General features: G+C 42.8%; 2 protein-coding genes across 2 annotated transcripts in view; one reads left to right on the top strand and one right to left on the bottom strand.

The window, feature by feature from the left end:
• PIP4P1 (phosphatidylinositol-4,5-bisphosphate 4-phosphatase 1) overlaps nt 1-11993 on the bottom strand; it is a 15995-nt gene extending 4002 nt beyond the window's left edge. The window contains exons 1-6 of the mRNA XM_087714125.1: nt 11789-11993; nt 9733-9932; nt 5907-6013; nt 3029-3134; nt 2082-2134; nt 1159-1249 (exon numbers count right to left, since the gene is read on the bottom strand). Coding sequence (XP_087570251.1) covers nt 1159-1249; nt 2082-2134; nt 3029-3134; nt 5907-6013; nt 9733-9932; nt 11789-11933 — 702 coding nt within the window. The 5' untranslated portion in view covers nt 11934-11993. The remainder of the gene's footprint in view (nt 1-1158; nt 1250-2081; nt 2135-3028; nt 3135-5906; nt 6014-9732; nt 9933-11788) is intronic.
• A 28627-nt stretch (nt 11994-40620) lies between these two features.
• On the top strand, nt 40621-71869 carry PNP (purine nucleoside phosphorylase). Its single transcript, XM_014067696.2, has 6 exons — nt 40621-40740; nt 63248-63417; nt 63597-63700; nt 65822-65997; nt 67279-67469; nt 69018-71869. The coding sequence occupies exons 1-6, from the start codon at nt 40718-40720 to the stop codon at nt 69233-69235; spliced, it is 882 nt and encodes a 293-aa protein (XP_013923171.2). The 5' UTR covers nt 40621-40717; the 3' UTR covers nt 69236-71869.
• Nucleotides 71870-72089: the final 220 nt, after the last annotated feature.

Below are 72089 nucleotides of genomic sequence, written 5' to 3'. Positions count from 1 at the left end.
GATTAAATCGCGTCACTAAAGTCGCGACGTCATCACCGCGCGTCATCACCGCGGGGACAACAGCACGGCGACAGAAGGGCGTTCTACATACTTTGTTCTTTGCCTCCAAAGGTAGCCCTCCTCCTCCAGCTGACAGTGGCAGCGGGCACGGGGCAAAGTGGGCTGCCCAGCAGCAGCAGCCTGCGGGAAGGGTCCAGCACAGCCACGGGGGGCAGCAGGAAGCCCGCGGGGGGCCTGAGCAGGGCCGCCGATGCTGGCGGCGGAGGAGGACGCAGCAGCGGCGGTGGCTGAGGCTCTCCCGGGGCCGGCGAAGCGGGCTTGCCCAGCAGAGGCAGGCCGCCCTCTTCTTCCTCAACAACATCTCCTTGGATGGGTGGCCGCCGCCACCGGGCAACCCGCTTCGCCGGCCCCGGGAGAGCCTCAGCCGCCGCCGCCGCCCACCCTGCCTCTTCCTCCGGGGGAGGCGCCGGCGGCGGAGGCCGCCCGTCCAAGGAGATGTTGTTGAGGAAGAAGAGGGCAGCCTGCCTCCGCCGGCCAAGCCCGCTTCGCCGGCCCGGGAGAGCCTCAGCCGCCGCCGCTGCCGCGTCCTCCTCGTTTTGCCCCGTGCCCGCTGCCGCTGTCAGCTGGAGGAGGAGGGCTACCTTTGGAGGCAAAGAACGAAGCATGTAGAACGCCCTTCTGTCACCGCGCTGTTGTCGCGGCGGTAGGGTCGTTTTTTTCTTAGCGCTTCGGACGCCGCAGATTTGCCTCCACACTTATGTCGGCGCGGATAAGGACATCGCGGTTTTGGGGTGAAACCCTCCTCCACTCTTTCCACTTTGCTTACATGGTGTATTTCAGCTTCTGAGCAAACTCCATTTAATATATTGATTTCGGATGTTGAGTGGCATGTTCAGTCGCCTCCCTGCTAAGGGAAAAAGTGGCCTGAAGTCAAGAATGTGACTTTGGACACATTCCGTTATGTTCCTTGGCTGAAAACCAATGGAGTTTGTCTCTTATGTTCTTCCAATTTTTTTAACCTTCTCATCCCAAAGACCTGGGATTTCCAGGTATCAACAGACATGGCCGTCTTTAATGGTCCCATCCTAATCTCATCCTTTTGAGACCCCAACAGGTGCCACCCCCAACCCTAACTAGATGCCCCTCGTTCACACTTACCGCCAGCCCCGTTGCTGTCACAGCCATCAGCATGCCCAAGAGAAGGCAGCATAAGCACCTTTTCCTCGGATAGCGGCGCCCAATGGAAGAACTGGGGGTACAAAGAGAGCAGTAAGTCAAGCATCCAGAGTCACTCCTACAAAGTTCCTCTCCCCTCCCGTAATTTGGAGTTCTGACCACCGAGTTCTGACTGAGGCTTCTCTTGTGTTCTGACCAAGGCTTTCCGAGAGCATGAAGCAAACTCCTTGTCCTGAGAAAAGCCCCCTTTATTAATTTACTGTGAATTCTGCTCATTCACATCCAGCAGAGACAGGAACCAATTAAGCGAACTAATTGTCTCCTGCAAACTCCACTCCCCTTTTGCTCCTCTTTTATTTCTTCTGGGTGGGGCCATTCATCCTCCACCTGTGGCCTTACTCACAAGTCAACCACTGTTCTTTAGCTGTTCCCTTCGTCTGGCAACTCTGGGCATGCGCACACTGGGAACAGGCTCCAGCTGTTCTTCTGCCCTACTGATGTCCGATTCCGAAGGCAGCTGATAACTGTCAAATGACCCTGGCCCCATCTCTACCTCCGACGTAGAGCCCTCATCAGAGCCTTCCCCAGACTCCAGGACTGGCCCATGTCCCTCCCCAACCTCCTCACTGTCTGAATCTGCTGTCTATTCTGCTGGCAGCTCTGCTGGCGGCCACAACCCCTTGCCTAAGGACAAGTAATAGACCTCTTCTCCAGCTAAGGGGAGGGAGGGAGATGGGGACTCAGGTTCCTCACTCTCTTTGAAGCTGAACCCCACAAACAGCAAGTTCCCTCCCACATTCCAATTACTAATATTGAGGTACATTCAATGCAAAGCTTGGAGAACATTCTGCTAATACTTCTCCTCCTCCTCCTCCTCGCCCAATTCCTTCCCCAGAATAACTCACACTTTACGGCAGTGCGGGCATCGGGCTAAAGTGCGATCTGTGAATTCTGTCCACTGGAGAGACAAAAAAGAGAGAAGGCCTTGGGAAGGACAGCCTGACATGACGAGTCACGTTTTGCCACCGCAAATAGGCTCATTCTTTAAGGAGGCGCACTAAGCTGCTCCTCCAAATAGCAATAACATTTAGACTTATATACCGCTTCACCGGGCTTTACAGTTCCCTCTAAGCAGTTTACAGAGTCAGCATATTGTCCCCAACAATTTGGGTCCTTATTTTACTGACCTCGGAAGGATGGAAGACTGAGTCAACCTTGAGCCTGATGAGATTTGAACAGCCAAACTGCAGTCAGCCAGCAGTTAGCAGAAATAGCCTGCAGTACTGCACTCTAACCACCGTGTCACTGTGGCTCATAGCAATAGCACCTAGACTTATATATCACTTCACAGCTCTCTCTAAGCGGCTTACAGAGTCAGCCTATTGCTCCCAACAATCTGGCTCCTCATACTCTAACCACTGAACAATTGCAGCCATCCTCAACTTACAACAGTTCATTTAGTGACCGTTGGCAGTTACACCAACAGTGGGGGGAAAAATGGCATGATCATTTTTCACACTTATGGCCATTGCGGCATCCCCATGGTCATGTGATCAGAATTCGGATGGTTGACGACTAGTTCCTATTTATGACGGCTGCAGGGTCCCAGTGTCATGTGATCCCCTTTTGCGACCTTTTGATAAGCAAAGTCCATGGGGAGGTCGGATTCACTTAATAATCGTGTTACCAATTTAACAACTAAAGGGATTCACTTAACAAACGGGACTCAAATCAGTTCGCAAGTTTGTAATTTTCTTCCGATAACAGGTTCCCAAACGCAACCAAAGCTGAGCCTGGAACAAATACGCCTCGTTTTTTCCTTCCCTGATCCCTTCCTTGATAGCACCCTTACCAGGAAATTATTTTCGCAGTGGCCGCAATTGACACGCACACCTACAGGCTGAGGCTCGGGACTCGGAGGGCCAGGGTGAACGGGCCCTAAGTTTATGACCCTTTTACTAGGGAGAAAACAGAGGGGAGAAAAGAGGTTTAGATTATTCTTCTTGTCAGTCCACCTGGCCCCACCGAACACCTATTTCCAAGCCAGTGAAACTCATCATGGAGAATAAAGTTGACGTCAACTAGTCTCTCTGGTTTCATCAGGGCAATCGCTGCTTTTATTCTCTAAACGTAAACACCCTCTTCCAGGAACAATAACAACAACAACAAAAAAACACAGGGTCAAACTGTGAAGACAGAGGGAGAATCCCCCCTTTTCTTCTCTCTCACCTCAAAAAAAAGTTTTTTCCTCTCTAAAAATGCCACAGTTTTAGCTTGATTACTCCAATCTGTATCTTTGCTTTCTAGTTCTTTCTTTGGAAAATGGAATCTTACCCACATTATTGGATCACATCACCTCCCCAGTATGCTATTCCTTCCCACCTTGCTAAAAAGATTTCAGGATTGAAAAGACCTAAACGCCAAGCCCAAATTTGACATACGTCTAGCCATTTTTTAAAGCTCTCTATTATACTCGTTGTTGGATTCAAGAATTTACAGAGGGCAACTTCAATGTTTAATTCATTGGAAGGGGTATCCCATTTCGGAAGCCACCTGGGTAAAAAGTGGGAACATCAATGCTGGTTCGGAAATTCCATGAAAAATATGCATACAAACCCAAAGGGGATCTTGCAGATGGCAGGGGCAGTTAGTTTTATATGTGTATGTTTTTTTTAAATTTTTAACCTAATTGCAATCTTTATGTGTTCTCTGTCATTGCAGGACTTTCTTTTCAGTTGAAGGATCTGTCGAGCCTGAATTTGACCTACATGTAGCCATTTTATTTAGCTCTCTATTATACTCATTTATTCCTTTTTCTTTCTCTTTACCAAGTAAGGGTTTTTTTTCGGGCTTGCCACATACTTAAGATGGGAGGGAAGGAGCAAATAGATAGTGAGGATTGTTTTGGCTAGGTGAGCTTCTTTCCCGTGGGAACAGAGGCTGCTCCTGCTGAGAACGGAAGGAGGAGTTTGAAGACACCGGGCAATGTGGATGGAGTGTTTATTGGAGGAGGTGACTTTTGAGGGATGTTTCTAACTTACAATATTATGTGGTGTAATTCTGGTTTGTGTCAGGTCCGGAATTAGAACAGACTTTGCCAAGTTGATGTCTACCTAAATAAAAGAAATTTGTTTTCGAAGATGGACTTTGCGTATTTCTTTTTTGAATGGGTTTCATCACTTGGAAACCTGACACTAAATCTCTCACACAGCCCACTTTTCTCCAAACACATCAATGTTTTGCACTCATGAAGAAATTAGCCTTTTGTTAACAAGTGCAAAACTTTGATGTGTTCTTCCATGTTTGGCATAGATTGTTAAGCCGAATAGTTTTGGTAAAGTGCTGTATTTATATTGGTGTGAAGAAACCCACTTTTTGAATTGGGGTGCCTTTCAAATACAGAATAACGGAGTTGGAAGGGACCTTGGAGGTCTTTTAGTTCAACTCCCTGCTCAAGCAGACCACCATTGAGATGAGCATCCTACAGAAATTGAATAAATACAAATAAATGAAAAATGATTGCCGTACAAAACTGTAAGCCAGGTTGTTTTTTTCTAAATGCAAGGTATCTGTACATTCTGCTACTTCTCTTCCCAACCTGCCTACCTTCTATTGAATATTGTTAAACCTTATATTTTTACAATATTTAGTAAAATATCTTTATATATGTGTGCGGCTGCTAGGATGGCCTGCATTTGAAATTGGAAAGTAATGTACAATTCCTTCAGTGGAAGAATGCAAATAATTACCTTGCATTTGGAAAATAAATCTGGCTTATAATTTTTTTATGGCAACCATTATTTATTTACTTTTTATTTGTTCAATTTTTACAGGATGCTCATCTCTGTGGTCTCTTGCTTGAGCAGGGAGTTGGACTGGAAGACCTCCAAGGTCCCTTCCAACTCTGTTATTCTGTATTCTAAAGGTACTCAACTTCAGCCCTTGGAGCAATGTTGTTCAACCTTGGCAACTTGAAGATGTGTGGCCTTCAACTCCCAGATACCCTGGTTAGGGAATTCTAGGAGTTGAAGTCCTTACATCCTCAAGTTGCCAAGGAAGGTTGAAAAATACTGCCCAGAACAGTATAGTGTCTCCTACTTGAGCACCGGGGTTAGACTAGAAGACCTTCAAGGGTCCTTCCAATTCAATGACTCTGGACAGCTGACAATTTTTGGACTATAATTCTAGCCATGGTTTTGCTCTACATCTGAAATTAGGGACATATAACTTTTTAACATTTATGTCATGATTTGTTAAATAAGGATATACATTTCTTAGTGATTAGGTAAGACTAATTTTTTTCATTTTGTGTTATATTCTATGTCATGACTGTTGTTGATACTAATATATTTACTTGATTTTAATAATGATCTGTAGTTTTAAAATGTCGTAAGTTATTTAAATATGTAGAAGTCAATTCATTATTCAGAGAACCTCTACTTAATTTATCTAGCTCTATGTATAGGCATGTGAGCCACAAAGAGTAATTTGTGATTATGAAAGCATACAAATATGTTGAATTAACAAATACACATAAATATCTCTTATTTCCTTTGTGATTGTTTTCCTCTTCTTGCTTCTGTTTCCCCCATAAAATGTATATATAAAAGACTGAAGTGTTCTACATTGTCCTGATAACAGCCTTTAAGGCAGGGTAGTAAAATGTTATGTGTATAACATTGTAACTACCCTGTACATGACATATACAATGTAACTACCCCACCCCTTACCAATATATCCTTGGACAGGCAATGCGTTGTGAGGTCACTTTGCAGATCAAAAGACAGTTGCAAGGGCATCTGACATACTTCTTACCAGGTGGGGCATTTTTAATCGGCTGCAGAAGGAAAAAAAGGACATTTTTGAAAGTTAAACAAGTTGAGCATGTTTCCTGGTTTAAGAAGAAAGAGGTTCACAAAAGGGCAAAGAATCCAATCCATCTGTCAGGCATTGAACCAAGATTACTAGTGACCACTCTCATTCATCACAATGTATCTGTAAATATTTAAACTGAATTAAAAAATACATAGGTAGCCAACAGGCGCAGTGGACAACAGGTTTAAATGTTTTGGCTGAATTTGGAAAACAGTCTAGAAACTAATTTGTGATTCCCCCCCCCCCCCGAAGAAAGCACAAGACATCCTATCAAAATTCAGTTGCAAGTACCGTAAGTAACAAATGTACTTTTGTCTACACGAGAATTTATGTGTTATCTTTATTTTTCATAGCTTTCGTTAGTTATTAGGCACTAGACTTATGCTCAAGAAGCTGAGCTACTGCTAATCTGAATAAGAAAAGTCAGGCTAGTTAAGCCTAACCTTGGACAAAGTGTATATTTCCAGGAAAGATGGTTAACAAAAATGTGACATTCAGAAGACACCTATTTTACACCAAGAAAAAAAAGATACATAAAAGCAGAAGGGAAGAATGACAACGTGGAAAGGGCAAGGTCCTTCTGTTTAATTTTCATTGCAATCTTAGGTAAATTCATTATGTCAAAGGTAACTCTGGGCAGGGCTGGGGCAAAAGATAAGGCACAATTGATAAGTGCACCTTGAACACCTAGCAAATCTGAAGTCCAAAGGAAAAAAAAAAATTTTTTTTAAGCTTCTCTCTATCCATGATAAAGATAAGATAAAAAGCCTTCCGAACAAGCTTAAGTGGGAGGCGAAAGGGAAAAAACATCAGAGTGAAATTCAGGATAATATTCTCTCAAACAAATCCAACTATTGAATTGGATTTTAAATTATTGAGGGGACCCGAGCAACTATTTAGACTTTCAGTTTTGTGCTATCTGCAGCTGCAGGAACTGAAGATGTTGCAGACTGGCAACGCCAATTTTCAGGTTTATATTTTCAGAAGACTGAGAAACCAGGAGCAGAAAAGAAACCTGAATAGGAAATGAGCTCTAGGACAAGTTCCCAGTTTTAGAGGAAGCAGAATATTTTGTGCCTGAAGTGTTCTTCATTGTCCTGATAAGTCTTTAAGGCAGGATAGTTTTAGCAAAGCCACAAGTGAGACCTACAAGGTGAGAGGGGAGGGGTGGTGTTAGCTGCCACCTCACGGTTTCTTGTGTACTTTGATACTATGACCATTTGCCATGAACTCCTTGGAGGGTGGATGGGCGAAAGTGAAAGTTTTGACTGCTGTTATCTCCCTGAGATGCTACTTCAAAGTCACAAGGCTGGAAGGAACACACCTGCATACCAACCTACTGAAAACATCTTGCTTCAATCTGATTGGATGGGGGAGGGGGAAGCAGTTAAGGACTACTTGTAATGTTGCATAAGTTTCCTATTGTTGGTTCTACCCAGCACTTCTTCTCACCTTGTTACTCATTTAGTTACAAATAAACCTCTCCTCGTGGATAAATTCCTGCTATATAATTGGTGTATTTATTTGTAACTATTTAAATGAGTAACAAGCACATTCCGTCCAGGAGCATAAATTAATTGTGTAGTATGCAAAAAATGTGTTACATTCATTTCGAATTTCCTGTCAGTCAATTTCACTGAAAGACTTCAACTTTTAATAATGCCAGGAGAAGAGAAATTAAGGCAAAGGAAAAATAAAAGCTCCAGTTGTTTTTTTTTCTCAGCCAAATAAACAAGAACCTACACATTGTCCACTGAGATAATATACAGGCCAAATTTCAAGAATTAAAAAAAAAAAAAACCCTCTTCCAACCGAACCTCTAATGTAAAGAAAGATGCCATAAAATCTTCCATATGAGCCTAGTTCAAATGAGTTGAGATGAACAATACCTTCACCACCAAATCAAAAGGAGAGGATGGTGGGGAGGAATAAAAAGAGGAGGAGAAAGGGTAGGAAGGGGAAGAGAGGAAGGGAGAGGTAAGGGGAAAGGAAAAAGAGAGGAGGGAGGAAGGAAGTAGAGAAGGGAGGGAGGGAGAAAAGGAAGGGAAAGCAGAGTGGTGATATTGCCAATATGTGTATGGGATGGTAAGCAAAGCAACCTCGAATGTATACTTTTTTATGGAAAATAAATATGTAAAGGTGATAAATACAATAAGAATAATAACTAGGTGAATGCTATACTTGTAATTTGTATGTAAGAGACTAAAAATTAAAAAAAAAACTTTTTGAAAAACAACAACCAAATCAACCCAATAAAACAGCACACTGCAATAAATAATCCCAGCTAAAGGAGAACACAAATATAATCTTCTGAGGAGGAAACATAAAACGAAGAAAAAAAAGGAATCCTTTTAACAAATGGCGTTGTGCAGAGTCAGGCCACAGATCCAGTTTGCTGAGTATTGACTATGCTGACTTGAGCGCCAACAGCTCTCAAGGGACTGAAGACTCTGCCTGAAAGCTAACACAAGTACTCCAGCCGCAAGCCATGTCAGCAGATTTGCAGTTGTGGCTTACTCTTTTCCAAGGTGTGACTGTGTGTTTGTGTGTTTTTAAGGCAATCATCCTCGCTATGTTAAAAAAAAAAAAGCCCTACATATTTGAAACAACTGGCAAGAACTACAGGAATATAAAAGCCTCCCTTTGTCTTTGACTAGCTTAGCAACTGGCAGGAGGCCAGGAGTTCTGCCCAATTGTGGAATTGAGCTGAAGCAGGGGAAGTGACCCTGAGAAGCACCGCTTGTCTCCAGCTTTCCATCTGGGGTTCACAGGTCAACTCATCTTCCTTTACATGTACTTGTGCTTTCATTTGGCCAAGTGTGGTTAGACATACACGGAGTCTATCTCCGGTGCAGAAGCACTCGGGGTCACTTCCAAAACAGTAGAATGTAACAATATTAAAGTGTACAACTGACGAAAGGAGGAAGTAAGAAATAATAAAGGGGATAAATAATACTGCAGCCACATCCTATGGATTGATGTAGATACACATTAGGCCAAAAAAAAACCCTTAGTCACTGTATTTTGTCAACTGTGAGAATTAGGTGTTCAGCTATAGTGATAGCACAAGGGAAGAAACTGCCCCTGTGACTAGTTCGTCTTGGCATACATTGCCTTATAGCAGTGATGGCAAACCTTTTGGGGACCGAGGGCCCAAACCAGAACACGCCTGTGTGTATGTGCGTGTGCTGGATCACTGAAAACCTGAAGACCAGCTGGCTGGCACATGCACGCATGTTTTCAGGTTGTTTTCCATGCCATTTTCGGCCCAAAAAGCAGCATGGAAAATGGCCCAAAAAACTATTTGGTTTTTGGCTGTTTTCAGGCCATTTTCCGGTGCTCCGGCAAAGACCAGGTGGCTGGTGTGCTGGAAACCAGAAGAGAAGCTGGTGATGGCATGCATGCCCAGAGAGAGGGCTCTGCGTGCCACCTCTGGCACACATGCCATAGATTCGCCATCACGGCCCTATAGTGCCGTCCCAAGGTAAGGAATTGAAAATTTATGTCTAGAATGGGAGGGATCAGCCAATATCTTCTCAGCCCCCGTTCTGACCTGCGCAATATGCAAGTCTTCTATGGCAGGCAGATATTCCACATCTTACATTCCACCCAGCTGCGTCTTGCCTTTACATCTTTCCACGGTGCCTCCCATGTCCCACGTCCCACTCTGACAATGCTCACCGTGGCCTCATTGCAAACGCTACATTTCACCACGTGCTGATGCATCTTTCCCTCCACATTGATGGGGCTCTGGCAGACTCGGCAAGTGATCATAGGAGCATTGCCGCTCTCGGGTGACGCCATTGGGGAATACGGCGGGGGATCTTCAGCGGGCAGTATGGCGGCTTGGCTCCCATCGATACTGCTGAAGGAGGAAAATCCTTGGAAGGGAAGAGAGAAAGAATCACAGTGAAAAGTGAGCATTCAACTACCATTCTATGGTGCTGCTGTTACATTTATAGTCTACCCCCTTGATCCTTCTTCTGGATCTCACCTGCATTTCATTCTCCTGAAATTTCTCCAACACCACCACCACCACCACCAACCTTTGTTTCCCACCTCTAAATTTGTTCATCTTCTACCCACAAAGCCCTGTAGAGGAGGGCTTTAATAGAGAGAGGGGAGATCTGTATCAAAGAAACCAGGACCGGGAAAACCCCGGTCCAAACCAGGGGTCAGCAACTCGTGGCTCTGGAGCTGCATGTGGCTCTTTCATCCCTCTGCTGCAGCTCCCCGTTGCTCAAAATATGTGCCAATGTGTGATACCCACCAGCACATGATTTATTAAGCTTTTTGACCCCCAGCAGGCCGACCATGGATAAATTCAAGAAAAGAAAAGTTTCACAAGAAATCAGAACGTTTAATTCAACTACATATGCTAGTTCTGTGGCTGCTCAGGAAATAGCCAGGCACGGGATGGGTTCTGTGGCTCCTGGTGTTTTCTTTTCTGTGGGAAACGGGTCCAAATGGCTCTTTGAGTGTTTAAAGTTGCCGACCCCTTGTCCAAACAATGAAGGAGGAATGAGAAAACAGAAGCCATAATTAAGACTTTTATTTACAAACATCTACTTTTATTTACAATCTACAGGTATCTAATATTATCTATAAATATCTACAGGCCCTCACATAATAAACTGTTTCAACTTCTCCAATCAGGATGCCACTTGCAGGCCAAAACAACTGGGCACAAAGATAGTTTCCCCCCACCCCCATGCCATCACTCTGCTAATGACCTAATTTCCAAAGCACTGTCTGATGCCTAAGGATATTTACCCATTTAATAGGCTGTATTGCTATTATCCTTTTCATTTGGACATAAATTGTTTCAACCTCTGCCCTTAAAACGATACTATATGGCACTGCACAACAAAACAATTAGACACAAGGAGTGTTTTTCCCCCAAATGCCATCCCGCTAAACAACTCCCACAACATTTGTCATATTACTTACTAAGATTGTATTACTATTACTCTTCTCTTCCTAGTACCTATCTCTCCCAACTATAACCATGTTGCTTGTATCTTTAGAATTTATACTGTTTTTATTTGTTTCCTAGTATGATTTGATACCTTATTAGTAACCTTGATTATCACTAAGTGTTTTATCTTTTTATTCTTGACGGATGTATTTTATTCTCTTTATGTAAACTGAGAACATATGCATCAAAAACAATTTTTTTGTGTGTCCAATCGCACTTGGCCAATAATTCAATTCTATTCTACTCTTATATTATCCTATCCTATTACTCTATTCTATTTTGTTAGGATTGGTTACTACAGAGGATCTCTTTCTTTTTTTAAAAAAAAAAGTAGTTTTGGTCTGGAATCGATTTCTTGGTTTGATCTACATCTTGGGACTGACAACTCTTAGCAATTCTGATTTAGCTTTCCTTTGAGTAAAGCATTTGGGTGGAACCAGACTAGTATTTTTTTAAAAAAAAATGTATTTACTGCCTAGGGGATAGCAAGCCCCCCACCCAACCAAAGTAGGGATGCTCCTACCAAAAGGGCTTGAGACAAAGTGATGCCTTTCTGATTGGATATTTCAATTCCAATTCTACCCCCACCTCACCGAGCCACGCCCCCCACGCACAAGCTACGCCCCCTGGCTTGACGACCCCCCCCCTTATCTCTAGGATACTCTCGTCCCCCCTCACTCCCCGACCCCACCCACCGCCTCTCCTTTCTCAGCGGCCACAAACCATCCCAGGAATGTAAACGAGGGAAAGGCGAATTACCCTGTGGCGGAGTGGGTTTTCCCGGAGCAGCCGAAGCGGGCCCCGACCCCAGACCCGCCGGCCCCACCAGGCCTCCGGAGGCGAGGCTGCTCCCATCGCCAGGGTCGGCTGGCAGCAGCGGGGAGCGTTCACCATCCGCAGCCATCGCCGCTGCGGCTGCTGCACCCGTAACCGCCCCGCGTCTCTTTCGGCTTCCGTAGCGCACACGCCCCCGCCCCCTCGCTATCCCGGATCACTCTTATCACATGACGACCCGATGGCATCACCCTATCGACTGCAAGGAAGTAACTCGGTCCCTGTCACGTGACCAGAAACCGGTGGCGATAGTGGGTGCTACGCTCCTGATTGGTCGGGAGAGACTGTGACGGCGTGTCGCCCGCTTCGTTCCATTGGAGGCTAATCGTGCTCGTTCTTTCGCAGCTCCCCCCTCGTCCCGTGACTCTTTCTACGCCTCCTTATTGGATGCTTCTTACAGGCGAATCCCAGTTTGTCCCGAATCATCGTTTCTTTCCAATTGGTTATTACTCCACCCCTCTCTCAAAGTAGGCCCGACGTTGAAGGAGTTTTAACTCACGTGATGGTAAACCGCGGGTGCTGATTGGCTCAGCTCTTCCGCTGTTCCATAGTACGATCCTAGGAGCCATCGTGGAGCTGACGTGAGGAAACGTCTGCTCTCCCATTAGGCGGGTCGAAGTTCTCCATTGCTTGTCCTACCAATCGCTCCTCCTTTTCTAAGGAACGCCCCGCTCCCTCAACCATGATTGACGGTGTACGTGAAGATTCCGCCCCAGAGTTCGAAACCTTAATTTAAAGAGAAAAGAAAGGTAGCCATCCAGTCCTGCACGTGCTCCGTTTCGCGCGTGGAAAGCCACGCGGAACTTAGTCCCCCCCCCAAAAAAAAATGGAAGCCAGGAAAATATTCCACCGGTTTGTGTCTTTTCTTCTCTAGGATAAGCCTAAGAAGTTTCTTTTAGCCCAGGACTTTTCAAATGTAGCCACTTTTAAGATGTGCGGATTTCGGCTCCCAGAATTCCCCCAACCATTGGTGAAAATGACTGGGGAATTCTGGGAGTTGAAATCCACCTGTCTTAAAGTGGCTGAGTTTCAAAAGCGCTGGGGTTAAATGAGGATTGATAGGATTTAACTGCGATTGGTTAAATTGCAATTAATTTGATTGGTAGAATAGAACTGCAATTGGTTAAATTGCAATTAATTTGGTTGGTAGGATTTAACTGAAGTTGGTTAAATTGAAATTAATAATTAGGTTGGTAGGAATTAATTGCCACTGTTTAAATTGCAATTAATTTGATTGGTAGAATATAATTGCAATTGGTTAAATTGGAATTAATTAGGTTCGTAGGATTTAACTGCAATTGGTTACAATACAATACAATACAATAGCAGCGTTGGAAGGGACCTTGGAGGTCTTCTAGTCCAACCCCCTGCCTAGGCAGGAAACCTTATACCATTTCAGACAAATGGCTCTCCAACATCTTCTTAAAGACTTCCAATGTTGGGGCATTCACAACTTTTTTAGGCAAGCTGTTCCACTGATTAATTGTTCACACTGTCAGGAAATTTCTCCTCAGAGAGAAGTTGCTTCTCTCCTTGATTAGTTTTCATCCATTGCTTCTTGTTCTACACTCAGGTGCCTTGGAGAATAGTTTGACTCTCTCTTCTTTGTGGCAGCCCCTTAGATATTGGAACACTGCTATCATGTCTCCCCTAGTCCTTTTTTCATTAAACTAGACATATCCAGTTCCTGCTACCGTTCTTCATATGTTTTAGTCTCCAGTCCCCTAATCATCTTTGTTGCTCTTCTCTGCACTCTTTCCAGAGTCTCCACATCTTTTTTACATCGGGGCAACCAAAACTGAACGCAGTATTCCAAGTGTGGCTTTACCAAGGCCTTATAAAGAGGTATTAACTCTTCACGTGATCTTGATTCTGTCCCTCTGTTTATACAGCCTAGAACTGTGTTGGCTTTTTGGCAGCTGCTGCACACTGCTGGCTCATATTTAAATGGTTATCCACTAGGCAAGATCCCTTTCACAGTTACTACTATTGAGGAAAGTACCACCTATACTGTACCTGTGTATTTCGTTTTTCTTGCCTAAATATAGAACCTTACTCTTCACCTTTGAATTTCATTTTATTAGATAGTGCCCAATGTTCAGGTTTGTCAAGATCTTTCTGTATCTTAAGCCTATCTTCTGGAGTGTTGGCTATTCCTGCCAGCTTGGTGTCATCTGCAAATTTGATGAGTTCCCCATTTATTCCCTCATCCAAATCATTGATGAAGATGTTAAAGAGTACTGGGTTAAATTGCAATTAATTAATAATTAGGTTGGTAGGAATTAATTGTGATTGGTGAAATTGCAATTAATTAATTAGGTTGGTAGGATTTAACTGCAGTTGATTAAACTGTGAGATGGATCTTGGAGTCTTAATGGACAATATGAGCCAGCAGTGTGCAGCAGCTGCGGAAAAAAGCCAATACAGTTCTAGGCTACATAAACAGGAATATAACCAATATCATGTGAAGTGTTAATATCACTTTATAATGCCTTGGTAAGGCTACACTTGGAAAAGTGCATCCAGTTCTGGTCACTTCGATGTAAAAAAAGATGTTGAGACTCTAGAAAGACTGCAGAGAAAAGCAACAAAGATGATTAGGGACTGGAGGCTAAAACATGAATGATTGCAGGAATTGGGTATGGCTAGTTTAGTGGAAAGAAGGACCAGGGGCAGTGGTGAAATTCAATTTTTTTACTACCAGTTCTGTGGGCATGGCTTGGTGGGCGTAGCAGGGGAAGGATACTGCAAAATCCCCATTCACTCCCCACTCCTGGGCGAAAGATTTTTGCAAAATCTCAATTCCCACCCAACTCTGGAGCCAGCCAGAGGTGGTATTTGCCTGTTACCTGTCAGAACCTGTTGAATTTCACCCCTGACTAGGGGAGACGTGATAGCAAGTGTTCCAATATCTCAGGAAAGGAGGAGGAGTCAAACTATTCTCCAAAGCACCTGAGGGCAGGACAAGAAGCAATGGATGGAAACTAATCAAGGAGAGAAACAACTTAGAACTGAGGAGAAATTTCTGGTAGTTAATCATTGGACCAACTTGCCTCCAGAAGTTGTGACTACTCCAACACTGGATTTTTTAAAAAAGAAATTGGATAACCATTTGTCTGAAATGGTGGTGGGTTTCCTGCCCAGGCAGGGGGTTGGACTAGAAGACCTCCAAGGTCCCTTCCAACTGTTATTCTATTCTAAATTGGAATTAATTAAATTGGTAAGAGTTTAACTGCAATTGGTTACATTGCAATTAATAATTAGATTGGTAGGAATTAACTGCAGTTGTTAAGTTGCAATTAATTTGATTGGTAAGGATTTAACTGCAAGCCCCTTACCATCCTTCTTGCTCTTCTTTGCATGTTTTCCAGTTTCTTATCTGTCCTTTGGTACCGAGGCAACCAGAACTGGACACAGTGCAGGTAGTTCTCAACTTACGACTGCAATGGAGCCCAACATTCATGCTGTTAAGTGAGCTTTGCCCCATTTTACATCTTTTCTTACTGTGGTTATTAAGCAAATCAGTGCAGTTGATAATTTTGTAACCCGGTTGTGAAGTGAATCCGTCTTCCCCATTGACTTTGCTTGTCAGAAGGTCGCAAAAGGGCCTTCCCGTGACCTTGGGATATAACAACAGTCATAAATATGAACCAGTTGCCAAGCACCTGAATTTTGATCCCATGATGATTGGGAATGCTGCAAAGATCATAACTGTGAAAAACGGTCTCAAGTCACGTTTTACAGTGCTTTTGTGATTTTGAACGGTCACTAAATGAACTGTTGTACATCTTGGACTGCCTGTGTTATAGATGTGGGCTGACTAGTCCAGCACAGAGCTGGACTGTCACTTCCTGTGATGTTGATACTGCATTTCTCTTGATGTAGGCCAATATTACATTAAAGCTTTTGGCTGCTGCAACATAGCTCGTGCTTAATCTGTGGTTTTTCAGATCATCCAGTTCAGTGGTGAAATCTAATCCCCCCACCACTGGTTCTGTGGGCATGGCTTGGTAAGGCGGGGGTCATGTGACGATGGGTGTGACCAACTTTTTTTTTCACTTTTAGCTTTTTTTTGTAGCTTTTTAAAGCGTTTTTAATGTTTTTAAAAATACAAAAAAACCCTCTGAAAATCGTGGTGAAATCTAATCCCCCCCCCTGATTCTGTGGGCATGGCTTGGTGGAGTGGGGGGTCATATGACGGTGGGTGTGACCAACTTCCCCCCCCCACTTTTAGCTTTTTTTTAAAGCTTTTTAAAGCGTTTTTAAATGCTTTTAAAAACACAAAAAAAGTTTTTGAAAATCGTGAAATCTAATCCCCCCCCACTGATTCTGTGGGCATGGCTTGGTGGGGACGGGGGTCACGTGACGGTGGGTGTGACCAACTTTTTTTTTCACTTTTCACTTTTTTTTTTAGCTTTTTAAAGCGTTTTTAAATGCTTTATCTCCAGGCTCACAGCTGAGCTGGGCGATCCTCGGAAACGTTTTTGTTTACTACTGATTCGCAGAACCAAGGACAATCGTCCCTACCAATTTGGCTAAACCAGGATGATCCAGTTCCTTTTCCCAAGTACCTTAACTAAGCCAGGTATTGTCTGTTTTTATATGTTCCTGAATGCAGAACTTCGTATTTTTCACTAACTGAACTCCAGTGGACTTGGGTGGTGTACAAAACTGGTGGTGGTGGAACTGATATTTTTTGTTAATTTCAGATTATAAAATGTCACACAGCAGGAATTTTTTAAAAAGGCACTGTCTCTATTTCCCCCCTCCCTAAGAAACAAGAATTAAATATTACTTTCTCAAATATGTGTTCCCAATGTACCGTAAATTGTTTGCTTAGATCTGTTGACCTCATAACAGCTGGTATATTGATCGTGTGTAGTAATGGATAATGATGCTGCATTCTTATCTCTGGTGGAAAGGGTTTTCCCAGCTCTTTCCCAACCATGGTAATATTGATTGGGAATAGGTATGATATCTTGTATTTCAGCTGGTGCTACGTAGTGCTTAATCTTTGTCCACATACCAGAGGCTTTACTCCCTTCTGTGGTATTAAATAATTGGGATGTGTGCCTTTAACATTCATAAATTGACAAGCGTGTGACACTAATTTGCAGAGAAGCTGTTACCAGTTCTGACTTCCCTATTTATTTGGGTCATGTGTCCTCGAGAGACAAATTTTCTTTTTTAAATATAAAAAAGTTTTTATTTTTAGACAAACATAAAACAAACGGACATAAAAACACACAAAATAAAAACCCTTCTCCAATTACTTACAGTGTGTCAATTAGTTACAAAGCTTTTGTGCTTTCTTACAATAGTCTTCATTTGCAATTTACATTAAAACATATTATCATTCTAATATATATATATATATGTATGTATGTATGTATGTATGTATGTATACAATTGTCATGGTTATTAAACATTCATTTGACTATAGCTATTATTACATCCTTTTTATATAAAATATTCTAAATTTAAAATAAATTTATATTATGGTATTTCATTACATCGTCCTGAAATCATCCAATAGTATTACATTTTTATATTCTATTCTATATATAATTATTTATCTTTTATAACAAAGCTTTTCAACATCCTCTCCATTGTCCTCACTTACAATTTATATAAAATTTCATATTATCAATCTACTGTATATATATGCATTATTATCATTATTAATCATTTATTTAGCTATGACTATTATTAATTTATTTTGTACATAATATTCTAAATTTAACTAAGTTTAACTTAATTTTTATTTTAACATTTCATCATCCTGTAGCCTTCCGGTAGTAGTGCAGTCCTATATCTCTTGCCATTTGTGGTATTTGTATTCTAATTGTTTTCTTGATAAGTCTTACGTAGACTTCTCTTGGCACCTTGTTGTTCCTTGTGTATCTTGTAAGGACTCGAAACCCTCCATTTGTTCCTTCCATCCGCTTGCCTTTAGTTATCACCGGTGCTTCTGCCAGAATTTCTCTCATTGTTGCGAAATTTTCTCCCTTTCTTCTTCCATGTTTTGAGATTTGAGATAGGGTCCCAGTTCGTTAATCTCTCCTTTCAATATTCCACTCCTGTCGTTTCCAACCACGCTCGATTTACTGACAATATCAACAATTTTCTTATCACTTTGTTCATATTTTTCTTCAATTTTTTGAACTCTATCCTCAAATTTCATCGTTTTATAAATGTTCTCAACTCTTCCCTCTATTTTTTCTGTTTTTTGTTCTATGTTCTCCATCCTCTTTTCAATGTTTTTGTACTTATTTGTATTTTTGAATTTCTAACATAATCATTTGTAATGTTAATTCTTTTTATTCCTCATGTTGCGCCATTCTTCCAGATTATAAACACTACCACTAAAACAGCCAAAGCTTCTTTTGTTAAGTTCCAAACAAGTTCACTATAATCTTTCCAGTCAAGGCTTTCTCTTCACTCCAGTCCAGCTATTGATAGTACTCCAGAAGAGCACCTGCATAAACAATCCGTACTCTTCCCGCTATCCCTTTCAATAAACAAAATTAGGAGCCTTGAAGTATAAGATATGTCAGATGTTCAAAGGAAATAAAAAAAAATGTTTCCAAGCCTCCAGCCTCTAGATGGCAGTGTTGCTTCTTTTTCCTCTGCTTCTACCCCTCTCTTTAAATTCCGAACTTAAGGGGAAAAAAGTGCTTAAAAGCAAACGATTCAGCCGAGCGTTGTAAAAAGAAAAGAAGTAAAATCATAATCCACAAATATGAAAAAAAGAAAAAACAGAAGAAGAGGGAAAAAAGAAACCAGTCCAATTTAAAAAGTAAGAGGCATTTGTAAAAGTTCCATTAAAAAATTTTTTTTTAAAAAAGATAACACACTAAATTTAATTCAGGCTTAATTCTCCACTTGCTCTCTTCTGTCTTCAATTTTAATTTTATTCTAAATCTTTTTGCGTGTTCTCTAATAGTAAAATTTATCTCACCATTTCAACACACTCTCTCCTGCTTTCCTTCCATTCAAGGGCTGTCCCAACCTTCTGCAGCTTCAATGGCTGCTTCTCTTTCGCTGGAAAAAAGAGCTTCTCCTGGATCAATCAGGGACTTTGCAATGTCCCTGAGATCAGCAGGATGTGCCCTTCTCTATCACTGTCTCTACGGGACGGTTTAGGTCTAAAAGGACCATCCAGCAGCAGAGATATCGACAGCAATCCTGGAGCTCCAAGACTGCATGTCATGTCAGCGTGACATCAGCCCCCCCCCCCCCCCCGACAAAATTGTTAATCTTAAACATTGATCAGAACATGGAGGAAAGGTTGGAAAGAAAAACCCCACATTTTACTTACAGAAGACTTTTCTATGATCACGGAAAGAGAGACTAGGCCAGATATTCATATCGTGGTGATCTCTCAACGTACGAGAAGACGGCTCCCATCATCCCCAACCAGCCTGAGGAAATCTAGTGTAACTCGTTAGTTTTAGTCCTAATCTCGGATCAGTTTGAGGTTTAGATAATCCCAGAGAACTATCTATCCATATTTCTCATTGCAGAATGCTCATGACTCATTAGACATCACACATTTTTGTTATAAATTCTTACAGTCCTTGATTTACAACAGTTTATTTAGTGACCATTTAGACCAGGAGTGTCAAACTCGATTTCATTGAGGGCCACATCAGGGTGGTGTTTGACCTTGGGAGCGGGGCTGGGGGGTGTCGCCAGGGTGGGCGTGGCCAACTCAGTATCACTCGTGTGGTGGCCCAAGTGCTATGCCAGTGAAAACGGACTCCCGAGCTCCATTTTCGGCTGCAATGGCTTCCTGCAACCCTCTGCCAGTGAAAACAAAGTCCAGGAAGGCCGCCTGAGGCCCTCCCGAGTTCCATTTTCTATGGCAGAGGCACCGTGGACCAGTCCTTCGCTGTTTCCAGGATTGCCCGCGGGCCGGATCTAAGCAGTCCATGGGCTGGATCTGGCCCACGGACCTTGAGTTTGACAGTCTTGATTTAGAGTTACAATGGCACTGAAAAAAGTGACTTATGACTATTTTACACACTTATGACCATTGTGGCATCCAATCAAAATTCAGATGCTTGGCAACTGGCTCATATTTTTGACAGCTGCAGTGTCCCGGGGTCATGTGATCACCTCTTGCAACCTCCTGACAAGCAAGAGTCAATGAGAAATCCAGATTCACTTAACGGTGTTACTAACTTGACAATCACAAGTGAATTGACTTAACAACTGTGGCAAGAAAGGTCACAAAAGGGGGCAAAACTCACTTAACAAATGTCTCCGAAATGTTGGGCTCAATTACAGTCATATGTCAAGAACTTCCTGTATTGCTCATATCACACATTTGCAATGAAGGTGAGCAAAATGCAGTGAGACCCTGTACTTATAAGTCAGTTTCCCTGAATTAGCTCTCCGTGAGAGGAACTGGAGAAGGGTAATCCCTGCAGATCAACTAATGCTAAATGCTAAAACATTTATATAGGACTGGGAAAGTTTTTTTTTTCCTCTTGAATTTACTGCTTTTTATAAAGAGATAAAACTACGGTAATAGTGAATAGAATTAAATTAAATTTATTGGTTTGGCCCTCCACACCAGTCTTAGTTAGTTATGTTGCCCCTTGGGAAAATTAATTGCTTACTCCTAAAATAATGGATATAACAAGGAAATTGTTAAGAAGAGAAACAAAATCTACCAGCATCTTCAAAATCTTGCTGAAGGTGGAGAAAGTATATGGGGGGGAAATCCTGAATTTTATTTGTATAAAATATTTGCCCCATATAGGTATCTCACATTGCTACTCCCAGCAAAGAGACCCCAACTTTTTAATTTAATTTAACTAGAGCATCAAAGGTTTAAACCATTTGGCTTCTGTGGCTTCTAAGCACATCATATGAATAAATAAATCAAGAATGGCTTTTCAGTACATAGTACCAAACAAACAGTATTTCAAAAAGTAAGTAAGGTCAGGGATTTAAAAATATATATTCAAATTTCATTAAAAAGTAACTCAATTTAATTTAAATTAATGATGTGCAGCTGGTATGATTATTCCTGATCTATGTAGTTATTTTCTTCTATCATATTAAATTATATATATATATATATACACACAACTCGTGGACATCTTTAGATAGACTTCTTTGTGTAGCCATGTGCTTCTTTTTTTCTCTGGAACATAGTTATATAATTAGTTTCCATAAAGCTCAAGGCAAAGAACATTTCAAACTGTTCTCTAAACAAGGGACTTATTTAAGGATTAGAATCATTCCTTCTTCATGACTTGCAAGAACGATGTTTATACAATATGACTTGCATTTGCTCAATCATGTATCACTTGGGTGCAGCAACTAATTGTGTTTACACAAAAGAAAAATGGACACTCTAGCCCTGCCAAAAAAGGGAGGAACCTAAAAATTGCCTATCTTTATTCCATTCCCGCACCTACCTCAAGAGACAGAGGAACAGCACCAGTTCAATTGGAACGATCATTGACTATGCTACCCCGCCATGCTCAAGAGTTCATTGAACTCATTCAGCTCCCCAAATAATTCCATCAACAGACACATTGACCTACAGCCAGCCTACGAACCCCTCAGAATCCAAATCAGTACATCCAACGAGAGACAACATCCACCCTCAACCAAGTCACACAATTCCCCCTCCCAAACAGCACTTCACCTCCCAATGACCCTGGCCTGATGTAACCTCCCCATCACAAGACCCTCGCTTGACACACCCACACCCAAAGCCTTTATAAACAGAAAAAAAACATTACTAAAATCCCCTAAATCTGGGGTACCCAAACATTTGGACCTCAGGGACCACTAAATTCATAATTTTAAATCCCGTGGACCACTAATTCGATCTGCCTAATGACTGGGTGGGCAGGCGTGGCTAGGTGGTCTTGTGACTGGGTCAACTTGATGTCACTCACGCCAAGGGGCGCCTTGCGGCCTCTACTCGCCCCTCCCCTCCCAGCCACTCCTCGCCTGCCTGCCCGGGCTCCTTAGGGCCCCAACAGGAAGCAGTTGCTGGAACAAAGCAAGCACCGTGAGAAAGAGTTGGCAAAATAGCTCAGTTCAAATTGAATCTGACCGAGAAGGAGGCTCAGCAGAAGCACCTCAATGAGGAGTAGCAATAGCAATAGCACTTAGACTTATATACCGCTTCATAGGGCTTTCAGCCCTCTCTAAGCGGTTTACAGAGTCAGCATATCGCCCCCACAGTCTGGGTCCTCATTTCACCCACCTCGGAAGGATGGAAGGCTGAGTCAACCTTGAGCCGGTGAGATTAGAACCGCTGAACTGCAGATAACAGTCAGCTGAAGTGGCCTGCAGTACTGCACCCTAACCACTGCGCCATCTCGGCTCTTCAAGCATAGTACAAGCATAGGTTTTCCAAACAGAGGGAAGATCTGCGGGAATGCAAGGCCAGCACTTGGAGGCTCAGCGGGTTAAGATGGTCAGCCAGTTCCAGGCCATGGTGCAGTCCCACTGGAACAGGGCCCTCCAGCTCTTCTCTTTTTTTTTTTTTTTTTTTTAAATATATTTTATTCAATTTTCACATTCCATTTGCAATCATTTATATACAGGGTATTCACTATAAGAAAAGAAAAAAAAAGAAAAAAAGGAATAAAACGAACAGATAAAAAGGAAACACAACTCATCATTCACAACCCCACCTAACCCTTCCATCCTCCATACACCCCATCTACCCCCTCCAACTTTCCTTTCTCCCTCTAGCACTCCCCTCCTACTTCCCTTTCCCCTCAAACCTTCCTTCTCCCCTTACTCCCCAGACACCCTCCTTACATTCCCCTTACTCCTTACATTCCCCTTACTCCTTCCTTACTCCTCCCTCTTCCTTCCCTCTACCTCCCTCCTTGGTGTATGCCTTTATTCGAGTGTTGTTTGATCTGATAAAGGTAAAATGAACCAAGGAAAAAAGAAGAAATAAAAAAAAAAAAAAAAAAAAAGAACCACCGTATATAAATACATTCTTATTCTTATTAAGGCTATGTTAACACCCCCCCACCCCACCCCCCACAAATCCCCATCCCTAATCCTCCCGACTTCCCAGGGCCCACACCTGGCACTACCTTCTGTCTAAAATATCTTGTATACATATGAATTAAAAAATAAAAGTATATATCAAAAGAAAAGAAAAGCAGAGAAGGAAAAAAAAAAAAAGGAAAAAAAGAAAAGAGAAAAGAGAAAAAAGAAAAAAAAAGAAACCACTCTTGTGTTGATCTCAGCCCCCCATCTTTATCTATGCTTAAATAGTATAAATCATTCTATCTATATTTTATTCTCGTCTCTTACTTCTTTGCTATTTACCCCAACCTTCTGTAGACTCTCCTGTTCCCTTCCTAAACCTCATGATCCCTTCCAATAAAATTTAAGCAGCGTGGTTCATGCCATATATTCAAATATAACTTTACAGACAAGTAATCAAACTTTCCCTTCTAGTAAAATTTAAACAACGTAAATGATCTTTCTTTACCCCTTTTTCAAACAGTAATTCAAAATAATAAATAACTTAGTTCATTCCACATGCATTTTACCCTCATCCCTCACTTGTCTGATATTTACCACTATCAAATTTATACTAGCATTTGTTTAAAATATAACTCAGAGTGATTTGTAGCATGAATCATTCCACATATTCCAATAATACTTTCAGCAAGAGTCAGTTAACCTTCTATTTTAAGGTAGTCCCTTCTAACAGAGTTTAAACAACATAAATCATTCTGCATTCTTTTTGCAGTTATCTTCCCAAGCGGCTTCCCGTTCTAATAAGCTTTAAACAACGTAGATTTTGCCCTCTTCCCTTGCTTGTCTGATATTTACCACAAATAACGTAGTTCATTCCACATGCATTTTACCCTCATCTCTTGCTTGTCTGATATTTACCACTATCAAATTTATACTAGCGTTTATTTAAAAAGTAACTCAGAACTATTACAACCAACTTTCCCTTCAAATAAAAGTTAAATAGCATGGATCATATTCAAATAATACTTTCAGCAAGAGTCAGTTAACCTTCTATTTTAAAATAGTCCCATCTAACAAAGTTTAAACAACATAAATCATTCCGCATTCTTTTAACCACTATCAAATTTATGCTAACGTTACTTTAGAATCTAGCTCAAAGTAGTTTCACCCAGCTTTCCCTTCTGATAAAAATTAGTCCACTTTTTCTACCGGAGAGAGGTCTCAAACCCCCATTCAGTCCTCAACTTTAGGAAGTCTTTTGAAGTATCTAAATTCTCGATCTGCGTTCTTCTGCTTCTCTGAGGGAGGAGGGGCTGCCCCCTCCATCTTGCAGCCGCATGGCCAGCCGTTTGCTTTCTCCTTCCGCTTGTCTCTCCTCTCTTCCAAGCGCGTCAGGAAGTCCCGCCTTCAGAATCCTACAATAGAAATCTTGAGCCTCCGAAACAGAGTTAAGACGAAATCTTTGATTCTCAAATGTAACTGTAATACCGGCAGGGGCCTCCCATCTGTATCGAATCTGTTGACTCCTAAGCTCCTTAGTTAAAAAGGTGTAATCCCTTCTTGCCTTCAACATCTGAAAAGGAATATCTTTGAAGACAATCAGGTCCTGGCCTTCAACTCGAAAACTGTTATTATGAAACTTTTGCACAATCGCATTTCTAGATTCTTTTGTGGAAAAATGTATAATTATGTCCCTCGGGAGTTGTCGCTGTTCCGCTATCAATGAGTTCTGGCGATAGATTTTCCGAATCTGCCAATCAAAGTTAAGTCCCGGGCTTCCCAGCGCATGGCTGAAGGCTTCAGCAAAGGTCTGTTTCAAATTCTCTTGCTCCTTTTCACGGAATCCTCTGACTCTAATTGCAAATGCCTTCCTATTAAAATTTAACATCATAAGCTGTTCTTCGTTATTTCTAATTTTTTCTTGTAAAATTTGAATATTGGTAGTCAAATTAAAATTAGCCTTCTCCAGACTTTCCAATTTGTTCTCTATTTCAGCAGAGTAATCTGACAGGGCAGAGACGGCTGCAAACGTATTCGCCTTCATTTGATTAACTTTAGATTTTAGATCATCATAAAGTTGCAATACAAATTCCTGAATTTCTTGTTTAAAGGCATTAAACATTTTAAAGAGATATTCCTGTGTTAAAACTTCTCCAGTAGAGGGCGTAGGAGACAAAGGCTGTGTTTCCAGAAAAGATTCTTTAAATTCTTTAGACACATTTGTAGCAAGACGCTTCTTTGATCTGGGTGCCATAATAAATAAACAAGTAAGCAGCGCTTCACTCCCCTCTATTTCCAAAGAAGAAGAGTTTATTTTGTTAAGGAGCGGTCTGCAGGAAGATAAACCCGGCTAAGTACATCCAGTAATCATCCACGGAGAGAAATCGCCATTTTGAAGTCTATTTAAACAAAGAAGTCTTTAAGACGAATGGTGCTGGTATTTAAGATAGTAATAAAAGCATAAATCTCACAGGGGTGGTGCCCTCCCGTATCAATTCTAGCTTGAAAAAACTTTGTTTTGTCCTGGGGGGGGCTAGCCTGTCTGGGGCTGCCAAAAAAAAAAAAGGCAGCTGAGAAGAACTGGCCGGAGATAAAAGCTCCGCTTCGGCTAGATCTAATCTCTTCCACAGCCAAAAAAAAAAAAAGGCTGTGGCTTACGAATAGACCCTAGTCTACGGAGCTATCCTCCCTGCCCCTTTCTTAGCCAAAAAGGGGTGCTATCTATGATCTTATTTAGATATACAGACCAGATCTCTGAGGAGCTCGGTGGAGCCCTCCTCGGCAACAGGCCACGCCCCCAGGAAGTCCTCGCCCTCCAGCTCTTCTCCACCAGCGGCGCTTCCCTCCAGCATTTGCCCAGAGCTCTGCACCAGGAGACTGAAGCAGACCCCAAGTCGGAATTTCTTCCCCCTCTGACCCACACAAAAAGACCCCGAAGGGGGAGACTCTCTGCAGCACATATTCCGCCCAGGAGCCATAGTTTGAGGAACTCTGATTTAATGCAATATAAAAAATGCAAATACTTTTTCTGTGGACCACCAAAATTTTCTCATGGATCCCCAGTGATCCACCGACCACCAGTTGGTGACCGCTGCCCCAAACTCTGCTGAAGATGTTGCCAACCCTGGTAATGAAATGTTTGGAAACCAACCCACAAGCTCAAAGAACAAACCTTCACCCTCATTAATATCTATAATCAGGCTCAATTCATTAATTCTAACAAAGATGCTTAATTTATAGAGTTACATTTTGGATTTGGGTGACTACAGTGCAGGTATCCTTAAGTTACAACTTAAGGTGGTCCAGTACTTCTGTGCATCTGATAAGCTGAACCACTACCCCAGATTCCGATCTGAGTCACCAACAGAACCTGAGGTTTATTCTTGCAAGCTTTCAGACTTGTGCTGGAGCCCATCCTCAGAGATCTCTCTCTCTCTCCAAAATGAGAGACCATGGAGGGGCTTGGAAGAATTAAACCTCTGGTCTGTAGAGATTCTCAGTCATCCAGGTCATGGTTGTCCCATAGGCGCTTTTTCTGGAGGCAACTGGAGTTTCTGTTTCCCCCCCCCCCTTTGAAGACATTTCGCTTCTCATCCAAGAAGCTTCTTCAGCTCTGAAGAAGTCTGTCCATGTGTTGTAAAATTTAACATTGTTAACTCTGACAAATTAACCATCAGGAGACATATAGATATCTACAATATCTACGGTACAAATTAGAACAGAACATTAGAACACTTAGAACAATTACTCAGTGGGACTTCCCTCCAGAAGTTATGGGAGCTACAACAATGGAAGCTTCTTAAGAAGAGATTGGGCAATCATTTCTCTGAAATGGAATAGGGTTTCCTGCTTGAGCAGGGGGTTGGACTAGAAGACCTCCAAGGTCCTTTCCAACACTCTTATTCTGTTGTTATGCAAAAGAGACAATTAGCAAGCCAAAAAGGGAACAATAAGATCCAAGAACCTCTCCAAGAGCAATTAGCACCCAGATCAGCATAAATTAATTCCATCATACCAACAATCAAGTAAACAATACTCCCATCAAGCAACTGCCAAAGATCCACCAGCCCAACCCCAAGAGCATTGAATGTAAACTAAGACTCTTGAATGTAAACTAAGAGTAAACCCCACTCCTTACTAACACTGATTATGTCATCTAGTTTGGGTAATGAAACATCTGCAAGAAAACATAAGCTTAGAGAGCACCAATGTTGTTGTTAATTGCGAAGTCCTGTCCGACCCCGTCGCGACCCCATGGAACATTTTTGCAATTCTTGCTGGTGGAAGATGCCATTTGTAGAACATCTTGTACAAGTTCTCTCTACATGCCATTTCCATCGTTAATTTGTAATTTATTTCCCAAATTTTTTCCCCCATTCCGCTAATTCTATACTATACCCAAAATGTATCACCCATGTTATCATCGTTTCTTTTAGTTTCTTCTTCCATTTTAAATTTTAATAGATAATGATATATATTTTTAATTAATTTTTCTTCAGTTCCCTGTAGAATTTTATCCAGCTCTTTTGTCTCCTTACAAAATCCATCCCTTTCCCTGTCTTTTTTATACCTTGCCTGTATTTGTAAATAGGGCCACCAGCCTATGTCTATTCCCTCGTCTTTCAATTCTTGCCTTTTTTTTTTTAGTCTTTCTTGGTTGTCTAATATGTCTTTATATCTTATTATCTTGTTTATGTCCAATATATTCGGGTATATCAGAGCTTCCATGGTGGATAGTCAGATTGGGATTTTGTTGTAGTGTTTTGTTTTGATTTTTAACCAAGGATCTGGCCTTCTAAAGAGCAGTCCTGGCCTAGGACTGACCACTTTGATCACCTTGCAGTCCAAGGAACTCGCAGGAGTCTTCTCCAGCACCACAGTTCAGAGGCCTCAATTCTTTGGCGCTCAGCCTTTCTTATGGTCCAACTTTCACAGCCATATATTGCAACTGGGAAAATCATAGCCTTGACTGTACGCATCTCTGTAGGCAGGGTGATGTCTCTGCTTTTTAGTATGCAGTTTAGATGTGCCATAGCTTTCCTCCCCAGGAGCAAGCCTCTTTTAATTTCTTGGCTGCAGAGCGCACCTATGTAAACTAAGAGTAAACCCCACTCCCTACTAACATTGATGATGGGGTAATGAAACATCTGCAAGAAAACAAGCAAGCTCAGAGAGCACCAATAACCCCTCAAACTTATAACAGTGGTGGGGGCAAAAAGGACCGATCCCTCCCACTTACGATCATCACAATATTCCTGCAGACATACAATCAAAATTTTGGCACGTTGTAACATGCATGCATTTATGATGGTTGCGGCTTCCTGGTTCATACGATTGCCCTTTGATATTAACAAGCAAAGTGAAAGAGGAGAATTTGCTTAATGACCACATTAAGCAAACCCTTGTGATTCACTTAATAACTGTGGCAAAAAAAAGTTGAAATCAGTTGCAACTCACTAAAGGACCACCTGGCTTAGCATGGAAATTCTGGTCCCAATTTTGGGTTGTAAGTTAAAGATTATCTTTGTCCATCCAACAAGATCAATAGGCAAATCAGTAGAGTCTTCTTGGTTCCCAGGGAACTTCTATTACATATGGGCCACAAGCGCAGAACCACAGAGGATCTTACGTGGTACCCACTCAATAGAGTGGCTCAAACAACTCAATCGTATGCTTAATAAGGTACAGCAATTGCAGGCAATGTTACTGCACTTGCTCAGGCACTGGATGGCAGGTCCATCCATTCATACAATCATTGAAGCACTTTCTCTCACAAGGAACAGGAAAGAAAACCACAAGGACCCTAACATGGGAATCGGATCCATGCTGCCAAATTTATAACAACAACACCATCACAGGTCACAGCAATCTCATACATGAGATCAAAGGTTCCTTCACGTGCTTCCTCTGATGGGATCTACGCCACAAACTGCTATCAGTGCTCCTCTGGATTCTAGGCCAAACCAACGAGCCAAATTTTGTGCCATAAGAATCCATGGAGGCGAGTTTAACATCAGAAGTCAAAGCAAGGACAAAATATTATCAGAGTGTTTCAAACACCCAGAATAGTCTAGTACAGATCTCAAAGTTACCATCTTGGGGGGGAAAAGAAACTTGACCAGCGCAGTTAAGGGAGAAATTGCAGGTCTCACATGCATCAAAATTATTTTTGGCTGTCTCTGAAGGTGTCAATACTCACACTAGGCTTGGAATTCTTAGCTGACAAGATCCTTGTGATCTGTCACATCTCCATAACCAGCCTACCTACCCCTCCTTTCTCTCCAGATTTTAAATCCTACTGGAGAAAGTTAGCACCCACTCCTCTCCTAGAAGAATGAAATATTTTGAGAAATATTAAAAGGGCAGAATATTATATTTCCCTAAAGGAGAAGCATCCTCTTGGAAAGCAGCCCCCACCTTTCTTAATGTCCCCAGGAGGACTGGGCCAGCCTATCTACAAGATAAAAGACCTCCAGCTCCAGGATGATGACCCTTGAGGACATAATAGGATTAATGTATCTAGCAGCAGAGTTCACCATATGGCACAATCTCCTAGGGACAGTCAGCAAACTTCAACCAAACCTAGGATTCAGACAACCTACCGTAGGAAGTTAACACCCACCCGTCTCCTAGAAGAATGAAATATCCTAGGAAATATTAAAAAGGCAAAATATTTCCCCTAAAAAGGGAAGTAGAAACTCAAGAGAGGCAGAAACTCAGCCACGCCCCACACCTTTGTCAATAGGCCAGTCTATTCTACATAACAAAGGTAGGATTAGTCTTCCATCCATCTCACCACAAGGCACCTGGGAAGAAGCAATGCTCAACCAAACCTGGACTCAAAATACAGCCTAGAGAGTTGCCCCTGCATGGCCCCATGGGAGTCTGACAATCAATCAGAATACAAGATCAAGATCAAAGGCCAGAGAAGGCATAAAACCAGGGACTTTCAGCATTTCAGCCATTTTTCTTCGTCACCTAACATCTTGAAGCATGGTGATCACCTCAGGACCACAAACCATGTGGTGCTGTTCACCATTAAAACCACCTTCCCAAGCAGCCTCCATGTTTCCAGTGTCTTTTCCCCCCATTCGGAACTAAACCCAGAAGAACATTTCTTCCAACACTACAAAGTTAGCTATGACCTCTACAGAAGCCAATAGAATAACATGTTCTTGCATAGGAACAGGAAGCTCAAGTGCAAAGCCCAAGAGAAGGTATAAAAGCCACACTCTCTCAACTCCATGGGGTCGGCTGCCCAGACCCACACACGTGTGTCTGCTTCAGGGGTGGGTTTCAACCAGTGGGGACCGGTGTGGCCGTACCGGATGGTGAAATTTAGCATGCCTTCCCATACCGGTTCTTCCAGAGGCCCTGTACTTGAATGCAGGAAGAGTAAATCCCCGTCTGCCAGAGGCAGTGGGGCAGCCAGGTCCCTCGCCCTCAGAGGAAGGAACGGCCAGTTGGGAGAGGGGCCTTTTTCCTGCGCTCTCACCACACTAGAACTAAGCGACTTTTTCTCCAATCTGGTGCCCTCCAAGGCATGGCCAGCCCACAGGTCCCATGACCCACAGTTGGCTGAGCTGGTCATGATGATGATACTTTTTCTTTTCTCCAGCTTCATTCCTGGAGCTCAAGATGGTACAGTGTTCTCACTGTCAGAAAAATTCTCATTATTATTTTCCTTATTTCCAGGTTGAATCTCTCCTGGATCAATTTCCATCCATTATTCCTTGTCTGGACTTCAGGTGCCTTGGAAAATAGCTTGACCCTCTCCTCTCTGTGGCAGCCCCTCAAATATTGGAAGACTGCTGCCATGTCTCCCCTGGTCCTTCTCTTCACTAGACTAGCCATGCCCAGTTCCTGTAACAGTTCTTCATATGTTTTAGTCTCCAATCCCCTAATCATCTTGGTTGCTCTCCTCTGCATTCTTTCTAGAGCCTCAATATCTTTTTTAATAGTGTGGTGACCAAAACGGAAGCAGTATTCTAGGTGTAGTCTTACTAATACAATAATACAATAAGGCTAAGGCTTTATGGAGTAGTATTAGTACCTCACTTGATTCCTGCGGAGTTGCATGATTAGAAATGTCAAGTCTTTTGCAAATGTACAAACGAAGTAAGATAAGAGGCTCAACCGGGCCGGCTCGTTGTAACGTGTGTCTGCAACAAGGCTTGGGTAAGCAGCCCAGCGTCGATTGAGGGAGTGATATTCCTTTTGACCCCAAAATGTCAGAGAGAGCTCTTGCTACCATGGCACATACTTATTGGCTTGGCAGGCCAGTTAGCATGAAACGCCCTCCCGACTGCCTTTCCAAGAACACGTTGGACGCAATCAAGCAACGTGAGGTTGTTTGCTCTTGGGAAAGGCAAATGTACACGTGAGCCTCTTGTGTACAACCCAAACCGTTTTTTTCCTTCCCTGCCTCCAGTCCCAGATCCCCTACCTTTTATTGACTTATGTTTCCTCACTGTAATAAAATAAATAAGATATCAAACTGAATAAAGCAGCTGAGGGTGCAATCTTGCTGACTGCGATCCAGCTGATAAGGGGGAGTCATGAAAATGTGATTGAACTGCAAACTTGTAGTCATTTTTTTTCCTGGTGAAGTTCCATCCTGCCCTGCCCCATCTTCTACCTAGCCCCATCTTTCCAGTCCTCAGCTTAGGACAGTGTGTTTAGTGACCAATGTTACTGGTGGCTAACCTTTTTGTTGTTGTGCGCTGAAAGCCCATGTGCACACACACACACCGGCAGCAATAATGCAATACGCATGCAACAACCTCCTCTATGCGCCCCACCTCCTGTGCATGCTCATGCAATCTCCCCACATGCACACTCCCCTCCCCCCACGCATGTGTGCACAACTCCCTGTGCCCTGTTTTGGATCTGGCAGGCCTTCCTGAAGCCGCCTGGGACCTGTACTGCACCCCTCTGCACCCCCCTCACGCATGCATGTGTGACCCCCCCCGATTCACCCGACCCCTCGTGCATGTGCAGTAGAGGCCCCAAAATCAACTGGCCAGCGAGAGGTGCAGGCGCATGAGTGGTGCTGCTGGGCTGAGCGATGGCTTCATAGGTTCATCATCAAGGGACTAGGTTAAGAGGAAGTTTTTAAAAAAGATATATTAGAATGTTGTGATTTTAGAAATGTTTTTGAAGAAAAGATTGGTTTTCTAAAATGGAGGTGGAAAAATAGTATTTTTCCCTTTAAAGGATCCAAAAGAATTCAGTGAATTTTCTTAATACAAATGGCGAGTTTGTAAATATTATTAATTGTGCATAGAAAGATTATTTCAACAGCAGCGAAGGTGAAGCAGAAATTTTTAAATGGATTGTTCTACTCAAAAGAATATATTTATGTTTTTTATTTGGATATCACTTCTGGATTTTGCGCTTGTGATAAAAAAAAATGAAACAGGTTATGCGGATTAGATAGATTAGTTGGTATAGAAATGGCTAGTTATTTATTAATGTGTAAAAGTAAAAAAGTTGAGGTTGTAATGTTATCTAATAATATGCTAAAAAGAGTAGAAATCAACAGATTTTTTTCTTCCCTTGTACCCCATATTTTCTTCTCCCTTTTTTTTTTGCTTCCCTTAATTTCCTGTCTTCTTTTTTCTTTGTATTTCATACTTTGATAAAACAAAGAAAGTCATATTAGAAATAAGTGACTAATAACCACATTTGGCCAAGATGTGGGCATCAATTACCATCCCAAGCCAAGCCCATTGAAAAGTCAACAGTAAAATCGCAAGTTGCAATCACATGTCTCACTTATTGACTGATTCACATAACAACCACAGTGAGAGCGAAGTTGTAAGTCCATCGTGGTCTTGCTTAACAACCACATCACTTAGTGTTGGCCCCTGTCTCAAATAACTTCCAAGCCACATTTGTTCCATGGTACATTCTTTTGATAATAATAGGGTAAAGATTCCCCTTGCACATATGTGCTAGTTGTTCCTGACTCTAGAGGGCGTTGCTCATCTCCATTTCTAAGCCAAAGAGCCAGTGGTGTCCAAAGACATGTGGCCAGCATGACTAAAAGCCGAAGGCGCACAGACCTTCTCACCAAAGGTGGTCCCTATTTTTCTACTTGCATTTTTACATACTTTTGAACTGCTAAGTTGGCAGAAGTTGGGACAAGTAACAGGAGAGCTCACTCCGGTACGCAGCGCGAGGGATTCGAACTGCCAATCTTCTGATCGACAAGCTCAGTGTCTTAGTCACTGAGCCACCGCATCCCACTTGATAATAATAGCAATAAAAATGCCAAATCCAGTCTAAACATCTGGCTGATAAACCTAACAATGATGACAATAAATGATAACAAGCCTGAAAAAAAACTTCCAGCCCAATTTTGCTCCCTTATAATCTTCCTATAGAAGTTTGTGAGTGCCCCAATAAACTATTTGGGGAATTCTGGGAGCTGAAATAGACCCAATCTAAAAACTGTTGAGGTTGAACACTGTCCTTAGAACAGTGGTGGGATTCAAATAATTTAACAACCGGTTCTCTGCCCTAATCACCAGCTGGGTAGTTGTGGCTCGGTGGACATGTAACCGTGTGGGCGTGGCCAACTCAATGTCACTCAGGTCGATGGGCGCTTCACCTTACAATGGAATAAGGGTAGAGAGGCAGTTTCTGTAAGCAGGGCAATAAAGATGAGGCTAGAAACAACACCAGAATGCTTCCTTCCTGCCTTCCTTACAGGATTAGCCCTGGAAAGTGGGAAAAAAACAAAATGAGATTTCTTCCAACAACCGGTTCTCCGAACTGCTTAGAAAGTTAACAACCGGTTCTCCCGGATAGGTGCGGACTGGCTGAATCCCACCACTGCCTTAGAACCATAGAGTTCCAAGTAGCCCTTGCAGTGTCTGTTTCCTAACCTGGAATGACTGACATCGCTCTTCCTTGAACTCTTACTTCCCTGCCTCACCTACCATTTTCAAGAGGCAGTTCCTCCTCGACTTGTCCAGGCACATCAGAGATTTCCATGTGACTGACAGCTGGGTTGTCCTGGATGCTCCTTTGGTTGACCCATGTGAGAAGACTAGTCCCTCCAGCTCACGATGTATCTTGAGATATCATGCCGGATCATGGTGGGGTCCTCGGGAGGCTGGAGTGAGTCAGTATCACGTATTATTATTCGTTCAGGACATGTGTGACTTGTCAGGCACACAGCTTATAGCCAGCCAACTCTTTCTGAGCAGGAGATACCTGCTGCTGCTTCCAGGGTGTGAAATCCATCATCCTCTCCCAATATCCTGCTAAGTCTGACTGCTTAGCAGCTGATAAAAACCACACGCTCCCATTATCCACTGATTCAACTCTGATGTATCTGGTAGCCTTGGATCTTGTCCCGGGTGTGTGTGATAGACACCCATGATACAACCTGCTAAAATGAAGCCCTGGGGTCATCTTTAATTGCAGGCAGGTAACTACAGGAGATAAACAAAAAAACTTACAACATCTACAACGTCTTGCGTCGTTTTGACTTTTCCTTTGGTTGTTGAGCCTGGGTTGCAACTCAACCTTGTTTTTGGGCAACTGCCAGCGCGCTGGGATCTTAAGCATGGAATATACCCATCAGAGGTGCCTGGCCCGGTTGTGTTTTTTTTTTTAAAAAAAAGTTTTTATTTTATTTTTCATAAAAGCATTCACAAATATACAATCTCATAACAATTATTAATAATATGTGTTATGGTTTGACATTTGTAACAATTCATTCCTCCTCCTAAAATTAAAAAAATATAATAGATTGCTTTCCTGCCATCCCATACACTTGTTTTACAACAACCTTACTTCTTCCCTCCCCTTCTCTCCTTCCCTCCCTTCTTCTCTCCTTCTCTTTCCTCCTCTCCTTTCTCTCCTTCCCCTTTTCTCTCCCCCACTCCTCCTCTTCTTCCCTTTCCTTCCCTCTCTCCTACTCCCCCTCCATTTCTTGCTCTCCTTTTCCTTTTCTTCTTCCCCTCTCCTTCCCTCTCTTCTCCTCTCCTCTTCCTTCCTTTCCCTCTACTCCCTCCCTCGTTTCCCAATTTCCGTTGTTGTTTTTACATATTTCCTCTTCAATCTGGTGTATTTTCAGGATGGCGTTCGAGCAAACCCGGTTCTGTTGTTGACATAACAATCTTAAATTCCCTCTTCCTCAATTTATTTTCCATTTTGATAGTTACACCATCCTTTAAATGTATATTTCTATATTAATACCTTTCTATTTACTTCCCCCTTCTTCATTTGATAATGTGTCATCTGGGTTTCTATTTTCTTCCTCCCCGCCCTCTATTCCTCTCATTAACTCTTTGTCCTATCCAGTTATTTGATCTATATTCTCTTATTTATTATAGCCTGGTTGGTTTTAATGGCCCATTCTTCCAAATTGTACCCAACCAGATGATGGCATCTAGCCAACTTTAGCTGGCCAAGCAAAGCTAAACAGGGTTGGTCCAGGTTAGAAATTATTAAGGAAATCACTGGTGTTGGGAGAAATGTCCATCTGGGTTGAGTTTGAAGTGGGAAGAAAAGACACTGGAAACACGGAGACTGCTTGGAAAGATGGTTTAATGGTAGACAGGATCAGATGGTTTGAGGTCCTGGGCAAAAAGGGGAAATTGAGTTTGTGTTCTGATTGGCTCAGACTCCCATGTGGCCATGCAGGGGTAACTTTGTAGGTTTGTCTGTGTCCCAGGCTTGGTTGAGCCTTGCTGGGTGATAAAGGACTTTGGGCAATTCCTATTATGGATCTGCCTGAAGGAGATAGATCTTTGTTATGTAGAATAGACTGGCTCAGGCCTTAATGGCCCATTGACAAAGGTGGGGTGTGGGGGTGAGTTTCTATTTGCCTTTTAGGGAAAATATTCTGCCCTTTTAATATTTCCTAAAATATCTCATTTTCCTAGGGGAGGCGTGGGTACTGACTTCCTAAATTAGGAAATCCTACTTCTGTATTTTTGGGAAACAAACAAAAAATCCTGGAAGAAAATACAGGTAGTTTTCGATTTACAACAGTTCATTTAGGGACTGTTCAAAGTTACAGTGGCACTGAAAAAAGTAATATACCTGTTTCCACAGGACCATGGCAGCACCCCCGTAGTCACGAGTTCAAAATTTGAATGCTTGGCAACTGGCATATATTTATGACAGTTGCAGTGTTCTGAGGTCATGCGACCACCTTTTGCAACCTCCTGACAAGGAAGATTTCTGTTGCTAAGGGAGACAGTTATTAAGTGAGCCCTGTCCCATTTTACGACCTTGGTTGATGTTGGAAGAAATGTCCTTCCGGGCTCAGTTCCAAGTGGGGGAAAAGACACTGGGAACATGGAGGCTGGATGGAAAGATGGTTTAATGGTGGACAGGATCACATGGCTTGAGGTCCTGAACAGAAAAGGGGGAGGGTCACATGCTTCCAGATGTTGGGTGAAGAAGAAAAGGGAGATGCTGAAAGTCCCTGGTTTTATGCCCTCTCTGGCCTTTGATCAGGTGTTTGCCACAGGTGTTAGGTGATCTTGATCTTGTATTCTTGATTGGTTGTCAGTCTCCCATGGGGCCATGCAGGCTGTGAGCCCATGTTTGGTTGAGCATTGCTTCTCCCCAGGTGTCCTGTGGTGACATGGCTAAAGGGCTAATACTATCATGCCTTAATCCCATCACTCTGGAGCGGAGGGGGGCTATCTTTGTTATGTAGAATAGAGTGGCCCAGGCTTTTTTTAATGGCCCATTGACAAAGGTGGGGGCTATTAAGAGTGAGTTTTCTTCCTGCCTAAAAACACGCTTCTCCATTTCTGATCCAGGGAAATATAATATTCTGCCTTTTCAATATTTCCCAGGATGTTTCGTTTTTATAGGACTGGTGGTGGTGGGGGTTTAACTTCCTACATTGCCGCGGGTGTTAGATGAATCAGTACAGTTGTTAATAAGTTAATAACAGGATTAAGTGAATCCGACTTCCTCACTGAAGGTAGCAAAAAGTGATCACATGAACCCGGGACACTGCAACCGTCATAAGTATGAGTCAGTTGCCAAGCATCCAAATTTTGATCTGGTGACCATGGGGATATTGTGTCAAATTTTTCAACTTTCAAATATTAGGGGTGCTCAAAAGGTGTGACACGCCTTGGAGATTGGTCATTGTACCTGTTGTAATTTGGTAAATAAACAGTGTTTAAACAAAGCAGGGCTTAATGAATGGATGAATGAACTGGAAGGGACTTTGGAGGTCTTCTAGTCCAGCCCCCTGCTCAAACAGGAGAACCCATACTATTTCAGATAAGTGGCAGTCTAGTCTCTTCTTAAAAACGTCCAGTGATGGAGCACCCACGATTTCTGAAGGAAAACTGTTCCACTGGCTAATTGTCCTCACTATGATGAAGTTTCTCCTTAATTCCAGGTTTCTTCTCTCCTTGATTAGTTTCCATCCATTGTTTCTTCCCCTGCTCTCTCGTGCTTTGGAGAATAATTTGACCTCTTTTTCTTTGTGGCAGCCCCTCAATTGCTGGAATACTGCTATCATCTCACTCCCTAATTCTTCTTTACTTTAGACTCTTCCAATGTGATATATGACCCTGTCGCTTTATATAATTTCAATTTTTCTTCAGCTGACTCAACTCATCTGTCCTCCAAGGGAGGATGGGTTGGCTCAAACACAATGTGGGAAAGGTCAGGCCCAGAATTGCTTGTATATGGTCAGTGTGAATCAGCTCTGATATTTGAGGTGCATTCTTAACATTTTGTCTTTTTTTTTAAGTCACCATGTCTTCGAGAATGTGGGTCATAATCTCTGGAAAAAATCTCTTTGCAAAGCAGCACGTATAACTCTGCTTTTTTTAAAAAAAGAACTATTGGACGAAGAGAGCAAATGTAATAAAATAAAATCAACATACAGATACAGCGGTGGTGGGTTTCTGCAAAGGGTTACAGCCGGTTCGGTGTGTGTGTTATTTGCTTCCCGTCCATATGCAGTTGCCTGTAAATTGATCGGCGCATGCGCAGAACATTAAAAATGTCAACAAAAAAAAATCACCATGCTGCCACAAACGGGGAACTGGTTCGAGAGCGTGGCGAGCTTTGCTGTCCCTACCGGTTCAACCTACCTCTGCTAACCTTATAATCACAAATGGGAGTTCCATTCACTAAGTGGTTGGTAAATGACTCATCCTGTCACCACCTCTGATTTTACAGTCTTTTTTGTCCTAAGCAATTAAGCAATCATTGTGGCTGTTGAGCAAATGTGACTTTCCCCATTGACTTTGCTCAACAAGAACAAGAGCTTGGAAGGTTGCGGATGGAGATCACGCGGCCTTGGGAGGCTGCAACCATTGCAAGAGGGGGGGGGGGGTTCCTACTGATTCGTACCGGTTCGGCTAAACCAGTAGTAGCTTGGCGGCCTGGATCGCTGGAACCGGCAGTGACCCAGGCCTGCCATGCCCCCGAACCGGTTCTTGCTGTAGGTGCCGCCATCTTGTTTCTTGCTTCTGCGCATGCACAGAGCAATTTTAGTTGTACTGCAGTGCATGTCGCGCCCCTGAGTGAACCGGAAGTAGTCTCTGCCAGAACTCACCCCTGCAAAAATAGCACAATGCAGGCTGGTTGCCTTATGTTCAAAACATGATGCAAGGACGGTGGTGAGCACAAGAACCGTTCCTAAGTCGCTTTTTTCCAGCTCCGTTATAACTTTGAACGGTTATCACATGAGGACTAAACCGAGGATTTATAAAGGTTCTCCAGGCATTTGTAGAGCACTCAGGGGTGACCCTATAAAAAGTTGGGTTTGCAGAACAACTTGGTTCATTTAAGGAAATATCCCCCCCCCCCAAAAAAAAATCAGAATCTGGGGCAAAAAAATCTCCAGATACAGGAATGTGTCTTAAGGAACTGAGAGAGTGAAAGGAAGAAGTCCAGCCCTGTGCTCAAGCAGGAGGTCCTATGCAATTTCAGCCATGATCTGGATGACTGAGAATCTCCAGACATTAAGGATGTATGTATTTATGACAACTGCAGTGTTCCAGGGGTCATGTGGCCACAATTTGTAACTTCCCAGCTGGTTTCCAACAAGCAAAGTCAATGGGGGAAGTCAGATAGAATCTCATTGTATGTATGTATGTATGTATGTATGTATGTATGTATGTATGTATGTATGTATGTGTGTTTACTGTGTTTCCCTGAAATACCCATATTTTGATCCCCAAAAGATGACCTTGGCCTTATTATCTTGGGGGAGGGGGCTTATTGTTTTGGGGGTACAGGAAGCGTGGTCACCTCAGGGCTGCTGTGTTGTGCAGCTGTGACAGCGCAACACAGCCGTTCGCCCCTGAGGCTGTGTCCGTGTCCCCTAATCTCCATGCCAGGCTCTTCGGGAGCCCGTTCGCAAAAGAGAAGCCCCCTAGCGGTATCCCGAAGGCGCCAAGCCGCGGGACCCGGGGGGGGGGGAACAGGTGCAACAGCAGCGCAACACAGCAGCCATGAGGTGACTACACTCACTGCTTCCCCCAAAACAATAAGCTACATCCCCCCCCCCCCCCGCGATAATAAGGCCAAGGCCATATTTTGGGATCAAAAGAAAATAAGAAACACGGTAGACATTCATATGAATGTCTACTGTGTTTCTTATTTTCTTTAAATGAGATGTTTCTTATTTTCTTTAAATGAGATGTTATACATATATACATAAAAAATGAGATTCTGATGCCTGTTCAGTTCATTTTTAATGTGTGTGTGTGTGTGTAAAGGTAAGGTAAAGGTTCCCCTCGCACATATGTGCTAGCCATTCCTGACTCTAGGGGGTGGTACTTATCTCTGTTTCAAAGCCAAAGAGCCAATGCTGTCCCAAGAAGTCTCCGTGGTCATGTGGCCAGCATGACTAAACACCGAAGGGACAAGGAACACTGTTACCTTCCACCAAAGGTGGTTCCTCTTTTTCTACTTGCATTTTTTCATGCTTTCGAAGGTAGCATGGTAGGTTGCAGAAGCTGGGACAAATAACGGGAGCTCACAACGCTAGGGATTTTGAACTTCCGATCTTTCTGATCGACAAGCTCAGCGTCTTAGCCATTGTGTCCCTTTGTGTGTGTATGTGTCTGTGTGCGCGCGCGTGCGTCTGTCTATCTTCCTTTGAGAGCGGGCATCAGTTTTATTTTTTAACTTATGCCAGTGTGTTCACAGAAAAAAGTGACAATAAAAGTTCTCTTTTCTTGTTTTATCTCATCTTATTCTAGTATTAGAGCCAATGGAGAAGTGAGGAAGCATAGACAAAGAAACCCGCCTTTCCGCAGAAAGCATGCAAAACTTTCACACACACACACCCACACCCCCATAAGCAGAGCCAGACACTGTAAAAATAAAATCGACTTTAAAAATAAAATAAAAAAAGTTAGGCGAGGGGGAAGCGGTGAGCCAAGTGGGGGACTTCCCTTTCTCTTGCAAATATTTCGCGGAATTATTATGGAGTGCCTGTAATTCTGATATCTCGGCGTAGATTTCGGCAAGCGGCCGAGGGTTTTGGGAGGAAGCAGCTCCGTCGGCCACGTGCGCTCGCAATCTTACCGGCCGCGCGTGGGAATCTTAGCTTCACGCCTTCCTTCCTCGCGCTTCTAGCCTGGGGGCGGGGGCGGTGCAGAAAGCGCCTCCGGAGGAGTATGAATGAAGTGGGCGGAGCGTTCCTTTTGGTGTCACAAGAACGCCGGGGTCGCCGGGGCAACCTTTGTTGCCGGCACAGGGAACCCCCCGATTGGCCGGCGTGATTGTGACGACACGTTCTTTCTGTTTAGAAGGCCGGCTGAGCCTCAGTTCTCCCGCAGAGCGACGCGATTCCCTGGAGGAACCTTCGGAAGCCGCGGGAAAAAAAAAGAAAAGAAAAGTCACCGACTCGCATCAATGGCCAACCACCGGGAAGAAAGGTCAGCGTCGGAAACCTTCACCAATTACCCGGGTTGCTCCAGGGAGGTGAATTGCGGGAGCCGGGTGGAACAATTAGGGTCCATCTGCATCGATGATGCAGCTTCTGGTTTGAGTGTGTGTGTTTTGGGGTGTGTGTCTGGATTACAACTCCCATTATCCCCGGCCGCAGATCGGAGTAGTCATCCGACACATCTTGATGCCCTTGGGGGGTTGAAAGCGATTTTTTTTAGGAGTCCCGGTTTTTTGGGGTGGGTGGAAACATCTGTACGTTTTTCAGCATCTTTTTTTTTAAGGGAAGGAATTCGATTAGGGAACCCTAAATTTTTATCTCGTGCTTTTGATGTTGTAAGATTTACAAATGTGCAATGTGAATAATCTGGGGATAATCTTTCAGAAGAGTCCGAGCGGTTGGGTAGATTGTAACTGTTATTATATTTACCCTTGCGGTGGCTGCTGTATGGAATCTCGCCCTTTAGCTGACCTCAAGTCTTTATAAGGACAGATTTGTGTTAATCGCCTTGGTTCCCCGTTCCGGTTTTTTGAATTCAGTCTCGGCCACGTTTCTCATGCCAACTTTAAGCAACTTTAAGATAGTGTGGACTTCGACTCCCAGAATTCCCTAGCCAGCTGCTGGAGAATTCTGGGAATTGAAGTCCGCACATCATAAAGTGGGCAAGTTTGAGAAACATTGGTGTAAGACTACAACTGTGATCTTTCCTGGTGGTCTCCTATCCCCCTCCCCATTAGCTGTGGTCTGCTCTCCTCTGTGACATTTTCATCATCGCCACCATCATCTTAGTAGTAGTAGTAGGTAGTAGTAGTAGGTAGTAGTAGTGGTGGTGGTGGTAGTAGTGGTAGGTAGTAGTAGTAATAGCAGCTGCTGCTTTTCTATCCAAGCAGTGCATGAACCAGGAGCTCCAGAATTGAAACGTAGGTCCCAAATTTAATAGTGGATTATTTTAATCTGCCTATCTCTGGGAGTGGTGTTTGCCAGCTCCTCTTTTCAGGCACCCACTGTTGTGGTTGTGGTTGTGGCTCCTTACTTCTTTGCTGCTAAGCCCCAGCCTCAGCTGTGGGAAAAGAGGTCTCAAATGGGAATTTGGGGATTTGGGTAGAGAGAGAAAATTGAGAAAGGGTCCAGCTTAGGGGTTTAAGAACTGGGCACGAGAGGTGGAAATCATGGCTAGTACATTGCCATTATTGATCAATTACATTCCTGAAGTATCAGGGAAACAGCTTGGTACCTTCTTTTGAACGAAAGATCCTATCCTCCATGTACCAAATTTAATTTCAATATTTTTATCCCACCTGCTTCTTTATTCATAACAGCCCTCCAAGGTAGGCTGAGGTTGCACATACCTTAAGTTTCCCATATATGAAAGACAGAATTGGTTTCCCCTCACCTACGACTTTCCCCACTGTATGTCAGGACTAGCTAGGAGTTGGAAGTCCTAAAGGATCTCAAAGGAGCCGACTGGATTGCAGAGATTTTTCTGGTTCAATCTGTTCTTTGCAACCTGCGAAGTAAATTAGTGCGGTTGTCAATCTGCTTCAGGTGTCCATGTACATTTCCGTCCAATAGGCTTTCAGGAAGGCATTTGCATTCATATCTGAAATGACTTTGCTGCTAGTATGTGCAGTTAGAACATGCAAAGAAAGAGGCAAAGGATGAGTGGAAAAGTGAGCAACCGTTTGAATGCATCATATTGAAATCTGAAATTTTTTCTCTGAACTAATTTGAGGCAAAAGAAAAGTTGAGTCATTTTTAATACAGAAGGAGGTGGAGGATGTCTTTTTATGACTTTCAGTTCCCAGATTGCTCATCATACCTGTTTTGGTTTCTATATCCTTCTGCCTGTAAAGACTGAAATGATTATTTCCCCCCTCACTGTTTAAGAATGGAAAATCCAAGATTATATCCAGAGTTTGCTTATGTGGTTTGGACAAAAAGTACTCTGTGAAGTTAAATTTCCCCCAAAATTGGACAGGTCCTTGTCACTAGTGGTTTCTCAGACCATTTTTTTTTTAAAAAAAAAATTGGTTTAATTTGATTTCAATTAAGATGCCAATTGTTCCAAACTCTAAAAAGCAAATATAGTAAGGTTTTCATGAAAGAGAATTAAGAGAAAGATAAGTGGAGACAAAAGTGAGAAACCCAAATTGTTACATCCCAATTAAATTCTAAGGCACATTTAATAGGTTTTTCTTTTTAAAAAAAAGTTATTTAGAAGTAGTACCTGACTTGCAACCGTTTTTAGTGACCTTTCCAAGTTACAGTGCTACTGAAAAAAAGTGAATTCTGACTTTATTCACACAACTGCTGTGGCATCCCCATAGTCATGTGATCAAAAATTTGGGTGATTGGCAACTGGCATGTATTAATGTTCGTTGTATTGTCCTGGAGTCATGTGAAACACAGAATAAATAAAAATGTGATCACCATTTGTAACCCTTACAGCCAGCCTCTGAACCAGCAAAGTCAATGGGGGAATCCATTTAATGACTGCATGTTTCACTTAATAACTGCAGTGGTTTGCTTAACAATTGTGGCAAGAAAGTTAGTAATAAGGGGGCAAAATTTAACAACTGCCTTGCCTTGCAATGGTAATTTGGGGCACAATTGTGGCCGTGAGTCAAGGACAAGCTGTGTTTTATGCTTGCACAATTAACCAGGCAATCTTCAACCTTTAAGAAAATAGAACCTGAAAGAGCCAATTGAGAAAAGGAAACCAAATCTAGTTTATATTTTATTATCAATAATTGCTGACTACTTTATCAGGATCTTGAGCGTGGATTCTGATACAGCTTCAAAGATTCAGCACTGTCCTTAGGGGATCTATAAGCAATAGGTCAAAAGAGCAAGACATAAAAATGTTGGCAAGGAACTAGATAAAGTTCAAGGTTTGGCACTCTGGACTCCTGTTCCTCTTTGTGCCTAGCTGTGCTTTTCTCTTTTTTTAATTTTTAATTTTCAAACATACAAATACAAAAAACTTAGACATATATTACATCTCCGCACAACACATTGGAACTTCGTGTTCCTACTTATGGCAGTTTCAAATCGGTACAATCCTCTTTATGATGTTTCCCCTCCTAATATGTTTCACTTAATTTTCACAGTTTTTAACCTCTTATTTCGTTATCTTTTGATTATATATCTGATATATTGGCTGTTTACCTCTAATAAACTTTATTCCTCTTGAGTAGGTATATCTATATATATATGACAATCACCCTTAACTTATAGTTTTTATCTTTGTTAATTTTTTTCATTAATCTTTGTTTCTTTCCTCCAACCACCTATACCATTTTTCCCATGGGCAATAATGTTCAGTCTCTTCTTTTCCCTGAATTTCTTTTGTTAACTTGTCCATCTTGGCACAGTTCAGGACCTTTCTTATTATTTCGTCTTCGTTTGGTGTCAATTTATTTTTCCATTTCTGAGCAAAAGCCATCCTTGCCGCTGTGCCTAGCTATCTCCTGTTTAGCGTGGCTTGATATTAGATTTACGCTTACTCCATGTCAGTGGGGAAGAACATTCTGAATGGGTAATATTTCAACAGAAGAGAAGCAAAGGCTATGGCTGTGATGATGAGTTATAAGGAATTATATAAGCAACTTTGTCCTTTGTTAATATCTTTTTGGGTTATTTGGCTGCAACCGATCTGATGATGCAATAATTTTCTTAAAAACAAAATTAGAAAATGGACTCTTTTATAATCGCCCTGTTGAAACTCAGGGGTTGGGTTTTACTGACCAAACGGATGTGTTTGGATTGGTTTTGTTTGTTTTTTTAAAATAATTTTTTGGAAGAGATTCTATGTAATAGTAAAAACAAAGTTGCAATATGAATAGAAGGGAGGGAGGGAGGAAGGAAAAATAAGTATCTAAGTGAGAAAAAAGTGGAGGAAAGAAGAAAAAAAAGAAATATATAAAGGTTTTGCTTCCGACGTTTTTTATGCCCATTACAGATACATTTATTTGTTTACCCTCTTTAAGATTATATCATAATTCCCTTCCATTTTTCTCTTTCTAGTCATAAAACCCAAAGATCACAAGTTCATTCCCCCCCCCCAATTTTCAGCAAAAAGACTGTAAAAGGTTTCCAGCCATGAATAAATACAATTGTGAGCCCAGATGTGCTTGGGAAAAAAATGTGATTTAAGAACAGGCTGTGTGCTGAGGTTCATGATTTATGAAATCTTTTTGGCTTATCCCATTGGTGAAAGTAGCTGTTAAAAAAATTAGGTGATGTATGTGGTTCCAGCTCAATTGTTGCCCTTTAATGGGCCAGAATCCTTAATCTAGAAAATAACCTGGTTTATATATTTTTTTTGTTTTTAAAGGAGCAGTGAAACAGATAACATACTAAATAAATTATTTCTAATTTGTTAAAACAACTCAAGGTAGCAGAAGGAATCAAGCAAAACAGATTATGCCCCCATCCAAATCTTGTGTGTGTGTGTGTGTATAACAATAGGTAGTGCTTCAGGGAAATACACAGCTTTGTCAGCAAAATAATATCTTTGCTTCTCCTTTTATCTTGGAATACAGATCTTTATCAGTAAATCAGAATTATGGCTTTGCCTTTCATGGAACCACAGCCAACATCTATTTTGGTAACTTATTTTTTGCAATCTGGAAGATTGCAATTCTTTTTAAAAATGCAATAGTAAAATAGGCAAGAAATGTGACAAACTAAGACTTCCTTTTGGGAGAAACTTCTGAAAATTTCCCCTTTGCAAGAAACTTCTCAAAATGCTAACAGTGAAGGACAGAAGCTTGTCCACCAGTTTTACCTAAAGTACAGCTTTCTTGCAACTGGTCCCTGCTAATATGTAAATGAAGCTGAATAATATTTTGTAAAACATTGGCCGCCTTCCCGTTAAAAATGCTTGGGTAAGAAGTAAGTTCTCGGGCAAAATCAGGTCTGTTGCTTAATATCCAGCCCTGTACTTTTCCCGTGCAATCTTTGACTCTCTTCAGAACGGTCACATGGGGAAAAAAATGCTGATTTGAAGATCAGGAGATGGACATGGAACTTAGGTTTATAATTTGGGCTGGCATGGATCCAGTTGGTTAGGAATGCTTTTGACTCCAGTAGACTGGCATGACCCAGTGACTGATTGATGGGTCACAGCTGATGGATCCCAAATCTTTGTTGACTCATGATATCCACTGGGAATGTCTTGAGCAATTCACCGGCTTCCCAATAGTGGCCACAGCGGGTGAAACATTGGGCCATAGAGGAGGGTGAGCACTTTGCATACTGAATTATAGCAATAAAGGATAATATTGGCTGATAGGAAGGGTCCTTGGCGTTGTCTGAGCTTGGTTGTTTTCTTGCAGGCGTTTCATTATCCAACCTAGGTAGCATTGATGCTGTTACCTAGTTTGGGTAATGAAACGTCTGCAAGAAAACAACCAAGCTCAGAGGCAACAAGGACTTCTCCTAACTTAACTTTTTCCAAGATGAGGAAGTAGTTGAAGGGTCCAACCTGAGTTGGTCCCTGGTTTATAGTCTTCCGGTCTTTTGAAGTTGTGCTGGAGCCCATCTTCAGGGAACTTCTATTTACCAGAATATGTAGAGCAGTGATGGTGAACGTTTTGGGCACTGAGTGGTGGGGCCCACATGCCTGTTTTGGGAGATTTTTCGGGTTGCTTTCAAGCCATTTTTTGGCTGTTTTTCGGGCCTTATTTCAGGTTATTTTCCGGTGCCCGCAAAGACCTTGTGCACAAGAAACCAGAAGAGCAGCTGGTGATGGCATGTATGCCCACAGAGAGGGCTCTGCATGCCACCTCTGGCACATGTGCCATAGGTTTGCCATCATGGATGTTGAGAAAAGTTCCCTGAGGATGGGCTTCAGTGTGAGTCCAAAAGTTCAGAAGAGAAGACTTCTTGTCCCGGTGACTGACACGGATTAGATCCTGCATCATTATCCTGACACATATCTATCTATCTATCTATCTATCTATCTATCTATCTATCTATCTATCTATCTATCTATCTATCTATCTATCTATCTATCTATATATATATATATATATATATATATATATATATATATATTAGATTTTTACAACCCCTGGTAAGCCCCAATTATGGGAGGAAAATAACTGCTTCCATCATCTGTCCTTCGGCTCGTCACAAGAGTCCGTCACGACAGAAGCCCAATATTTTTACTGTTGCCTTTGTTATATTTGTGTTTTTTTAATTTGTGCTGATAAATAAATAAAGGGAGACTAGTATAGATCTATTTCAAGCTATTTAGCTCTCATCAGCTAGCCACACCCTTACTGGGATTTGAACCTGGGCTATATGGCATACTAGGCACACTAGGCAAAGATCTTAGCCATTAGGCCACAGCCTGGCCTAATATATATAATTTGCCTTTAAATAGAAGACCATATTGAGTAAACATGGTGTGGGCTATGCTGTGTATGATTTGATAGCTACCAATTTTAAGCTGTTTTTTTGTTTTTTTATTTTTAACAAGCTGGGGTCATAACAGCAGTCTTTCCCACCTTAAATTGGAACAAACCTTCAAACACCCAGGCTCCATCTGTTGATTTACTCTGAAGAAGGAAGCCTAAATTAATCCATGCTGTTGAAATCTTATGGCCAGCTCCAATTCATAACCTTGCAGTGACCCATTCCCTGGATTGGAAGTTCTCAACAAAATTTTTAAAAACCCACAGAACTGGCTGTGCTGAAAAAAGCCTTATTCATGATTCATCACTTCCCCATTGATTTACAGTACGTAGTTTGCATAATCCAGGATTTAAAACTGGGAAATTGTGAGTTAGTGTCATTGTTTCTGGCAACAGAAGGAACAACATCGTCTCATGTCCTCTACAAGGAGATTGCATCAGCTGTCAGGATCTGACCTCTTGACTTGTGTCATTGCAAAGAATGTAACACGTTTCTGGTTAAGTATGGCAACATAGTGCTGCTGAGCATGATTACTCAAGAAGATAACATAAGAACACAAGTAGTGTTATGTTGGATTGGACCTCTGGCCCATCTATAGGCACTCTTTAACTTATAACCATCTGTTTAGCGACTGTTGGAATTACACCCGCATTGAAAAAGTGACTTATGGCTGCTTTCACACTTTACAACCATTGCAGCATCCCCACAGTCGCGTGATCAAAATTTGAAGACTTGGCAACTGGCATGTACTTACGACAGCTAGTGTCCCTGGGTAATGGGATCACTTTTTTGTGACAAGCAGAGTCAATGGGAAAGTGACTTTAAACCTGTGGCCGGAGAGATCATAAAATGGGGCAAAACTCACTTAACACCTGTCTTGCTTAGCAAGGGAAATTTTGGGGTAATCCTTGACTTACAAGCATTGTGGTTGTAAATCAAGGATTGCTTTTAACCAGAGGTGGTATTCAGCAAGTTCTGACCGGTTCTGGCGAACCGGTAGCGGAAATTTTGAGTAGTTCGGAGAACCGGCAAATACCACCTCTGACTGGCCATGCTCCTATCTATTCTCTGCCTCCCAAGTCCCAGCTGATCGGGTGGGTCTTCTTTTGTTGCCCTGCACAGGAGAACTGAGCTGGAAAGCAGGTTAGTGGGGTGGGGAGGGAATGGAGATTTTACAGTATCCTTGCCCTGGAGTTGGAGTGGAAATGGAGATTTTGCAGTATCCTTCCACCAGGAGGAGTGGGGAGGGAATGGGGATTTTGCAGTATCCTTCCGCTGCCACGCCCACCAAGCCAAGCCCACAGAACCGGTGGTAAAAAATTTTAAATCCCACCACTGCTTTTAACTCATTCTCCATCAACTGCACAAGGAAGCCTTCCAGCCTTTCAGTAGATGGCCTTCAGAGGGCATCCTGCTCAGGGGTGCAAGAGGCGTGGTTACACGAACTTTTAACTCAGTCCTTGGGCAGCAAGCTGAAGGTAACCCGTGCTTGGACGCTCCCGCAGTGCCTAGAGAATGACCATTCAGGTAAGCCAACAGTCCTTCACCCTGCTGTTATTGTGGCTGATAGCAAAGAATTGCCATCCTCATAGTGGTCTGGTTGACCTCAGAGCTTGAGTGATGCCACTGCGATCCTTAGATGCAGTGGTGAGTTACAATTGGTATGGTTGGAACGGAGCTGGCGGAGCATCGTGCAGGTGCTGTATGTACCTGCGCGGAAGCGCAAAAGCCTTTAAACTCCAGTAAGGAGCTCGGGCGGGCGGTTGGGCTCTCCGGAGCACCGTACTGGAACGGTATCCGATGCTCCGGGCTGCCTCCGGTACCGGGCTATACCGCCTGCAACCCACCACTGCTTAGATGTCTACTTAGCATACAGTTTCCCCTAAACATGTGGCATGTTCCAGGAGCGAGTTAACTTCAGCTTGCTGCCCAAGGACTGAGTTCAAAGTTCGTGTAGCCATGCCTCTTGCTCCCCTCAGAGGCTCAGTTTTAAAAAACGAAGAATACGTCCCAAAAGGAAGATGCATATGGCAATGTTCTATGCCCACGAAATTCCACAAAATTTTGCAGCATAAATTCTGCCCATAATGGAAGGACTTTTTTATTGAGATTCTAGTCATCTTGCCGTATCTTCCTTAGCGATACCATAAGGTGTGAATGGCTCAGGGAAGCCGCAGGTTTATATAAACCGGTTAATTGTGTCTCCCAGTTCATTCTTGGGTTGTTTAGGTGGGCAGTGCCATCAGCAGCTGATTTTGCTATTGGAGAGGATACTATCACCGATGTAGAAGTAGTCCTCTACGAATACTCACAGTTGAAACCAGAATTTTTGTTGCTAAGGAAGGAGGTTGTTCAGTGAGTCAAGTCCGATTTTACATTTACATTTATTTTTGTTATGATTGTTAAGTGAGTCACTGCAGTTAAATGAATTAAATGTCTGTATGGGGATTCTCAGTCATCCAGGTCATGGTTGTCCCAGAGGTGCTTTTTCAAAAGGCAGCTGGACTTCCTTGTTGTAACTTTGGTTGCTAAATGAATGGTTGTAAGTTGAAAACTACCTTTAACCCAACCTGTCCTAACGTGGGGCTCTTCAGACACATTAAAGGTTCAAACCCCAACTCCTCGCTGGCCTGGGGTCAGTGCCTGGATCTTATAAATCAAAAGTGGTTAGCATTTCGTCTTCTGCATTTGGGAAGTTTTCCAAAAGAGCTGATGGGAGATTCTCAGTCATCCAGGTCATGGTTGTTCCCAAAGGTGCTTTTTCAAGAGGCAACTAAACTTCCTTTTGTTCTTTCCTCCTCCCAAGAAGCTTCTTCTTCAGGCACGACCTGGGTGACTGAGAACCTCCATAGACATTTAAGCTACGCAGAATTGAAGAAGCTTCTTGAGTGAGAAGCGAAACGTCTTCAAGGAATAAAAGAAGAAACTCCAGTTGCCTCTTGAAAAAGACTCACCTTTGGGTCTTCCAAGAGACCACTTTTTAACCTCTAGATCAGTGGTTCCCAATGTGGAGGGGGGGCAGGCGGCACAGGGGGGGCAATTTCATTTTTAATGGGAGCAATTTGAACCTTGTTTAGGCCAAGTTAATGGCCTTTTAGGCTTCCTCTGCCTGAGTAGAGTTCTCTTTTTGAGTAAAGTAAGAATAATATGTCACGGGAGGGGGGGGGGCATTAGGATTTTAGAGATGCTTAGGTGGGGCATGTCCAAAAACCTAAGCTCTGTACCCAGGCATGGCTCTCTCATGGAGATCTACTGAGCGTTGAAACATCCCTGTTGACACCAAGACATTTTTCGCGCTGCCTGTTTCACAAGAAGGGTATGAACCAGGATCAAAGCCAGCAGACAGTCTCAAAAATATTAAAATGCTTGACCACCGTGAACAAGCAGGACCTGGTTCCTGTTCAGGTTTTTAAAACAAAGCGTTAACATTTCCTGGGAACGTGCGCGAGCACACACAGGCATACACCCGCAAAAGGCTGTGCTGCAACGTGAGTTCCTTTTTTTTTTTTTGCAGGCTGGGAACCAATCAGGCATTTCCCTGGCTCACACACCCTCCAGGGGATCAGCCAATCGGGAGCTAGAGATGCCTCAGTAGCTTCTGGTTTTTTTTTTCTTCTTCTCCTCTTCTGCCAAGTGTGGAAGGAAATTTTATGATGCAAAAGTCAGGAGCTCTGCCTTCATTGGTGGTGGTTTATTGGTTTCTTACCCCCTCATAATTCCGCCTCCCCTTACTATAACCCATAATTATCTGTTTTATGGTGCCCTAAAGACACTTCACATCATCAGCCTCAGCACATAATCCTCTCCCAAATTCCAGTAATCCAGATTCTTACAGCATCTGGAACTCCATCCTTGCTCCTCCATAAATCAGTGACAATCTGGATTGTCCCTTGAACCAGTGACAATCCAGATTTTCCTGCCTTGAATAATCTCTGCTGCTGACGGATACAGATATGCCCCTGCACACGGAAGGAGGAAGAAAAGATTTGCATAATACATAGACTGTACTTTGTTAACCAACATAACATATCTGCTGGATTTGCATATCCAATAACTGAACCGGAGGGGCTCTCTCCAAGTAGAAAGAAGACTAAGAGTTGGAAACAACTCCCATTTTTCATCTTATGTGAATACAGGTAGCCCTCGACTTAATGACCACAGTTGAAGCCAAAATTTATGTTGATAAGGGAGATATTTGTTAAATGAGCTTTGCTTCATCTTATGACCTTTCTTGCCATAGTTATTAAGTGACTCATTTGCACTTGTTAAATTAGTAACCTAGTTGTTCAGTGGATATGACTTCCCCCACTGATTTTGCTTGTCAAAAGGACACAAAAACGGATTACAGCTACTGTCATGAATGTGAACCAGTTGCCAAGTATCCGAATTTTGATCATGGGAAGGCTGCAATGATCATTAAGCGTGAAATTGTAACTTTGAACAGTCACTAAGTGAACTTTTCTAAGTTGAGGAGTACCTGCATAGTGCTACTTTTATCATTTTTAACTGATTTCACTAAATCTGTCATTTAGCTGTGAGGTAGGTTGGGCTGGAACAATGTAGGTTTTTGTTGTTGTTTGCAAGAATTGGTGGTTGGTGGGCAAACTGTGAGCAAGGACAACATAATGTCTGCATCTTTGTGAGAGAAACAGTGTAGTGAGCATCAAGGGAGATGAATTGATAGGTTCGTTCTTGCCATCTGCTCCCTTCCCCCCTCCCTCCCACCCACCCACCCTCCCTCCCTCCCTCCCTCCCTCCCTCTCTCTCTCTCTCTCTCTCTCTCGCACACATACACACACACACACACGAATTTTCCCAGCACCTTAGTGTGCTTGTGCTGATAATAATCTTGAAAGTGGCAAAAGTTTCTGGTAAGACGTATGACTCAGCTTCAGGATGTGACTTTGAGCTGGTTGCATCCATCCTGATCTGGCTTCTGCTCCGTCTCTTAAGAGTTTTCCAACCCCCACCCACTTGAAAATGTCTGGAGTTCAAGTTCCACAATCCCCCCCCCCCCAAGACTCCTATCCTATCATCTCTCCCTGGTATTCTGCCAGGGAATTACACAGCGGGTGTATTCAAATGAAGTCAGAAAATCTGACACGAATTTGTAGTTTAACATAAATATATTTTACGCACACACACATTTTACACAAACACACATACATATGTGTCTGTGTATGTGTAAAATTTACATATATCCATATACACATATACTTTATGTGCATACATATATGCACACGCACGCACACACACATCGCAGTATAGCGTAGAGAGCATGCAGAAGAAAAAGGTGGGGAAAAGGGAAACGCCCCTTCCACAACCACCGCAGCCAACCACAGCACGGATTGCCTCACGCAGGAGCCATCACCCTTCAACCAATCAACTGCCCTGTTTCCCTGAAAATAAGACCACCCCAGATAATGTCCAATCGGGCTTTTGAGCGCATGTGCTAAAATATTGTAACACAGCAGCAGCTATGAGCCGACCATGCTCACCACTTCCGGCACCTCAAAAGTAATAACCCAAAAATAAGGCCAAGCGCTTATTTCGGGGGGGTCGAAAGACCCTGTCTTATTTTTAGGGAAACCCGGTATGACTGTGTGTTCTGACTCACTGCACAACCCCACTGCTCCAGCTACTAAATTTACATATTGCAATGTATTCTCCAGGGGATTGGGACTGCTATTCCCAGAATTCCCCAGTCAACGGTGCATTACAGGGCCAACTGCTGTGGAAAGCACCAGTTTGGAAAAGGCAGTTTTAATCAAACATGTCCTGGGCCAAAGAGGCTGCAGGTGCAAGATAACAACCTCTGGAGCGATGCCACCTGCACCCACAAGCCCTCAATATGCCATATCTCTTTTGAGAAGGTTTTGCCCAACACTTGGGTAGTCCTTGAGATTTACGACCACTATTAAGGTGAAAAAATTCTGTGACAATTGTTCAGTGAGTTTTGCCACATTTTATGACCACAGTTTTTAAGCGAATCGTTTCCATTGTTAAAAATTAGCAGCAGGATGAAGTGATCCCGCCTTCCCCACTGACCTTCCTTCTTAGAAGGTCCCCAAAAAGCAATTCCCATGACCCTGGGACACTGCAACCGTCATAAATAAAAGCCAGTGGCCAAACATCCGCATTCTGATGGTGTGGCCATGGAGGTGCTGCAGAGGTCGTAAGGGTGAGAAATGGTCATGGGTTACTTTTTTCCAGTGCCGTTGTAGCTTCAAATGATCTCTGAACAAACGGTTGTAAGTCGAAGACTACCCTGTATCTACCTGCCAGTCTTGTGAGGTAGTACAGACACAAGCACACCCAGAAGTACGAACTCTAACTTTACTCTAAGGTTACATCAATAGGATTTTGTAACTTTGTTCCTTCCACCTGTACATTGCAAGAAACAAGGGAGAGTCACTTCTGGATATTTGCCATCTCCTTCCCTGGGCCCAGATTATCTTATCTGCTTCTTCTTATCTGACTACTATCTACTCTGCAGCTCTTTCTTCTGCCTCCAAGATCATTCCCAAGTAACGTTACATCACCTACTCAGTGTCTACTCATATTCTCCAATAGGTACCCACCCACTTTTGTGTCACTTCCAGGGAAATGATCCAGCTTTATTATGCATCAATGAACTGGGGAAACGATCTCTGAGTGACATAAAGTTGCATTTAGTAAGGTACCATATTTTATACCAGAGTATAAGATGCGCCGAAGTATAAGATGCACCAAGATTTTGAAGAGACAAATTTAAAAAAAAAACTTTTTGCACTCTGCATACCTCCCAAAAACGGCCCATTTTTCGCAATAAAATGGCATGCGTAGCCTTCAGGAGACTTATAGAGTGCTCCTGGGGGCTGGGGGCTGGGAGGGGCAAAAACGAGCAAAGAATACCTTGTTTTATGCTCCCAGCCCCCAGGAGCACTCTGGAAACCTCCTAAAGGCTCTGCACGACCATTTTTTGCAAATGGGGTGGGGCTTTGGGAGGCAAAAAAAATGCTGTATTCAGTGTATTCAGTATTCACATCCACATTTTCAACCTTTTTTTTGAGGGAAAAAGGTGCGTCTTATATGCCAAAAAAAAATACAGTAAGTGCTGCAGCGAATGAGTACAGACAGTCTGCACTTGCTACCACAATTGTGCCCGAAATAGTTGTTGCTGAGATAATGGCTAAGTGAGTTTTGCCCCATTTTACGACCTTTCTTTCCACAATTGTTAAGTGAATCACTGCGGTTGTTAAGTTAGTATTTGTAAAGTGAATCTGGCTTCCCCATTTGCTTGTCAGAGGGTCGCAAAAGGTGAACCCGGGATCTTGCAATCGTGATAAATATGAGGCAGTTGCCAAGTGTTTTAAGTTTTGATCACATGACCATGGGGATGCTGCAATGGTCATAAGAGTGAAAAAAATGTTACTTTTCTCAGCGCCGTTGTAATTTCAAATGTTCACTAAATGAAAAGTTGTAAGATTTAGATGAAAAGAGACCCTAGGCTATTCCACTTATGAGGCCCTTTCACCTCCCATTTTTAAGTTTGTAAATTACATGAGAGACAATAAAATACATCATTACTGTAATATATATCAATATATATCAATATATATAGCTGGCCTCCCGACGGAGGGCGGCTCTGCTCTGCGGCAAAGGCAGCGAGGCCAGCCACCTCCCCTGCTGTGCTCAGCTGCCCGGCTCGACCCCTCACCCTCACCTGCCTCGCTGCTGGTGGGCTCCGCGTTGACGGGGCGGCTACTGGGAGCGTCTGTGCCTCTCGCCCGACCGCCGGTGCCTGGAACGTGGGCAGGCTCCCCAACTGCCGCGGCGCTGGAACGATCTTAACCAATACATTTTTGTGTTTGTTTATTAGTCATATGCGTAGAATTTCTCCTTATTTTCGGTTCAGTGTTTTAGTGTTCACTGTTTTTAGAATAGTGTAATTTTAATTCTGCTAACAATTTGAATGTAGGCCCCTCTTGATCTTGAGGCCCTAGGCTGAAGCCTAGTTAGTCTATAAGGAAATCCAGCACTGGTTGTAAGTCAAGGTCTGTCGGTATTTATGGGATCTTTCTGGTGGCTAGGAAGTCTTACAAAGTAAATTATTTCTCCTGGTCGGTTGGCAACCCTCATAGTTTTACAGGAATAAGACTTCCTGTAAATAATAACACAGGAAGCCAATTGCTTCTGGAGCCAAGCAATAGCATTGAATATGGTATTATCTGGGTAGATAAGCTGCCTTGGAGTACTTTATTTTTATGAGATAACTCTGCTGGATAGAGCCACGACTCAAGAAAGCAGATAATAAATAAATCTCACTCGTTGGGAGTACTTTATTTTATGAGATAACTCTCCTGGATAGAAGTATAACTGCTGCTTAGACATCTTCAATAAAAGACTCCAAAGGGGGGCGGGGGGGGGAACCCAGTGCAAAATATTTAGAAAGAGGGTGTTGGCTTGAAAATATCAAGGGATATTGCTTTGAACTTCCTCTTTAAAAGTTTTCCCATCGTCTGTCCCCGCCTGAATCTCGCCCTTTACTTGACCTCCAGTGAAAAAATGCCCCAGATTGTTATGGGTTAGATCAAAAAGTGCCCGGTGAATTCGGGAGTGTTTGCTATTTGCTTCTGTTTTGTGATTGAATCCCGGAAGTGTTGGGTGTTAAGGAAGGAACGGCAAACCTCAATGGGAAAAATTCCTGTGCCATTACTTTTGAATGACCTTCAATCGAATTAACATTCTCGTGATGGTCCAATGGAAGAGCCTCATGATACTCACAAGGAAGTTGTACTCCCGGAGTGCATGAGCAAAAAGCATAATATAACTGTGCAGCCTTGATCGTTCAGATTTCAGGGTGCAATACAAATATTGTTCTTAATTGCTTTTGTGTTAGGTCTTTATAATAGATTTTATTATATGCTGCCCTTGGGCATAACGGCAGGATACACAGCTAGTCCTCAATTTTACAACCACAACTGAGTCCCAAGATTTCTTTTGCTAAATGAGACGTTTGTTAAGTAAATTTTGCCCTATTTTACGACCTTTGTTGTTAAATGAATCACGGCAGTTGAAAAGTTAGTAACCGGGTTGTTCAGTGAATCTGACTCCCCCCTTGACTTTGCTGGTCAGAAGGTCGCAAAAGGGGAAATCACATGACTTTGGGATACAGCAACGGTCATAAGTATGAACCAAGCATCCGAAAGGTGATTATGTGATCGTGGGGAATGCAAAGGAGTTGTAATTCCCCTTCCCTCTTCTCTCCCCCCCCCCCCATTTGCTGTATCAAAGTCAACTGCATACCAACCTAGACCATTCTCAAAACATCTTGCATGAATTTGATTGGTTGGAGTTGGGCAGTGATGGGAGGGGAAAACGGAACTCAGGGATTTGGGCGTGCAATTCTCAGTTCTGCCTCTGCGTTGCTGCAAGAAGGCACATGACTTCTAATAAAACTATACCGTCCTCAACAAACGGAGCCAACGGTTGTTTCTATTTAAACTAGTTGCAGCAAGTCTGTCTGAGTCCTCGACTTATGACCACTTGTTCAGAGACCATTTGAAGTTACGGGGACACAAAGAAAAGTGATTTGCGACCAGTCCTTTCACTTAAAAACTGTCACAACAACTGATCACCGGTCCTCACACTTCTGACTGTCACGTGGTTAAAAAATGGAGGCATTTATTTATGACGGTTTCAGGATCCCAGGATTACTTGATTGCCTTTTGTGACCTTCCTGGCTGACCACTGAAAAGTAAAGTCAATGTGGGGATCTGGGTTCCCTTAACAGCTACAAGATTCGCTTAACGACTGCAAAATTCACTTATCAAACACGGCAAAAAGGTCATAAAATTGGTCGCGATTCACTTAACATCTACCTTGCTTAGGTCCCAGAATGTGGTTGTAAGTCGAGGACTACCTGTATCCCTTCTCTGACACCACATCTTCTTTGGGGAATAATATTCCCCCAGATAACAATGTTGCTCTCCCCGATAATGTTCTAGGAATCTTAAAATGTATTCCCCAGGCGAAGGGGTGGGGTAACTTTGATCATTGTGGTTTTATTTATTTTTTTCATATATGATGTGTGTTTGTCCAGTTGCATAACGTTTCCTATTAACTATTTCTTAGCTGTCGGCCTCGCGGAAGCATTTTTTCAATCAGCCAGTTTCTAAATATAATGAGCAATAATAGTGACAACAACAACAATAGCTGTTTCCCCCTTTTTTATGTTTAGTTCAAGGTTTCTAAGGAAGGCAATTTTGGATTTAAGAATTCAGATGAATCCGGGGAGATTGGGCTGCGTTCCCCTCTGCAAGTCCTACTATATGTGTGTGTCAGTGGTGGGATTCAATTTTTTTTTTTTACTACTGGTTCTGTCGGCTTGCCTTGGTGGGTGTAGCAGGGGAAGGTTACTGCAAAAACCCCATTTCCTCCTGCTGGGACTCGGGGGGGGGGCAGAGAATAAATGGGGGCTAGTTAGGTGGTATTTATCGGTTCTTCGAACTACTCAAAATTTCTGCTACTGGTTCTCCAGAACTGGTTAGAACAGTGGTTCTCAACCTGTGGGTCGGGACCCTTTGGGGGGTCAAACGACCCTTTCACAGGGGTCGCCTAAGACCATTGGAAAACTCATATTTTCTAAAAAATACTGAAAACATAAAATAATTTTGTGGTTGGGGGTCACCACATCATGAGGAACTGTATTAAAGGGTCGCGGCATTAGGAAGGTTGAGATCCACTGAGTTGGAAACTGCTGAATACCACCTCTGGTGTGTGTGTGTGTGTGATTGTGTTTTTAAAAAGGTAAAGGTTCCCCTTCCACATATGTGCTAGTTGTTCCCGACTCTAGGGGGCAGTGCTCATCTCTGTTTCAAAGCCAAAGAGCCAGCGTTGTCCGAAGGTCATGTGGGCGGCATGACTAAACGCCAAAGGCGCACGGAACGCTGTTACCTTCCCACCAAAGGTGGTTCCTATTTTTCCACTTGCATTTTTACATACTTTCGAACTGCTAGGTTGGCAGAAGCTGGGACCAGTAACGGGAGCTCAACTCTGTTACGCAGCACTAGGGATTCATACTGCCGAACTGCCAACCTTTCCAATTGACAAGCTGAGCGTCTTAGCCACTGAGCCACCATGTATAAGTGTAATCTTTATTGTCATTGTACTTAAATGCAACGAAATTGGTTATGTCCCTTGTGTTTGTGGGTTTACATAAAAGATAAGAAAGAGTGCATCTGAACAACTGCAGAGAACCTCCTAATCATAGGCAAATTATTGTGATTTTTAAATGCAATGAATAAATGTAGTTCTCGACTTACACCCATTAGTTTAATGGCTCTGCAAAGTTACAATGGCAGTGAAAAAAGTGACTTATGAATGATAATGATATGAGTGATCAATATATCACTATAAGATCAATATTTGGACCTTTGGCAGCTGACATATATTTGTGATGCTTGCTGTGTGTCCCAGAGTTGTGGGACACACAGCAACTTTTGCGACTTTCTGACGAGCAAAGTCAGTGGGGAAGCTGGATTCACTTAACAACCGTGTTGCTAACTGAACAACTGCAGGGATTCGCTTAACAACCGTGGCGAGAAAGATTGCAAAAGGGGGCAACAGTCACTCAACAACTGTCTCGCTTATCAACGCGAGTTTGGGCTCAATTGTGGCCGTAAATAGAGGACTACTTGTATTGCTTGCGTGTATTCTAAGGGAGAAATGAAATTGCACCTGTGACTTCCCTCCCCAGAAATACAGGATGCAACGGCTAAGCCGATGCAGACCTAAAACCCTCAAAAATTCAGTTCGGAAACTTATTTGCTCAGCACTGGAATGAAATAAATAAAACTGTCTGCCCTCCTTTTGCTTCTTTTGGAGGTTCTTATTTCTAGGACGATGAAAAGGCGATAAAATTTAAATGCCTGATGTATGCATCACCTTTCCTTTTGATTCATTTATTTCCAGGTGCCTGACTGACGGGTGCATGTTCCTTTCCCCTTGGCGAAGCCAATTTTCTTTTGGTTCATTACTTTGGCACGCTGCACATGGCACAGGGTAATTGTGGGGTGTGTATAATAGATTTGGACAAAGCCTAATTTGAATTTCTTCCTGCTTGGATATGCCCATCACATGAGGTGCCTCCAAAAGGCGTTGGCCACCAATTGTGCCCCACTGTATACTCTGCGGGTAGATGTGGGCAGGGTTAATGTGTAGATGTGGCTGTTTCTGCCGGCGAAAAGGGTGTTCCTCTTCAGGCCGCAGGCTCAATCTACATCCTTCAGGGGCATGCCATGTTGTCAGCTGCGTTCCATTTCTGAATTCCCAGAAACCTGACACAATTTCTAAAGAAAGCAGGGAGATAATAAATAAACCCCATTCGTTCAAGATCTGGTTGGACTTCAAAAATTAAGCAGGACAGGAACTGCTTAATCCTTGGATGGGAGGCCACTATGAAATCCCAAAAGGAGAACATCAAGAAAACACTCCAGTTGAAATAACAAAATATTTCTTAAGCATGGCAACTTTAAGAGGTGTGGACTTCAACTCCCAGAATTCCCCAGCCAGCTTGGCTGGTTGAGGGATTCTGGGAGTTGAAGTCCAGGCCTCTTAAAGTTTAGAAGCACTGCTCTAAAAACACCAGGAGAAATTTGGCCCGGACATTTTATTTGTTTAAAGCCTCAAACAAGCTTCTCCTTTACCTCTCTGGTCTAATTTGGTGGGTGCCATTGCTCCTGATTTGATACCTGGAGTCTGATTGATGTTTCCGATATTAGGGGCTCCCACGGACCAGCTGGAATTTAAACTTAGCAAAATGTGATGGTGACAAAGTTAGCTTTGAGCATTCATTCACTGGAAAGTGTGTTTGTATGTGTCTGTCTAATGGAAAAGTACACGAGCTTTGGTTATCAAGCCAGTTTTGCCCTGAGGAAATTTTTTAACACAAGAATACTGTGTGTTTCTGTGCATATGGTGTGTGTGTGTGTTTGTGAATATACCGATAGATATATTAAATACAAGAAAAGGATTTTGCACAGAATTAAAAGGCTACCAAAACATAAAAAGAAAGGTCGGAAAAAAGAAAGATATGAAAAAGTGACATTAAAAAAAAAGGAAGACAAGAAAAGGAAAAAATAAATCTAAAAGATAAAAGTAAAGAAGGGATTTCTAATCTTTGCAGCAGGAAGAAGCATAATGATGGTCGTTTTCCTAAATTATATACTAAAGTTCTCTTCTTCTCATAAACAACCCTTTTTAATCAGTAAATCTCCAAATTGCTACTTCATTTCTACCATCTTCAGCACCAAATTTTATATATATATATATATATATATATATATATATATATATATATATATATATATATATATATATATATATATATATATATATATATATATATATATATCCATATATATATATATATCCATATATATATCCATATATATATCCATATATATATCCATAAAGGTTTTCCAGTCTTTTATAAAAGTACAATTGCTGTTCTCTCCTTAATCAAACTGGCCACCTTTCCCATTTCCCCAAACTCAGCCCCCTTCACCATTTAATCTTCCATTGTGGTTATTTCTGTATTCTTCCATCTTTGTGCATACAATAAACACATTGCAGTTAGTATATAAAACCAATTGTGCATGAACCTTTTCTAGAATTTTTCTGTAGTTTCATGCATTGAAATGCCCCAGGAAGAAATGCAAAGGGTTGCAGAAAAAGAAGAGAGAGAGGGGGGAGGGAGAGAGATGGAGGGAGAAAGGGAGACACACACATACACACACATACACACACTCACACACAGACAGAGACAGGCAGACGGAGGGAGAAAGACATAAGGAAGAGAGAAGGATGATCCATGTTGCAGAGAGTTAAAAGGAATTTCTTGAATTGTGGAAAAAAATGCTATTTGGATGGTATATTTGGAAGGAGGAGACATTTTTATTTAAAATTTAAAAAGTGCTAAAGATGAGCAAATAAACACATAAGATGAGCAAATACAAAGTCTCCTTTCTTTGAAGTCTGGATCAACTATGCATCTTTAGCTTGTTACACGACAGGAAATATTTGCTTCAGATCTCTATTACTTTTCTGTGAAGTTCCATCTGTCCATTTGGAACTTTCTCCTTTTCTCTGCATAGTCTACCTTACCAAGAGGTTGGGAGAGTTCAAATGTTGACAAGGGTAGTCCTTGACTTATGACCACAATAGGGATCGTAACATTCATCATTTGGGGATGCAATTGTTAAATGAAGCATCGGGTGACCGCACCCAATTTTACTACAATTTTTTTTTTTTTTTGCTGCAGTCATTAAACAAGACATCATGTGACCCTGGGTTGCAACTTTCTATGCTGGCTTTCACGGGGTTGCAAGCCGGGTGGGAAGGTCACAAGTGACGATCTTGTGATTGCGATGTGCCAGGGACATTGCAACAGTGAAAGCATGAAAATTGACCTTAAGTCACATTTCACAGGGCTGTTGTAACTTTGAACACTTGCTAAAATAAATGTTTGTAAGCTGAGGACTGTTTGCATTTTGAATGCAGATAGTGCTCGGCTTACAAACCATTCATTTTGTGACAATTTGAAATTACAATGGCACTGAAAAAAGTGATTTGACCATACCCCCGTGGTTATGGGATCAAAATTTGGACGCTTGGGAATTGGCTCGTATTTATGATGGTGGCAGCGCCCCAAGGACATCTGAAAAGCTTTTTGTGACCTTCTGATTAAGCAAAATAAGTGGGGAAGCCATATTCATTTAAACAGCCATACTACTAACTTGACAGCCGTAGTGTCGCTTAATAACTATGGCACAAAATGTCGCAAAGTGGTGTAGGAAGCACCCTGCCCCGAGAATGAAATCTTTCAGGGGATATTAAAAAGAGGCAGAATATTATGTTTCCCCGAAGGAGAAATGGAGGAACATGTTCTTAAAGGCAGAAAGCAAGCAGCCCCAGTCTTCCTGCCATAGGGAAATAGCTGCAAGCATTAGAGCAGTGTTTCTCAACCTTGGCAACGTGAAGACGTCTGGACTTCAACTCCCAGAATTCCCCAGCCAGCATCTGTTGGCTGGGGAATTCTGGGAGTTGAAGTCCAGACGTCTTCACGTTGCCAAGGTTGAGAAACACTGCATTAGAGCCTGATCTTTTGGAATGGAGATTTTTGTGTAAAAAGAATGTGCCAATCTATTCATAAACAAAACACCTTCAGCCACAGCTCCCAAGGAAGGCTGGGCTGATGGGATTAAGAATTTATATCCCCCCCCCCCCCAATCCAAATCCTAAAGACAGGACATAATAGGATTAACCCACTACCATTGAAATAGTGAAGGACACAAGGCTCACTATATTGCACAACCCCCCTGGAGCATCTCGATCACCAAACCCCAGAGCCCTGTAAAAACCCATCCAATCAATCATCTATTTTGTCAGCCACCCCAGAAACACTGAAGTTTCTGCAATTCTAATAAACAGGGGCCTTCTTTCCTTGTAGCCAGCCTCCATTTTATTTCCAGGGTCTTTCTCCTGGCTTGGAACCGGACTGGAATCTACAATTGGGTGGAACTCACTTAACAACTGTCTCGCTTAGCAGTGGAAATTTTGGGCTCAGTGGTGGTTGAGGGTTATCTCTAGTTACCGAGGTCTCTGTGAAGTCTGGTATGAACAAGTGGAATATGAGCATAATGAAAATATTTGAAATAAATCCTTACCGGGAAGTGTGGAGGGGATTACTAATGTAACGTGTATGAATTGAGTTATCCTAATGCGTCACTGTTGGGGAAACTACTGAATGACCAATGTGGCTTTCCCCCTCACCTCATCTCACATATTGTTTTGACAGCTGAGTCATTCCTTTCCTTCCTTTCCCGACTGTGGTTGGCGCGATTGCCTCCTGCCCTGCCTGTTTCAAAAACATAGTTTATTTTAATGTCGTTTTGTTGAAATTCAAATTAAACACCCTTCGTTAGAGTTCCGTGTGCGTATTTGCTGCCATCTACTGGTGAATCCTCAGTCTTGCAGGCGAAACAATTAACCTATACTCCCTGTCTCATCTCAATCTTTACTTGTTTCAGATACACCTATGAGGATTGTAAGAAGACAGCAGATTGGCTCCTGAGTAAAACCAAGCATCGGCCACGAGTGGCTATCATCTGTGGTTCAGGGCTTGGGGGGCTGGCTGACCTCCTGAAGGACCAAGTGGTGTTTGATTATGCCAAGATACCCAACTTCCCCCAAAGCACAGGTAATGGGGGAATGGCCAGGGAATGCAATTTTCATACAGAACGCGGGGGGGGGGGGGAGGGAGGGGAGACGGACCGTCAACCAACAGGATACTATATAGATAAAGTGCAGTGCAAAATATTGACCACCAGGGGGGGCATCAGCAAAGTGTTTAACTTTCCTTTCCTTGTCTTATTAAAGTCGTAGGCCATGCTGGCAAGTTGGTTTTTGGAAATTTGAGCGGGATGCCGACTGTGGTGATGCAAGGCCGCTTCCATATGTATGAAGGCTACCCACTGTGGAAGGTGAGTCGCTCCACTACATTTTGAAAACTAAGATGTTGATCCAGTCGTAATTTGAGGAACTCTGTAAAACCAATGAATTATAATAAAAGGACCAAATGTCTTTGAGCACACTCAAATATACATTTCAGCACTATTAGTCCAAAAAATTTTAAAAAATGCAAAATGAAGTCTCCGTGGTGAACTTAGACCAGGGCTGTTCTCCCAACTAATCTCCTTCAAAGGGATGTTGCATTTACCATATTTTTTGGAGTATAAGATGCTCCGAGGTATAAAACGCACCTAGCTTTTGGGGAGGAAAACAAGGGAAAAATATCTGCCTCTGCCTCCCAGCAATTTGCCTCCTTGCAACAAACAGCAACAGTATAGACAATATACACTGTTTGTGGTGTTACATTTCCGACTATACTTATACAGATGCTGTTAAAATTGATGTGGCTTTCTGGAAGTATAGTTATTTTCTGCTATTTAAAAGAAGATATAATAGTACTTCAGGTCAAACATTTATTTAAAAAAGCTTCTTCGTTTTGTTAAGCTGCCTAGAACAATAATAAAGCAGTCTTTAAAAATAAGTCTAATAATTTGAAGATTCTATAGGCATTTATAGTTATTGACTTACCTCCTTGCAGCAAATAGCAAACCGCCTGATTAGCACAAAAAAAAAAAATCTGCCTCTGCCTTCCAGCAATTTGCTTCCTGGAACAAACAGCAAGTTTCACTTTCAATTTTAGCATCAGCCTCCTGATCATCAGCTGTTTCAGGCTGCAGGGATTGCTATAGTCTATTGCAGCCTCCGCAAGGCCCATTTTCCCCATTTGCTGCAAGGAGGTAAATTGCTGGACGGCAGAGGCCAAAGCGTGGGGGCCAGTGGGTGGGTGGGGCTACATTCAATGTATAAGACGCACCCAAATTTTCACCCTCTTTTAGGAGAGGAAAGGTGCATCTTACACTCTGAAAAATATGGTATTTATTTATTATGAAATTTATTTACTGCCCTTCTCATGTCAAACAACATCTAAACATGGTAAATAAGCCATTTTTGCTCGATCGTCAGCACACACATAATTGTTAGTACCTTTGGCAAGTGGCTGATCATTGATGTAAATATTAAGAAGAGTTGGAACCAATACACTACCTTGTGGCAAGCCATTCCTTTGGTTCCTCCAGCTACTTCGCTTTCTTTGGGACTCCACCAAAAACATACAGTTATGAAGTCGATTCCTGATGATATTTGTAAATTTAAAACCTTTAGTCATATTATAAACATTCTGCTTCTGTCTTCTAAGATGCTGAGAGATCTATGAATATTCTTCATGTTACATTGCCCTGAAGAGCTGACATTGTTATCTCAGTGGTCAGGAAAGGACAGAGAGAGATTCCAGAATTTTTGAAAGCAGAAAGTTTAGGTCATGAAGAAACTGGATTTCTTCGAGGGCCGTTTTCAGCCTAGATCACCTCCTGCAGCACCCTGCTGGCAAAAACAAGGTGTGGTAGCAATATAATAGCAATAACAGTAGACTTATATACCGCTTCATAGGCCTTTCAGGCCTCTCTAAGCGGTTTAAAGAGTCAGCATATTGCCCCCAACAACAATCCGGGTCCTCATTTTACCCACCTCAGAAGGATGGAAGACTGAGTCAACCCTGAGCCGGTGAGATTTGAACCGCTGAACTGCTGATCTAGCAGTCAGCCTGCAGTGCTGCATTTAACCACTGCGCCACCTTGGTCCACTGCACATGCCCCCTTGCGCTCTGTTTTCAGTCTTGACAGCTTCCTGCAGCATCCTGCCAGGCAAAATGAAATGTGGAGATCCCTGCATGGAGCACCCCGGGTCCCGTTTTGGCTGGGAGAATGCTGCAGGAGGCCATCCAGGCTGAAAACGGGGCATGGGAAAACTGCATTTTTGATAAACACTGCTTCAGTCCATTGCTATTTCCAGGCTGGCCCCATGCGCCACATCTGAGCAAGAAAGAGGCTATGGACAACCACAGGCAAATTTGGACAAATGGGTGCCCTGCTCTGCTTAGAACATGTCAGAAAACTGGGACTGACTTCTGGTTTTCTGGCCCTCCTTCCATGCCATGATGCCCTTGCAGAACATTTCCTTGGTTTTCTCTTTCCCAGGTGACCTTCCCAGTTCGGATCTTCCATCTGCTTGGCGTTGAAACCATGATTGTCACCAATGCGGCTGGAGGGCTCAATCCTGCCTTCAAAGTGGGGGACATCATGGTGATCCAGGACCACATCAACTTGCCTGGGTTTTCTGGGCAGAACCCTTTGATGGGACCGAATGATGATAGGTAGGGTGGCCTTCTCACCTCTCTTGCATTCTCTTTCTTGCCTGCTCACTGGGCCTCCATGGGAGAGAAAACAGTTTCTTTAGGGCTCTTAAGAGACTACTTCCACAGCCAACAGTTTTGAAATTGGACTACAGATAGTCCTTGACTTACATCCACAGTTGGGATCAGAGTTTCTGTCACTGTAGTGGAACATAGCCTGGAATCCCAGGAGAGGAGGGACGGCTTCCAAGCAGGCAATGAGACAGTAGAGGTTGAAATGTCTAATAGGCAGGAAGAGGGCTAAGAGGGCTCCCTACCAGTTCACAGAATATTCTTCTTCTTCCTCCTCTTCTTCTTCCTCCTCTTCTTCCCCTTCTTCCTCCTCCTCTTCTTCTTCCCTTCCTCCTCCTCCTCCTCCTCCTCCTCCTCCTCCTCCTCCTCCTCTTCTTCTTCCTCCCCTTTCCCCTCCTCCCCTTCCTCCTCCTCCTCATCTTCCTCTTCCTCCTCCCCCTTCCTCCTCTTCTTCTTCTTCTTCCTCCTTCTCCTCCTCCTCCCCTTCCTCCTCCTCCTCTTCTTCTGACCGAGGCTTCCCAAGAACATGAAACACAATCCTGACAAAAAAACCCTTTTATTAATTTACTGTGAATTCTGCTCATTCTCAGCAAAGTCTTTCAAGGGAGGATTCACAATCACAGACATTATTTGGCTTGGAGAACTGCCAGGCAAAAATCTGCAAAGCTTGGCAAGGAGTTTCAGAGAGTCATGCACCAATTAAGCGAACTAAATGTCTCCTGCAAACTCCACTCCCCTTTCGCTCCTCTTTTATTTCCTCTGGGAGGGGCCATTCATCATCCACTTGTGGCCTTACTCCCAAGTCGACCCCTGTTCTTTAGCTGTTCCCTTCGTCTAGCAACTCTGCGCATGTGCACACTGGGAACAAGCTCCCGCTGTTCATTAGCCTCACTGATGTCTGACTCTGAAGGCAGCTGATAACTGTCAGATGGCCCTGGCCCCCTCTGTGCCTCCAACACAGAGCCCTCATCAGAGCCTTCCCCAGAGTCCAGGACTGGGCCACGCTCCTCCCCAACTTCCTCACTGTCCAAATCTGCTGCCAGCTCCTCTGGCTGCTGGCGGGCCACAACACTTACAGCATTAGGGCCATATATTCAGTTTCAGTGTCCATGACTGTCGTCCCAGTCTTTATGAACATTTCTGATTTAAACGGAACGACGGGCTATTTTTCAGATGCAAAGAAAGGAACACAATCCCATTGACTCCTTTTTTGTGTGTTAATTTCCGCAGGTTCGGCGTTCGCTTTCCAGCCATGTCGGATGCCTACAATGAAGACTTGAGAAAACTGGCTGTCAAGGTGGCCTCTGAGATTGGCTGTTCTGACTGCATGAGAGAGGGGGTATACTGTGCCCTGGGAGGCCCCAACTACGAGACCATCGCTGAATGCCGCTTCCTGCAGAGACTGGGTGCTGATGCCGTTGGTCAGTCAAAGACAGAGATCAGGGGGAAATGTTCCTCCTGGGGCATAAATAAAACCAAGTCTTCATTACCTGATTATTTTTTTAGGCAAAACTACATGTACAGTATTTTTCAGAGTATAAGACTCTGAACAATTACCGTATTTTTCAGAGTATAAGATGCACCTTTTTCCCTCAAAAAAGAGGGTGAAAATCTGGGTGCGTCTTATACACTTAATACAGCATTTTTGGTCTCCCAAAACCCTGCCCCCTTCATCAAAATGGCCATACACAGCCTTTAGGAGGCTTTCAGAGAGCTCCTGGGGGCTGGGGAGGGCAGAAATGAGTGAAAAATGGGCCGTTTTTTGCTCTATTCCCCCGCAGCCCACAGAAGTACTCTATAAGCCTCCTAAAGGCTATGCATGCAATTTTTTTTTTACAAAAATCGGGGCCATTTTCCCAATAAACGGAACATTTTTTGCTCATTTTTGGAGGCAGCCCACCCCCAAGGAGCACTCTGCAAGCCCCATAAAGGCTATTCATGCCTTTGGGGGGGAGGGAATGGGCCATTTTTGAGAGGTTTGCAGAGTGCAAAAATGTTTTTTAAAAAATTGCCTCTTCAAAACCTTGGTGCGTCTTATACTCTGAAAAATATGGTAACCAGTAGATCAACTTGCCACCAGAAGTTGTGAATGCTCCAATGCTGGTAGTTTTTAAAGAAGAAATTGGATAACCATTTGTCTGAAGTGGTATAGGACCGTGATGGCGAACCGGTGGCATGCAGAGCCCTCCCTGTGGGCATATGCACCATCGCCAGCTGCTCTGCGCACCAGACTAGCTGCGCACGTGATGGAATCCGGAAGAGCAGCTGGCCACCATGCGCATCGGCCAGCTGCTGTGTTCCAGTGCTCTGGTGCTTTAGGCACTTAGTGCCTAAAAGGTTAACAGTAACTGGTATAGGATTTCCTGCTTCATCAGGGGGTTGGACTAGAAGACCTCCAAGATCCCTTTCAACTCTTATTCTATTCTATTCTGTTCCATTCCGTTTTCGCACTCTGCAAACCTCCCCAAAATGGTCCATTTTTCACAAAAACAGGCCTGTTTCCCTCCCCGCAAAAAAAAGGGGGACATTAGGAAGCTTGTAGAGTGCTCCTGGCAGCTGGGGTGGCCAAATTGACCAACAAATTGCCCATTTTTTGCTCATTTCTGCCCTCCCCAGCCCCCTGGAGCTCTCCAAAGCCTCCTATATGCTATGCAGGGCCATTTTGGTGGAGGGGGGGGGGTTTCAGGAGGCAAAAAATATTGTATTCAGTGTATAAGACGCACCCAGATTTTCAGCCTTTTTTTTTTTTGAGGGAAAAAGGTGCATCTTATACTCTGAAAAATACGGTAATTGTTCTAACTGTCAGGAAATCTCTCCTTAGTTCTAAGTTGCTTCTCTCGATTAATTTTTCCATGGAGAGAATTGTCATCCTCCAGTTTTGTGGAGTGTTAAGAGAGCTGTGCCCCCACTCTTCCTGATTCCCTGAAGCCATTCATCTAATGCGTTTCCTCTTTCCTTCCCCCTTTCAGGCATGAGCACGGTCCCTGAGGTCATTGTGGCCCGTCACTGCGGCCTCCGAGTTTTTGGCTTCTCCCTCATCACCAACAAGGCCATTTTGGACTATGACACCAAAGAGAAGGCCAACCATGAGGAAGTCTTGGCAGCCAGCCGCCAAAGCGCCCGCACCCTTGAAAAGCTGGTCTCCATGATGGTGCAACGCATCGAACCAAACAACAACCTAGTCTAGGGGCCCATCCAGCTCACGATCGCCCGCGTGACTTTGGGCAAGGAGAGAATATGCTTCTTATTAAATCCTGCTGCTAAGATTCCTACTCTGGGATGATGCGGACAATTTGGTCTGAGACTTTGCCGAGAGTGGAATTAATATCCTCCTTATCTTGCCTACTGTCCGCCTCTGACCAAGAAGCCCATTTTTTGTCTGCCTGTTTTTGCCCTTCGGTGCGTTGCTTCTGCATGTGGGTAGATCATGTCCCTTCCATCTCATCTGTTCTCTGTAAAACTCCTCCAGAAATTCCCGTTGGAGCAGGCCACGTAGTCACCTCACGTGGGCCTGTTTTACTTTTAAAATGGAGGATGTGTGAGGAATCTAGAAGTCCTTTGCTCATTCCAAAATGGCCGCTCTCTCCTCAGGAACCAAGCAAGAACTGGTTGCTTGTTTTTTTTTTTAAGGTTCCATTTTGTTTCTGGTTTGGGTTTAGTTTTCTGAATCCTACAATCATCGTTGGAGAAGAGTTCAAAGACCACCAAATCTTATCTGTTAGATGTTTGGGTCTTCTCCTGTGCTCGGGCATTTTGAACAGAAAGTCTTAACTGATATGCAATAACTTGTCTGGCTTGTCATGTTTTCAATACTTGAAAAGTTATCTGTGGCTTCTTCCTTTGGTCCTTGTTGAAGCTGCATATTAATGTCTTGGATTAACATTTAACCGCACTTGTTCTCCAAAGAAGCTACTGAATTGCTCAGAATTTGAAGCTATCATCTTCAGGCAATAAACCGGCGAGATCACGTACTCACAAAATGTAGATGATGGTTAATAAGTAAATGTCAGGATATCCTATGTCAAATTTAACCCACTAGAATGCACCTCCATAGCAACTAGAATAAAAAAACCCTCCTGCATATAAAAATTAAGTACATCCTGTGGGGGTTCGAACTCTGAGTTGCTAGAATCCTGTTTGGAGGGAACTGTTTGTTTTTCCTGTGTGGAAGGGCCTTCAGAGATGTCTAACCCCCTAAATTTGAATCTCTTGTAAGGATCTGTGGAGATTCTCAAATCATGCAGGCAATGGTTGTCCCAAAGGTGCTTTTTCAAAAGGCAACTGGACTTCCTTCTTCCTTGAAGGTGTTTCAGTTCAGAACTGAAGAAGCTTCTTGGATAAGAGGCATGAAAACATCTTCAAGGAAAATCAAAGTCCAGTGTCCTCTTGAAAAAGCATTTTTGGGGCTCTTGTAAGGCTAAGTCTCTAAGAAGTAGGGAAGGCCTACTCGGTTGTGTTTCATTGTCTTTTATTACCACAGTCACATGTTCTTGTTTAAGGGAAAGTAGGCATCCTTGTCTCTTAGATTCCTTTAGATTTCACATCTACCAGGTTCCCAATCAAGCGATAGGTGGGAGATTAAGAATGGATTTCTAGTTCCCCTCTAACAAGCAATATGGTTGGACTGTTGAGAACTTGCTGGTCCAGAGGGAGCTGGTCAATGCACAGTTTTTGCAAGATGGTCTTGAGAATCCCAAATTCATTAAGCGACCCAAAACATCAGGAGGAAACTTCATCCATAAATGGAGATTTATTTGCTACTTTCAAGTGCAGATAGGGGAGCCTATCTCCCCTCCTCTGTCATATCTGGGAACGGGGAATTCTCTAATTTGTTAATCATAACTTCTTAGCCTAATAATTCTGCCTGTCTTCAGGGGAAACAAGAGGCGGCAAATGATGGCATCATTTTGACATCATTGTTGCTTGTTTCAAACAATGGTGGTGCTGCTCACGGTTCTTGTTCGGAGCTCCCAGTGAATCACCTGATGCATCTTTGTGTGAAGGAGTATGTCTGCAGGTGTGGTGGGAATGTCTTTCTTCTTCTAATGTGGTCCTAGGATTCAGCAGCTTTTTCTGATTTAAGAAGAACATTGTTTCTGTTGCAGTGGCCGATTACTTTCCTAGATGTGTTACCTTCTGAGAATGAATACAAACTCATTAGGGACAGAGATGTTGGAGAGGAGATCTACTGGTGTGAAAGTTTATGATTCAGATTTTTGCAAAGACAGATGTAAACACCGTTAGGGAGCCAACCAATTGTGAAATAATTCTGGCGTATTCTCACATTTTCCATAGTGTGCAAAACCTATCAGCTGGAATTTTTGCAAGAGAAAGAAGTCAATTGCAGCTTCCGCTCTGCAAATGCAATTTTTCTTTGAGACACAAAATCCAGCTGCAAAGCTTGGCTTAAAAGAGATCTTCCAGGCACTGAAATCCAGACACACACGCACACACTCCCACAATAACATCAGTCAGCCTTTTCTGTTGCGCAAAGCTACTATTCCAAAATGCAGTTTTGATTTCTGCTAGTAAATTCTCTTTTCCTTTCACTTTTCTGAATTCCTCTTTCCCTTTTCTTTCCGTTCGGCCTGGACTCAAACACAAGCTTTCGCCATCTTTCAAATCACGCTGAGAAGTCAAAGCAGAGGAAGTTGATGACGAATGGGGGCTCAATAAGCCTGAATGTTTTCAAATTAGACATAGTGAATATATTTTTTTAGAGCGTCCGCAATCTGCACTTTTTATTTTATTTAAATTACTGCAATGGAGCCCCTCTTTTATTAATTATAATGTAACTAATAAAGTTAAGTTGCAATGAGAAGATGCTTGTGGTTCATTTCAATCCTTTATGGTAAGATGGTGAAGAAAGCCAGCAGTGTGCAGCAGCTGTCAAAAAAGCCAACACAGTTCTAGGCTGCATAAACAGAGGGATAGAATCAAGATCATGTTGAAGTGTTAATACCACTTTATAAGGCCTTGGTAAGGCCACACTTGGAATACAGCATCCAGTTTTGGTCACGACGATGTAAAAAAATATGTGG

Source organism: Thamnophis sirtalis, unplaced genomic scaffold, assembly GCF_051295495.1.
Source record: "Thamnophis sirtalis isolate CommonGarterSnake01/CBP01778 unplaced genomic scaffold, rThaSir2_p1.2 scaffold_4, whole genome shotgun sequence".
Lineage (NCBI taxonomy): Eukaryota > Metazoa > Chordata > Lepidosauria > Squamata > Natricidae > Thamnophis > Thamnophis sirtalis.
This window is presented reverse-complemented; position numbering and strand designations above follow the sequence as displayed.

Coding starts and splice junctions, on each gene's coding strand:
- PNP (XM_014067696.2), top strand. CDS start 40,718: ATGGCCAACCACCGGGAAGAAAG. Junction 63,701..65,821: donor AAGGCTACCCACTGTGGAAG/GTGAGTCGCTCC, acceptor TCTCTTTCCCAG/GTGACCTTCCCAGTTCGGAT. Junction 67,470..69,017: donor ACTGGGTGCTGATGCCGTTG/GTCAGTCAAAGA, acceptor TCCCCCTTTCAG/GCATGAGCACGGTCCCTGAG.